We start from the raw sequence: 60948 nt of genomic DNA, 5'->3' as shown, positions 1-60948 counted from the left end.
TAGCGGTCAGTGACAGGCTTGTCAAATGTACTGTATGTCTGTACCAAACCCAGTTTTGACAACTAACGTTAGCGTTTTGGGCCACGTTCCTGTTCTCCGAATTGGGTTATTATCTAGCAAGTTATTTTAGAGTCCTGCCATTTGTTCTTTCTTACTTCACCATTTTCATCCCTTGCTGTTATATTTCACAGTAGTGGCCAAAAATGAACAAGAGAAAGACTGCAGCAGCTGACATCCGTAATTTCTTTGGAAAGAAAAAGAAAGTAAGTTTCTGGAGATTTTAGGCATTTTTAACAGAGATTTAATTAATTTAATGTTCTAAGGTACAGGACACCAGACTGACATTAATAGCTCTTAACTGACATTCATTGTGAGTGAATGTAACGTTATAGGGTAAGATGTGGTAACAAGCCGCCCCTGAGAATGTTTAATTGCTGAAACAAAAAAGCAAAGTTTAGAGGAAAAAGAATATGTGGATCATGGCCATTCTTATGAGAATTATGAAGGGAAAAAGATGTTTAGATTTTTAGATTTTTTTAAGTATTGGGATAATCTCTAGACCAGTGGATTATTTAAGGCTGTCGTAATTGTGCATTCAAAACAAAGATATAGCTCTACTTATTGAAATGTTTTAAAAATATGAAACAATTACATAAATTTATCACAAAATAATTTGGTGGGAATATCTACATAAATTGTCATTAGACAAAGGACAATTTTAATTGTGCATGATCAGTGCCAGCCAGGGAAAGTGTTGTGGGATAAAATTGGTGACATGTTGTGGGAAATAAATGTGAAATAAAGAGGGGGGACAGTTACCCCCGGGGCTCTTACCAAAAATATGTTTGTCTGACTGTATTATTTGACTCATCCAGCAGAGCGAGTTTCAGCAAGAGGCAGAGAATCAGACCGGATGTGAGTGAGAGTAGGGTGGAACGCTGAGGTGAGTGACAAATGGTATACTGTAGATACTTAAGCAAAAATGCACAAGGAGTTGTAGTAAATGGCCAAATATAACATGGCTAAGAGCTATTCTTAGCATGATGCATCATGGAGTGTCTGGATACAGCATTTAGCTCTGGTATATTGGCCATATATCACGACACCCTGAGACACCTCATTGCTGTAATAAACCAGTTTCCATAACAAATAGTGCATTAAAAATAGATAACATATCATACCTGTGGTATACAGTCTCTTATACCACGGGTTTAAATCAGCCAAATAGCACTCAGGATTCAAACCACCCAGTTTATGTTACAAAATAGCACTTTGGACCTGTTTAGTGCAACTTTTTATGGTTGTCAATGTTAGGTGATCTATTGTGTAGCCTACTGTCTAATAGTACAGTACAGATATCAGATATCAGAAAGTTTTGATGTTACTCATTTTGAATTACAGGTAGTGCAGAGTGACTTCAGTGTAGGTGAAAGCAGGCAGGAAGAAGGTAGCAACAGAAGAGCTTGGAAATACCCCAAATGAGCCAGATGTCCAGACAAGAGTAGATGAGAACAGGCTAGATGAACAGGCATCAGCAGAGGAGCTAGGACATACCCCGAACCAGCCAAATGTCAAGACCATCCCAACACAAGTTCTTGCCGACAAAACTCTGTCTTTCCAGGAGAGGTGGTTCCGTGAAAATCCCTGGCTACATTACTGCCCAATGCGCAAGGCAGTTCTGTGCTTTTACTGCTGTAGGGCATTCAGAGGCAAGAAGCCAAAAATTACTACAAAGGCTGACTCTGCATTTATTAATGTTGGATTCAAGAATTGGAGGAAGGCTGTTGAAAAATTTGAAAATCATGGGAAAAGCCAGAGCCATAAACATGCAGTGACCACGTACATACATGAAGCCCAACCAATCACTGCAACATTATCTTGTGCACAAAAGAAACAACAAGAACAAGCCAGGGAAAACCTTTTGAAGATAGTTGGTGGCATACAGTATTTGGCGAGGCAGGGCAATGCTTTCAGAGGTCATGAGCAGAATGAAGGAAACTTTAAACAGCTACTTCAGTACAAGGCAGAGGATGATCCCAAGCTGGCCTCCTGGCTTGCAGGGAAACAGAATTTTACAAGTCCAATGATCCAAAACGAAATACTTCAGATAATAAGTAACTCTATTATCAAAGAAATAGCACAGGAAGTACAACATTTGCCTGTAGTGCAATATTCTTTGATCATTGATGGAACTCAAGATATTGCTGGGATAGAGCAAGAGTGCATATGTATAAGGTATGTAGGTGAAGATCTAGATCCTAGAGAAGAGTTTGTAGGGCTGTATGAAACTAACTCCACAACTGGTGAGAGCATTGCTAAAGTTGCCACTGACGTCATGCTCCGACTGAACTTGCCCATCTCACAGTTGAGAGGGCAGACATACGTTGCACCAACCGGTAACAGACAATCTCTGGTATGATGCTGGCTGTGGAGCATGTCAAAAGACATTTGGAGAACAGAAGAGCATTTCGAAGGATTGTATGTGCAAGCCCAAGACATTGCCTCATCATTAGACCTGGTGCCCATCAAGATGCCCCATATCCGCTGCCCTCCAAAACGATTATCTGGACCAGCTGAGCCACATATTCACCCCTCTGCAGAGTCATTCTACAGAAGCCACTATTTCAACATGCTTGACACAGCTGCTCGGCAGCTTACACAGCGCTTTGATGACCCGGGTATTCATACACTCGGACGTTTGGAGAAGGTCCTTATCAGCGGAGAGATGGATGATATCATCAAGAGCTACCCAGAGTTGGACCAAGTAGCTCTAAAGGTAAGGTTGCAAATGCATAGGGTCCAAAGAATGTATTATTTGTATAGTACAGACAGTAAATATATGGTCACAGTTATGTTTAGTATAAAAAGTCATACAATTATTTTTATTGATTCATTTTTAATTTCGTCTTGCAGGTGCAGTTGTCGATGCTGAAGTCCACCTATCAGTACAGCAACTGTGGGGATGTGGTGGACCTGCTAAAGACCATGGTGCCTGAGGTCAGGAGTCTTTTTAAACAAGTAGAGACACTCCTGAGACTTTTGCTTGTAGTTCCTGCTTCTTCATCACAGGCTGAACGAAGCTTCAGTGCTTTGAGAAGGCTAAAAACCTGGCTGAGAACCAATATGACGCAAAAGAGGTTGAACCATGTAGCTGTGTGCCATGTGCACAGAGATAGGTTGGACAGAATTGATAGAAAACAAGTCTGCAAAAGCTTAATAGCCATGAGTGACATCCGCAAGAATGTGTTTGGATCATTTTAATAAAAGTGTTAAGGGTGGCATGTTACAAAGTATGCACTGGTTCATTTCATATGAATATTTAAATTCAGCTTTGACTTAATAGCCTGTATTTAGCGGCTTTACTGATATAGGTTTCATAAACCTTCTTGAAGTTTGTGTTTGATTTATAAAGATGTGTCAAGAATTTAATTGTGATGCAAAAATAATCTTTTTTAAATACAGCATTTTGAAAATAGGACCTACTGTATGAGCCTACATTGGCCTACAAACTGTATTTATTATAATATGTGGCTAGTGGCTTGAGCACTTCAGCAAGTTTATTTTTAAACTGATAAGTTACTTTTGTTTAAATTTGTACAAAATAAAGAGCATTTTCCCTCATTAGTACATAACTGTTTTACTATCATTGCTCAAGACTTTATATTAGAATATTGTTATCCTGTAACAGTAATTTAATCAAAATGTTTATAGCCACTATATGTTTATAGAAGAATATAAGAGAGAGATCACTGGCCGCTTTGTTGTCAATTCAGGCTTGTAATTGATGCCGATGCTGTAATCATTACAGGGTGAGTATACGTTGGTTTGACGATCAGATGTAATAAAATGCCTTGTTGTGTTATACAATTACAAACATTGGGACTCTGACTTTTATTTTATTTTGATTAAAAAAAATTGTGTGCATGCGCCAACACAAAAAGTCCCACAGCTGTCCCCCCCAATGTGTGATTGACAATTTCGCCCTTGAGTATTGCACTCCTAAACTTTGTGTTGATGGCATCAATGTATTAGACTGATTTGGCTAGGATTCCTCCAAAAACTTCACCCGGCTTTCACAGCTTTTCTCACGTAGAGACGGTTACTAGTGATAGCATAGACAGTATATAATGGACCAATAGACCCCTTTGCTCTGGACGGAGACCAGTGGAGGCTATTAGAAGCACTTTTCCGGTGATGGCCAGCTTTACTGCGCAGCCTCCAACTGAGAGAGACAGCGTAAATGTGACGTGAGCAACGTGTCTGAAAGTTGTAAGTGTTCTGGTAGCTGTGCCAAGAGAAATCTCAATCATTCCCAATCTTACAGAGACGGAGAGCGTAGGTATATGTAAGGAGATAACATAAGCACAGGCTAATTATTGCTAACTAACATGCTAGTTAACATTAAACCTAAACAGCTAACGTAAGTCCAAACTGCCTGCGAGCTTCTCCTGTACTATACGGTAATTCCTCTACTGTGCGACAGTAAGTCACTTAGTTATGACACAATCGTTAGCGTATTTTTACAAAAGCGTCTGCTACGGAGCCATAACGTGAGATACAAGGTAATTGAGCTTTTTATACGTTGTGTTTCTTTAGAACTAAACAATGGACAAATCGAGTCTTTTAACGCTTCGGATGTAACGTTATTCTCAGTCAAGTGACGTAAAAAAAAAATGGCGGTCAGCGGAATGCTAACAAGAGGTGATGGCCAGTTAGCAACAAAATGGCGCCATGATGGCTCGAGTTCTGAAGCGAAGCTTACCCTCTTGGGTGATAGCAACAAATACAGCATGGTCGGACCCAGCACATAGCTGCCCGTTCTATTCGCCTTGGAAAAATGAACTGGACAAAGTTACATTCGGGGCTAGTAAGTAAGTAAGTAAAGTTTATTTATAGAGCGCTTTTCACAGATAAAAATCACAAAGTGCTTCACAAGGTACAACCACATTGAAATACATTGGATGAGGATAAAACATTTAAAAAGTCAAAGATAAATTAAGCCCAATCAACTAAAAGCTTGTTTAAATAACAGTGTCTTGAGTCGTCTTTTAAAAGAATCAACAGAATCAGCCACACGGAGGAGCAAGGCAGTTCCCAGTCCAGAGTCTGGGGGCTACGCCCGCCTCGAAGGACAGGTCTCCCGTGTTTTATAGCGAGTCTTTGGGACCATTAAGAGACTTTGGCCTGCTGATCGAAGGGCACGGCCTGGGGAGTATGAGCGTAACAAGTCAGCAATGTATTCTGGGGCCTGACCATTTAAAGCTCTAAAAGTTAAAACCAATATTTTAAATTCAATACGAAATTTAATAGGTAACCAATGTAGGGAGGACAAAATGGGATTGATGTGTGTCCTTCTGCCAGATCCTGTTAAAAGCCTACACTCAAAACATTCGGGGCTGAAGCCCCGGCAAAATCGGCTGACGCCGCTCCTGGTGTAAACCGGGACATTTTAGCGTCCCGACAGGCTTTTGTCGGGACTCGGGGCAAATAATTCAAAATCAGGACTGTCCCGGTCAAACCGGGACGTCTGGTCTCCCTAAGCTGTGTGCCCGTGGTGGAAATAAATGTAGCGATACTGGCGTGCCACAAATGCAATGCGCATGACGTAGGTCCTCTTCAAGGCTAGGCTAATGTTAGAAGTCCCTCTAGTGGACAGAACGTGTATGCTTATTGTGGCATTGACTATATGTAGTCTGAGTAGTGTAGTACATATTATTAACAGGCTGCATTTGAGCATTAAATATTTGAATATTTAAAAAATAACAAATTCCATTTGAATGAAATTATAAACTAAGACTGTGACAGCTCTACTTCATCAGCGGTAACCTAAAATGACTCATATAAGCAAATGTGAAAGGTAAAATAAAGCAGATAAAATATAGAAACTAAACATTAAACCACAGAGAATCAGTTAGAAGCTACAAACATATTGAGAGCTCAACACACTGAGACTTTTAAAAACATCTGTCTCCTGCACAGGTCCCGCCACCGTCAGTAGACCTATTATACACTTATGTCGGCACACAGCACTTTTTCATTTTTCACTTGATTTATGTCAGTTACAACCAACATTTATAAACAAACACAACCAGCCTATATGCAAATGGAAATTATGTACATGTTTATTTGTATGTAGTGTTTCCCACAGGTTGAGAGTTAACTTGTGGTGGTGGGTGGTGCATGATGTGACGGCGCGGCACGTTATGCTGGGTTCAGTAATAAACTAGTCGAATGAAGAGGAAAACAATGACTAGCCTACATAACATTATCACATAATTTAGAAAGAAATAACTATTAACATAAACAAATTACACTAAAAGATGATACAGATGAAAATTTTGCAACACTATTCTGCAATTTCAAGGTAGTTATTAGGGCTGCACGATATGAGGAAAATATGCGATATGCCCTAAGGTTGTTGAATATCACCATAATGATATTACTTGTGATAAATAAACAGATTTTAAAGCGTACTCAGTTCTGCCTTTCTGCTGCTTTCAGTATTCTGCTAAAATACAACACATTGCTCGTTGAATTTAAAACAAATGAAAGGAAAGTAATGTGCTTGCACAATTAAATCAGTTGTTTTTTTCCAAATGTTAACGGTTCAGCAGATAAAATACCTGTAATACTATACTTTGATCAATACAGAAAGTTAGGTTATTATAAATCTCAACACTGTTTCCTCATAACTCCTGTTAAATCATATAAGACTAGGGCTATTTTAAGTTAATTCTTGTTCATTTTGTTGGTTAGATCATTGTGTGTTTTTAAAGTGTATTAATCTGTGTTTTGGGGATCCTAAACATACTTCTTTCTTTACCAAATAATCATTAACTTATTTTGATAATAATAAATAGGTAATAGATATAGATATACAAGGTTCCAAAACCATGCAGTCATTCCATAGTTGATTACACTCTTCAAAACAGTCTGATAAAAACAAATTCAATCATTTGTCATTTATCAAACAAGAATCTGGTCAGAAACAAAAGCTAGTGTTTAAAAATAGCAAGAAGAAGGCACATTCCCATTTAATAGAACTTCTTATACGATAATTAAAAACTTCTTGCAAAGATGTGCAGGAGGCTTCATATAGAACTATCAAACACTAATCCTGGTCACATGAATAAGTCCTTGTTAAACTTTAAACTACAAGTGATCCTGAGATACTTTGTAAATGGACATTTTTCAAAACCAACAAGCATAAAGTTTACATCATTAGCAACAAATTGCTTCATACAGTACAGGCACCATTCACCCCATTAACACACATTCCTACTCTAGCTACTATACATGGTGCCACCTGCTCATGAGATAAACATTCACACACATTTACACACCAATGGCACAGCCATCAGGAGCAATTTGGGGTTCAGTGACTTGCTCAAGGACACTTTGACATGTAGACTGCAGAGGCCAGGGATCAATATTAGTTTAGATTTTAACCTGTATGGGTTCTCATATGCCTTATTAACAGTGTCACAGTATCTTTGCCGGCAGGTCCTGCAAACGTACAGCTTCTCACCTGTATGGGTTCTCATGTGGACCAACAAGCCACTATTCTGTCCAAAATCTTTTCTATGTTTTGCAAGAAAACAGCTTCTCACCTGTGTGAATTCTCATGCCTCTTCAATGCTGAATCAACAAAGAATCTTTTCCCACAGGTCTTGCAAACGTACGGCTTTTCACTTGTGTGGACTCTCATATGCTTAAATAAGCCTGAAGGGTCACAGAATCTTTTCCTGCAGGTCTTGCAAATGTATGGCTTCTCACCTGTGTGGGTTCTCACGTGTACCAACAATGCACTATTTTGTCGAAAATGTTTTCCACATGTTTTGCAAGAATATGGCTTCTCACCTGTGTGGGTTCTCATGTGGACCACCAAGGCACTATATTGCCGGAAATCTTTTTGACATGTTTTGCAAAAATAGGGCTTCTCACCTGTGTGGGTTCTCATGTGGGCCAATAATGTACTATTATGTCTGAAACCTTTTTCACATGTTTTGCAAGCATACGGCTTCTCATCTGTGTGGATTCTCATGTGGTCTTTACATTCATCATATCGTCCAAAATCTTTTTCACATGTTTTGCAAGAATATTGCTTCTTACCGGTGTGGATTTTCATATGCCTTATTAATGCTGAGACATCACAGAATGTTTTAGTGCAGATCTTGCAAACGTACGGCCTCTCACCTGTGTGGGTTCTCATGTGAATTTCCAAGTGATTTCTACGTCCAAAATCTTTTCCACATGTTTTGCAAGAATATGGCTTCTCACCTGTGTGGACTCTCAAGTGTCTTTGAAATGCTGAATTATACTTAAAGTCTTTCCCACATGTGTCACATATGAAAGACTGTTTACCTGTTTGAGTATTACAGTGGATCTCTGACAAGTTAGTGTTGTTTACATTATTACTGTGACTACTGCTCTTGTGATGTCTCTTTTTTGGTTCTAGTTCTGCATTACGTGATGATCCTGAGTCTCCATGCTTGCCTCCTTTCTGATCTTGGCTCTCAGCATCATTAGAGAGGAGCTGGTGGTCACTGTTTGCTTCTGATACCACAGAGGTTATAACTGGCATGTTGGCTACAGACTCTTTCTCTGCTGCACTTAGAGTGTCATCAGGATTGAAGGTCAGAGTCTGACCTTCACTGTGGTCATGTTCAGTCTCCTGCTTCAGTACAAGCTGCTCTCCCTCCTGACTGGTGCACAGTTCCTCCTGTTCCTCTTTAATCTGTGGAAGCTCTGAGTCCTCTTGGTCAGCGAGAATCTCCTCCTCTTTACAGACATGTTGCTGTGGGAGCTCTGGAGGAACAGAGAACAAAAGAAATAGGTAAGACTGTTATTATAAAAACAACTAGAACACTTGTTCTCTCTTGGGACCACAGACTGTTAAAAAAATAATGGACAGAGCTTCCGGGTCTGGGGTCTCCTTTATAAAACTGTGCGTAGGATCCTTACTGAAAGTGTATGTATGCCCAAAAGCCAAAAATGGCATATGGCAAAATAAATCTGATTTATAAAACAGTGCGTATGCACATCTGTAAGCAATGTTCCCTGTATAAATCACAGATTACCCACAAGTGTGTGTACGTGAATCAGCCTTTTATCCTGCCCTGTACACGCCCATTTTTCACCATAAATAGTCAGTGCAAAGCACCTCATGAATGCTGATCAGTATGTTAAAGGAACACGCCTGTTGTGGTTTTGGACATTTCTGTTGCCTGTTATTATTTCTGTATGTTTCCTGTTGTGTTTATTGTATTCTGTGGTCTGTGTATATTTAGTTGTGAATAGTTCTGTTCCCTGTTTTGTATTATGTTCCGTTTCCTGTTTTATTTTGATAGTCTGTTTTCTGTCTTGTCATGTCTAGTTTTACTTCCTGTGTTTTCCCGCCTGTGTGATTGTCTGATGTGCTCCATCTGTTCTCCAGCCCTGGGGCCTCATTTATAAAACTGTGCGTAGATTCTATTCTGAAAGATTTCGTGCGCAAAAAAGTCAGAATTTTCGTACGCAAAAACAGTATTCTGATTTATAACACCTTCGCGCTGCACGTACGCACTTCTTTCGTTATAAAATACGGACGTCGCGTTACCTTTGATCGGTGCACGAGCGCCGCGCTCCTCCCAAAGTCGTCCCATATTTGTCCTAATAAGGTCCATGTTAATCAATCAATGAATATTCCAGCCCTTGATTACCAATCACGAAACGGAAAAATGGGGAAAAAACACGATTCAGCGATTGTGAGATCGATGTGCTCCTAACAGAGGTAGAACATCAAAACAAAATCCTGTTTGGAAGCCGTAACCCTTGTGTAGTGTTCATATTGTTGTTACACAGCCTTAATACTTAACAGATTTAGCTCAATTACCAATGATATTCATCATTTATTGTTCCTATTTGCCATTTACCCCTGTGAGATCACATTTATGATCATATGATAATTTTCGTTTTTTGTGAGAAAGAAAATTCAATTATTAAAAAGGTAAAAAATAGAAACAAGATTTTGGATCATTATTGGTGCAAAACAGGTGAAAGTGCTTGAAATGAATGTGTTCAAAGCTTCTTAATCATTTTATTTTGGTGCTGTCACTTGTCATCTTTGAGCTTGGGAGTGAGAACAAAAAAAACATGAATAATAATAGGCTACATTGTTTTACAGATATGCTTACAGTGTGTATTGAAGTCACTTATTTTTCTATTTTTTGCCCAGTCATGTTTGTTCTGTATGCCCATTAATTGTAGAAAGATATTTAGAATTAGACATAGCTCATTTCATCACAAGAGATTTGTGCATATGGTTGTAAAACATTCTCGCATTATGAATAAGGGTTTGAAATTAAGCCTAGTCCTTAGGGTAAATTTCCCGAGGAACATTAATTCCCTCTGCTCACTTTTATGGTAGGTTAAATAATAATACATTTAATTTATATAATGCTTTACATGGTAGGATAAAAGACACTTTACAGTAAAACCAGCAATTTAGCACATAAAAACAGATACAGCAAAACAACCAACACATAAAACAGGCAGCAATTAAAACAGAATGTACAACTTTATAAAAATGTGGAGTGACTAGTAAGTAGTTTTTTTAAAATCCATACGCATTCAGTCGGTCCGCTATTGTCTGTCGGGCTTTTTGTCTCCGTTTTGATAACAACAGCCGTATTTCCCTTTTCTGCATATTATATGCTTCACCTCCTCATAACTTTCCATAATGGAATGGGAGAAGACGAAGGAGATTGTTGTGGACTTCAGGAGAGTGCACACCCAGCATACTCCACTAACGGTGCTGCAGTGGAGAGGGTGAGCAGCACCAAGTTCCTGGGTGTGCACATCTCTGAAGACCTGTCCTGGAGCCACAACACAGCATCACTGGCCAAAAAATCCCAACAGCGCCTGTACTTTCTGCGAAAACTGAGAAGAGCAGGAGCACCGTCCCCCATCATGCACAACTTCTACAGAGGCACCATTAAGAACATCTTGACAAGCTGCATCACCGTGTGGTACGGTGCCTGCACCGTGTCTTGCCGCAAGACTCTGCAGCGCATAGTGAGAGCAGCTGAGAAGATCATTGGTGTCTCTGTCCCCCCCCTTCGGACATCTATAACACCCGCCTCACCAGCAAAGCAACCAGAATTGCAGGTGACCCCACCCACCCACCCACCCACCCATCTCACAGTCTCTTCAGCCTGCTGCCATCAGGGAGGAGACTGCGCAGTCTCCGGGCCAAATCCAGCAGGCTCAAAGACAGTTTTTTCCACCAGGCTGTCAGGAGACTCAACTCCCTCCCTGCTCTGCTCTACCGTCACTCCCTCCCTCCTCACTACCTCCTCTTCCCCTGCCACAGACTAGGACTGCACCCCCCCACCTCAACACCACTCATACACTCTGAACTCAGGGACTGCACATTTCACTTTCCCCTACTTGTTTATTATTGCACTACACCGCTCTACCTCACCTGTATAGCACATCTGACAATAAAGCTGACTTGATTTGACTTGATAATTAGTTGCTGCTCAGCGGGTGAAACATGTGCCGCACACGTATTCTTCATTTCTGCATCAGTAAATCTGTGATCGATACCGTGGTCTATTTAAGAAAGCCGTGAACGTGCACTTATCCCAGCTATCTACACCTGGCTTGACATAGCTTCACCATCTGATCCTGGCTCGGCCGCGATGAGCGGATCACACTAAGTCAAGCTGCGCTTTTTCATTAATCCTGGATATCTTCATTCTACTTTTGTGCAACAGGCCCCTGGTCCTGTCAGCGTGTTTTAGCCTGTTAACGTTTTTTATTTCTCCCGGCGTGATTTTGTAAGTTTTACCTCTGAGTTTTTTTCATGTGCTTTTTCCAGTCTCTGTGCTGCCGTTTTTTGTTATAATAAATCCTCAAGCTCAAACCATCTCCTGCCTGCCTGCCTGCCTCTCCCTGCGTTTGGGTCCACGATCTTCTGCTAATTGTAACGATCTGACCAGACATGGACCCAGTAGTGGTGAGATTCGAACCTCATTTTCATCCTTTGGACTTTGATAGGGAGAAGTTGCTGGGGATGTTTCGTGGGTTGCATGGGAAGAACCCCATTTTTGCCAAATACCTCATGGAGGTTCGCTGGAAGGCGACTGCCAGAGAGTTTGGCCTCCCATACTCTGAGCCTGTCAATCCCCTAGAGCCTGTGCTGCCCAGTGTCCCCGAGCTGCCCAGTGTCCCAAGGCTCCCCAGCGTCCCCAAACTCCCCAATGTCCCAGAGCTGACCAGTGTCCCCAGGCCCTCTAGTGTCCCCAGGCTCCAGTTTCCCCGAGCTGCCCAGTGTCCCCGAGCTGCCCAGTATCCCCAAGTTGACCAGTGTCCCAGCACTGCCCAGTGTCCCCGAGCTTTCTAGTGTCCCCGAGCCTCCTAGTGTGCCCCCCAGAGTTCCGGCTGTTCAGCAGCCCTCCCAGAGTTCCGGCTAGCTAGCAGCCCCCCAGAGAGCGCCCCAGAGGCTTTGCCGGCCTCCGGCGCCCCTGAGACCTCCCCTGAGACCACCCTTGAAACCGCCCCAGAGACTATGCCCTTGTCCTGCCCCCCAGAGACTTTGCCCATGTACTCCTGCCCCTTGTGTCCGGTCGGCGGTCATGCCGACTCCTGCCCCTCGTGCCCTGTCGGCGGTCAGGCGCGTCACAGCGTGAACAAATAACAAGGTGACATGAGACACTGCCATCTTCTAACCGTATATAAACTGGGAACTAGTCTCAGAAAGGCAAAGTTGGTGCCACTTCTGCTACTTAGGCGGAGTGATACGCTTGCAGCACCTGAGAAGCCCCGAGCAGAGAGTAGCAATGATTCGCCTTTCTGAGAATATACGTAGTTCCCAGTTATTTGTACACGCTGCGAGTATACAAATCACAACATGTAAAATGGAACATGTTTGCGTTATTTTGTCACTTATTCGGAGCAGTATGCTAGTTGGAACCGGTTACCTCCAGGATCTGTGCTAGGCTAAGCTACCGGTGGGGCCGTCGGACAGAGATACAACACGCACGGAGATGAGAAGGGTATGTATGGACGTATCTAAGTCTGGGGGTTACGGTGAATAAACTAAAGTCCCAATAAGTCAGCGTGTTCCTTTAATGACCCTGGCAGTTCTTTATTTACGCCGAAGCATGACGACTGGCGGGGAAAAAAGCAAAAAACTTCTCAGAAGTTCGGGAATTGCTGCAAATTGAATTATAATTTCTGCCTGTTCTAGCACAGTGTAGGTAAACCTGATCTATAGACTACCTATATTAATAATACCGTCTAAAACGGCAGGCATTACAGCACTCGGGGACAGCTTCGATATACCAAACCTATAAGATAAAATTTTACAGAACTAAATATTGTATCCAAATAAGCCTTAGTGTTAAAGTTAGATTATACTGTATATAATATTTATAAAAAAAAAAAAAAAAAAAACACTCAGCTGACTGCCATTTCCCTCTGGAAACAGCCAGTGGCCCCCAGAGTGGCGAGGATCTGTATTTGGATCGGGATGTCACGGTTCCGGCGGGTTGCCCTCTCTACTGGACCTATTTCAGTACATACTGTAGATCCAAGATCACAGCTTAAGGAAATCGGCATATAAGCCAGTTATCGTCGTGGTCCCTGAAGTCTCTTTCTTTCCTGATTCTTCCATTGCCGTGGTCCTCCTGCAGTGCCAGCAGTGCCATCATGCATCATTATGCACGGGGGTCACCGCATTATTTATAGGTTTACAACAATTTGTGATTGTTAACACCTTGCCAAAATAACAGCAGCAAACAGTGGTATCCACCACTTCGAAATATTATTTGAAGACGAAAGCCTAATAGGCCAGCACTAGGGCTGCAACAACGAATCGATAAAATTTGATTAAAAAAGTTGGCAACGAATTTCATTATTGATTCGTTGTGTCGCGCAACTATTACGCCACTCAGTCGCGGAGATAAAAAAAAAATTTAGTTGAGCGCAGTTTTTTTTTTTTTTTTTATCCGATTCATCGAAAGAATAATTGACAGATTAATCAATTATTAAAATAATCGTTAGTTGCAGCACTAGCAAACACACTTTTCTTCATGCAGGTTTTGTCACAAACAGTATCCCATGCATCAAGCCATCTCCTCCTCCTGCCTACCGTAGCAGATGATGTGACAGCGCCGATTAAATATTAAGAACAAATTTTTATTTAAGATTTGAGTTTGATTTTACAAGGTGTTTATGGAACAATTATCACTCGCAAATATATCACAAGCGCAAATAACACTGCTGGATTTATCATCATGATAACGTGGATGATATGTAGTGAAAAAAATATGCGTGAGGCATCAATACTTGAAAATATTATGAGTAATTGTTATTCCCACATTTACTTTATGCAGTCTGACTTCAGTTCACCACCTCACCATCTGCGTCACCAATTCCCATTGTCTCCAAAATTTCATCACAGTTTTAAATAAAGTCAAAAAAAAAAAAAAAAAATTTGGTGAAAAGGAAAAAGGGAAAAAAAAAAACACCTTTGGATTTATTTCGGGGAGGGATAAAAAAAAAAAAGGGGGGGTGGGTGGGGGTGAAAAAAAGAGAGGGGGGGGAAAAACAAAACCCCTTTTATTTTTTTTAGTCGATTTATTTCTTTTTGTATTCTTTAAAACTACATTGTGTAATTTTTTGAGTTAATTCTTAGCAAAAACCCCTTTGTTCTTTCACAAATATGTACTCATCCATGTGTAATTACTTCCACCAACTAATCAAAGTATTCTCCTAAGCGTAGCATCTGACATTCAGAATCATTCAGAATACATAGGAGTGACTCGCTCGAATGACGGCTTCCATCTTTAAAATACATTAGCCAAAGGGACATACCTCCGCATTTCGCCCTCTTACACCTATTGGTATGCAAGGGGGAGATTACTCGCCGGGAAGCAAAAAACAGAATTAAAATGACAATGCGACAGGCAAAGCAACAAGACCAAAGTTAATATTGGAGTGGCTAGAATAGCGGCGTGTAAACGATAGAGAGAGCTAATTTCGGGTTCGGCCACCGTAAGAGGAAGAGCTAGAAAGTAATATTCAGTTGGTTGTAGGGCTGGGCGATATGGATTTAAAGTCATATCCCGATATATTTTGGCTGAATATCGATATACGATATATATCCCGATATTTTTTCCGCGAAGTGAGAGCAAATGTTCAGTCAAAGCCCAAATCAAATATGACATGTCACAAGTAGTTTCATAGAAACAGTTGCAAAATCAAATAAATAATAAACCGGTTTCTTCACCTGGTTCATGATTAAATGCTCAGCTGTTCAAATAACAATAAAATGTAAACCTAAATACTGTATAACAGGAGTAACTTTTTTGAAATCAAAGCTCCTATTTGTGATTCGTTCCAAAGGTCAATTAAGCTTTTGATATTAATATAATCTACTTTGTTCAAAATGTAATGCCTCATGCCTGTAAGCCTAGGTTATAGTCCCATTCTTCCACTTGATACTGCTTCCACTTAAGTAAACTAAAAGATGAACTATCGATTACAAAACAAAGAAATTTATTATGATCGGTTCACAGTTCTGAGTCCAAACGGAAACTTCACCCTTCTGAACTAAGAGTTTCTGCTTCAAGGTGAAGTTTAAACAGACTGAAATGTCCAGGCTCATTCCTCCACTATTTATTTCTGTATGTATTTATGCGTTACATGTAATTTTAACGGGCACTGAGCTCCAGATCCTGCAGCCGCAGACGGTCGCTGCCCCGCTGTAGCTTCTTTCCGTCCGCCTGCCGCCGGCAAACTTAGTGGAACTTTCCGCCGATATCGACATACAGTTCGTCCTGGACTACGTTAAGATCCTACCGGTCACAACTCTGTCTTTGGCTGGTCCGATCTGGATCAGCGGGGACCGCGCAGCAGCGCAGGCGAAGCTGTGTTTTTGCCCGGGGAAGAGAGCGCGCGTGCCGGCCACGGGGCTCTCCTCGCCTCCCCGCCGCGAGCTCAGATTGCTGGTCAAGGCGGCATATATAATCATAAAACACATTGTCACCTGTTAAATGTTATCCATGCTGTTTGTTCTTTTCATTTCCTCTATCGAACATAATTAAGCAGTACAAAAGTCCGGCATCTTTAGCGTTGATCTGAATGCTTCGGACCCCTGTTCCAAGATGGCGGCGGGTTTTGACGTATGTTTAGAACCTCACGGCGACATATCTATGGGAGCAAGGATCACATTTGAACTATATCGATATATGCGATATGGTCTAATTCCATATCTCATTTAAAAATATATCGATATATTTGTTTATATCGATATATCGCCCAGCCCTAGTTGGTTGTCCATACAATTTCACCGCTAGATGGGAGAAATTCTTACACAATGTAGCTTAACCAAGGATCATGTATGTTCCTCTACCATATGCATTTAATTTTGCATTCTTTCACAAAGTGTGTTCTCTCCAGTGAACTGCAATTTGGAGGATTGTACAATTATAAAAAACTATCCTAATTGTACAATCCTCCCTAATTATAATCTTAGTTCACTTGACCAGTAACTATATAGTTGAGGCTACTGTACATACTGAAACAACAGGGAGAGGACCCCTTAATGGCTTTTGACCTTATATTTTGCGCGGGGGGAATATCTGATGAATACAATGTGTTACAGTCATTGTTTAGTGTGCAAAAAATGTATCACTTATTTATCTTTATAGTTTCTAGATTTCAGAGTCTAATGTCTTCATTGTCTTTTCTATGTCCATATATAGGCCTACAAGGAAGCAAAGCATATAATATGTAAAGAAGGAAACTCTGCCTCAGCGAGAAAAAGCGTGGCAGATAATAGTGGACCAACTGAATGATATATCTAAAAATATACATTTACGAACTACTACTCTTAAATGAACCCATAAAGGAGTTAGGCTAATTGTTTCCACAAACTGACTGCTGTACACTTTGCCTGAAAAGCGAGCAGTGGAAGTTAATGTTACTTAGGTAATCAGAGACAGAGACCAAGTGAGAGAGAGAGAGAGATATTTACGCATTATATTCTAGCATTGTAGATTAGTGGTTGTAATTGATCTTCATGGTAAATTTCCTGCGTAACATTGGGCTGTCTTCTGCTCACTTTTAAGGCAAAGAGTAAAACTGTTCATTTGTGCAAATAATTAACCTTACTCCTTGAATGGTATGATTAGGACGTTTCAATTCAGAGCAGTGGTCAGTAATGTATATATTTAGGCTACTTACACATTCAGTCGGCCTGCGATCGTCTGCCACGCTTTGTCTCGCCGTTTCATTACAGCGGCCGTGTTTCTTTTTTACAAATGTGTTTCACGCAGAGGCTTGCAGTCTGTGTAGGCAGATAGGCACTGCCTACCCTGCCAAATTCAAACATAAAAATGTTTATTAAATAATTGTATTTAATTTAACCGGCCGATTTTTTGGCATTTTTTACATAATCGGCATCGGCCAATATCAAGCCGATTAATAGGCAGGCGCATCTGCGGGCAGCCTGGTGTTGTTGTTGTTGTGGAACACGTGTTTGCTGCCCCAATAATCAATTACCAGCAGAGTGAGCAGACCCCATCCAGTGCCTAAGGAAGGAGCTGTTCCTCGGAGAAAACGGTAAGGATTAAATTCTTATAAGTCCTATATATTTAATGAAAAACGTATGACATGTTACTGCCAACTTCGAGAAAAAACATGAATAGGCGACATGACGTTCGGCTACTTTAGATATTGATAGCTGTGGATACATCTTGCAACCATTTCACCTTTAGAATAAAATTAATAGATGAAATAAAATGATAAATTAAAGCAGTTCAAAGAAACAAGCATTCGCTGATGCCATTATAACCACTTAAAACTAAGTGAACCTTCTTCTGTATGTACAGACACGCAAATGAGTACACATAGAAAATATTCCATGAGGCAAGTGAAATACAAGAAAACAGACATACATACAGACATGCATGCCATTATAACCATTTGAAACTAAGTGAACCTGTGATCGACATGGTAAGTGCTTCAATTGAATTGCTTTTTATTCCCCACTAGGGGTGCATACCACTCAAAACCAACATGAAAAACTTAGCTAGTAATGTTCACTCAGCGTTTTGTTTTTTTGTTCAACTGTATGTAAAATGAGCGGTGACGTTAATCACCGGTTTCAGGTAACGGCACCGTCTATTTGCTGGATGGTTTTAAGCTAACGGTCGGTAGCTAACGTTAGCAGATAAGCCCTTTGACAGAGACGTTATTGTTCATATTTTAGCACAATCAATGAAAGTGTGTTGTAAGATGCTAAAAAACAATCTACACGCTGTTTTCAGGTAACGTTACTTTTTGATGTTCAACACCCCCTCCCCCACTGCTGAAAACAATTCTATAGGAATCACTGTCATCCATCACAGCATCTACATCGAGAGCTAGGAGTACATAGTATATTTTTTCAGAACTTGTTCAAATAAATTATTTAAAAGCAATAACACTTCCACACTGTTAAGAGAATGCACAAAACCACCTTGCACACTGAGACCGCTAACATGTCATTAATCAATCTGAATAACCTATCCACCTCTACTGTTCCTATACAATATTTCCTTACCATGCTGAGATGCCACCTGCCTGCCCTGGGGGAATGTTTGCACTATATTCTTCATCTGTGTGATGCACCACTCAGGATCTCTGTTCATCTTTGTGGGATACAAACAACTTGAAAACAAAGAAGAGCTGCTGCTGCTGGCTAATAGCGGTCTTTGGTATCGGCTTTGGCCATGACTCTGGAACACTTGGAGTTAAGCTTTTCTTTGTGAAAAGAACAAAGAACGGCACTGAAGTAATTCTTAAAAAAGGAAGATGTGTATGGAGTTTTGCCGACCCGATACATAAAAGTTTAATCTATTAACTAGCTCTGCTATCTTCTTCGTTGCTCTGCTTGGTTGTAGCGTGCAGAGGGAATTTGAAAGACAACCGTAATTAATACCTCGTAAAATGGCGATTAATACCTTTTAATGGTCTTCATTTTTACTAATTTGATTTACTACCTTTTAAAACCCCACGGACACCCTGATGGACCAATTAAAATCAAGATATTACTGGACATTTGCGCAGCTAACATCATTACAACAGCTATATTGTAAGCGGAATCCCCGCGAAATTCAAAGTAAAAATGACACCTGGATGTCCTCCGATATCACAGAGTTGAGGAATTTCTCCAAGCTCGATTTTAATTCAAAAAAGGACTTAATAGCAAGAGGGAGGTCTACGCCAGCCTTAGATGGACTACTGCAGCAAAAGGGACAAAAATTTGTCCGATCGTTTCAAACAGACTGGTATGGAAGAAAAGATTGGCTATGTGGCTGTGCTAACAAGTAAGACTGTTTGGACTTCAACGGGATACTGTGAATTAATTACTCCGAATTAACCAGTTATCTATCGAATTATTCTATCCAAAGCGATGTTCTAATCCTGTTAATATTTACAGTCTATGGTTCTACTCAAACTCCAATACAGCATACATTATTTAAATTATTTAAGGAGCATTGAGCTCAGGCGAAAGAGACATAATGTTTTGTATGTGAGGCAAAGATGAACCTACTTTACTGTTTCAAGGCTTGCATTTGCCCATGTTAAATTGTGATATCACCAGTTAACATGGGCGTATATTTAGGGACATAACAACGGCGCCTAGGATAGTCAAACAGGTGGTTAACGTTATGTGCCTTCTGGTTTTTCCACCTACTGGTTTCCGTTGTGCCAGTTTAGCTGGTGATCATGTTAACTGGTGATATTTGAATAAAATCTGTGAATACTCAACAAGGCCCTGCCTACTTTTTAAGAGCGTTCTGCTCTGCCTCCGCCCCTCAAGTGCCAGAGGTTCACATTTTCACAAAGTGTTTGCAAGTGAGACAAAATAATGGATATCGCTGAAAACATCACCAGTTTGTTTATGTGTAATACATGTCCGTTTAAGCATTATCCACACAACTACGACACATAGCTACTGTATGAACGGAAACAAATAAAACGGAACAACGCACTACAGATCTAGCTTGGATTCGAACCTTGGATGTCATGGACAAAAAAGTTGACAGAGTAGCTTCTACATCATCTATACCACTACACTACTCACTGCTGAAATGATTTTGTGATTTCTATCTATATATTCGACTTTTAGTCCAGGTTAACATATGGGAGAAATATACGCCCATGTTAACTGGTGATATCACAATTTAACATGGGCAAATGCAAGCCTTGAAATAGTAAAGTAGGTTCATATTTGCCTCACATACCAAAACCTAACTGATGTACAACAAACGTGTATGACCCCACGTAACACTTTATTCCGTTTTCGGGGTAAAAATGAAACAAGTCAGTCATCCGCAAACGTGATCATTCATCATTGTTATTGTGGGCCATCTCATACGAAGAATGTGTAGGCCTATCTCAGAACAAACAGTCTCTTTCAACCTGTGCCACAACATATCGCCTGAGCTCAATGCTCATTAAATAATTTAAATAATGTTGTATGCTGTGTTGGAGTTTGATCAGAACCATAGACTGTAAATATTAACAGGATTAGAACATCGCTTTGGATAGAATAATTCGATAGATAACTGGTTAATTCGGAGTAATTAATTCACAGTATCCCGTTGAAGTCCAAACAGTCTTACTTGTTAGCACAGCCACATAGCCAATCTTTTCTTCCATACCAGTCTGTTTGAAACGATCGGACAAATTTTTGTCCCTTTTGCTGCAGTAGTCCATGTAAGGCTGGCGTAAACCTCCCTCTTGCTATTAAGTCCTTTTTTGAATTAAAATCGATCTTGGAGTCATTTTGACTTTGAATTTCGCGGGGATTACGCTTACAATGTAGTTGTTGTAATGATGTTAGCTGCGCAAATGTCCAGTAATATCTTGATTTTAATTGGTCCATCAGGGTGTCCGTGGGGTTTTAGAAAGTATTAAAAAGGTAGTAAATCAAATTAGTAAAAATGAAGGCCATTAAAAAGGTATTAATCGCCATTTTACGATGTATTACTTTTTTTAATGTATTTTTGCAAACTATGAGTTGTCCATTTGTTTTATTATGTCTATTTAAGTTGATCTTGTAAAGTTTGTGTGATATTATATCCTATCCCGCATCAAGGATAACGTTGTAGGCTATTGGAAATGTAGATGTAGGCATTTGAGCCATGTCAATAGAAATATTGCTTCTTTTTATAAATCCAAGGAACTTGTTATTGTAGCCTAGCTGTTTGAGAGCCTCGAGATCACACGTTTCCAGCCCAGGGTAGCCAATTGTTTCAGAATCTGTGTGCTGCCTGCTATGATTTATGACAAATCCTTGTACACAGATAGCGCAGAGGTGTAGCAGAAGGTTGGAGTGCATGATATAGTTATGTTTTTAAGCCTAAATCAAGGTAACCTGTTGTTTCAGAGTACTCAGATAACCAGTGATTCATTCAAAACAAATTCATGTCCTGGAGACTAACGTGGTTAACGTGACCGTGGTAAAGTTGGTTTTATATTGGACGTTGGATATTCGACACATTTGAAAAATCTATTATGCAGCTTGCCCTTTCAACCTATTCATGTCAAACCACTTGTGATGAACTCAGCTAACCACCCTACACATTGCACAAAGCTTCGTTTTTCAAAAAACCCCAAATTTAATTTTTTAAATATTTTTTTATGTAAATAAATGCTTTGAATCTATTATGCGGCCTGACCTTTTGACCTATTCAGGTCAAACCACTTGTGATGAACTCAGCTAACCACCCTACACATTGCACAAAGCTTCTTTTTTCAAAAAAAACAACCTTTAATTTTTTAAATATTTTTTAATGTAAATAAATGCCAGAAATCTATTATGCGGCCTGACCTTTTGACCTATTCAGGTCAAACCACTTGTGATGAACTCAGCTAAGTCCCCTACACATTGCACAAAGCTTATTTAAAAAAATAAACCATCCTTTAATTTTTTTTATATTTTTTTATGTAATAAAATGCTTTAAATCTATTATGCGGCCTGTCCTTTTGACCTATTCACGTCAAACCGCTTGTGATGAACTCAGCTAGGTCCCCTGCACATTGCACAAAGCTTCTTTTTTTTAAAAACCCATCCTTTAATTTTTTAAATATTTTTTAATGTAAATAAATGCCATAAATCTATTATGTGGCCTGACCTTTTGACCTATTCACGTCAAACCACTTGTGATGAACTCAACTAATCCCCCTACGTACACAAAGCTTATTTTTAAAAAGAAACATCCTTTAATTTTTTTTATATTTGTTTATGTAAAAAATGCTTTAAATCTATTAGGCGTCCGTCCTTTTGACCTATTCAGGTCAAACCACTTGTGATGAACTCAGCTAACCCCCCACATTGCACAAAGCTTCCTTTTTCAAAAAAACATCCTTTAATTTTTTAAATATTTTTTAATGTAAATAACTGCCAGAAATCTATTATGCCGACCTTTTACTTTTTATTCAGGTCAAACCACTTTTGATGAACTCAGCTAAGTCCCCTACATTATTGCACAAAGCTTATTTTTAAAAAAAGAAACATCCTTTAATTTTTTTTATATTTTTTATATAAAAATGCTTTAAATCTATTATGCGTCCCTGTCCTTTTGACCTATTCAGGTCAAACCACTTGTGATGAACTCAGCTAACCACCTTACACATTGCACAAAGCTTCTTTTAAAAAGAAACATCCTTTAATTTTTTTATATTTTTTATGTAAAAAATGCTTTAAATCTATTATGCGGCCTCGTCCTTTTGACCTATTCAGCGTCACCACTTGTGATGAACCCAGCTACCCCCTACACATTGCTTGTTTTTCAAAAAAACATCCTTTAATTTTATAAATATTTTTTAATGTAAATAAATGCCAGAAATCTATTATGCGGCCTGACCTTTTGACCTATTCAGGTCAAACCACTTGTGATGAACTCAGCTAAGTCCCCTACACATTGCACAAAGCTTATTTTTAAAAAAGAAACATCCTTTAATTTTTTTTATATTTTTTTATGTAAAAAAATGCTTTAAATCTATTATGCGGCCTGTCCTTTTGACCTATTCAGGTCAAACCACTTGTGATGAACTCAGCTAACCACCCTACACATTGCACAAAGCTTCTTTTTAAAAAAGAAACATCCTTTAATTTTTTTTATATTTTTTTATGTAAAAAAATGCTTTAAATCTATTATGCGGCCTGTCCTTTTGACCTATTCAGGTCAAACCACTTGTGATGAACTCAGCTAACCACCCTACACATTGCACAAAGCTTCTTTTTTCAAAAAACCCATCCTTTAATTTTCTTAATATTTTTTAATATTAAAAAATGTCATAAATCTATTATGTGGCCTGACCTTTTGACCTATTCACGTCAAACCACTTGTGATGAACTCAACTAACCCCCCTACACATTGCACAAAGCTTATTTTTTCAAAAAAAACATCCTTTAATTTTTTAAATATTTTTTAATGTAAATAAATGCCAGAAATCTATTATGCGGCCTGACCTTTTGACCTATTCAGGTCAAACCACTTGTGATGAACTCAGCTAAGTCCCCCCATTGCACAAAGCTTATTTTTAAAAAAGAAACATCCTTTAATTTTTTTATATTTTTATGTAAAAATGCTTTAACTCTATTATGCGCCTGTCCTTTTGACCTATTCTGGTCAAACCACTTGTGATGAACTCAAGCTAACCCCTCACACATTGCACAAAGCTTCTTTTTTCAAAAAAACATCCTTTATTTTTTTAATATTTTTAATGTAGATATAAATGCCAGAAATCTATTATGCGCCCTGACCTTTTGACCTATTCAGGTCAAACCACTTGCATTTAACTCCGCTAAGTCCTAACATTGCACAAAGCTTATTTTTAAAAAAAGAAACATCCTTTAATTTTTTTATATTTTTTATGTAAAAAATGCTTTAACATCTATTTGCGGCCTGTCCTTTTGACCTATTCAGGTCAAACCACTTGTGATGAACTCGCTAACCACCCTACACATTGCACAAAGTTTTTCTTTCAAAAACCCATCCTTTAATTTTCTTAATATTTTTAATATTGTAATGTCATAAATCTATTATAGTTCTGACCTTTTCACACTATTCATTGTGATGAACTCATTCAACTCCTTACTCATTGCACAAAGCTTTTTTTTTAAAACCCATCCTTTAATTTTTTAATATTTTTTAATATTGTAAAAATTTCATAAATCTATATATTCTGACCTTTTGACCTATTCACGTCAAAACACTTGTGATGAACTCAGCTAACCATCCTACACATTACACCAAAAGACAAAACAAAACAAAATTAAAGGGATGGGTTTTTGAAAAAATAAGCTTTGTGCAATTATGTTGAACTTAGTTGAGTTCATCACAAGTGGTTTGACCTGAATAGGTCAAAAGGTCAGGCCGCATAATAGATTTCTGGCATTTATTTACATTAAAAAAATATTAAAAAAATTAAAGGATGTTTTTTTTGAAAAAAGAAGCTTTGTGCAATGTGTAGGGGGGTTAGTTGAGTTCATCACAAGTGGTTTGACGTGAATAGGTCAAAAGGTCAGGCCACATAATAGATTTAAAGAATTTTTTTACATAAAAAAAATTAAAGGATGGTTTTTTTTTAAAAAGAAGCTTTGTGCAATGTGTAGGGGGGTTAGTTGAGTTCATCACAAGTGGATTGACGTGAATAGGTCAAAAGGTCAGGCCACATAATAGATTTAAAGCATTTTTTTACATAAAAAAAATTAAAGGATGGTTTTTTTTTTTAAAAGAAGCTTTGTGCAATGTGTAGGGGGGTTAGTTGAGTTCATCACAAGTGGTTTGACCTTAATAGGTCAAAAGGTCAGGCCACATAATAGATTTATGGCATTTATTTACATTAAAAAATATTAAAAAAAATTTAAAGGATGGGTTTTTTAAAAAAAGAAGCTTTGTGCAATGTGTAGGTGGTTAGCGGAGTTCATCACAAGTGGTTTGACCTGAATAGGTTGAAAGGTCAGGCCACATAATAGATTTAAAGCATTTTTTTACATAAAACAAATTAAAGGATGGGTTTCTTTTTAAAAATAAGCTTTGTGCAATGTGTAGGGGGGTTAGTTGAGTTCATCACAAGTGGTTTGACGTGAATAGGTCAAAAGGTCAGGCCACATAATAGATTTAAAGCATTTTTTTACATAAAAAAAATTAAAGGATGGTTTTTTTTTTAAAAAGAAGCTTTGTGCAATGTGTAGGGGGGTTAGTTGAGTTCATCACAAGTGGATTGACGTGAATAGGTCAAAAGGTCAGGCCACATAATAGATTTAAAGCATTTTTTTACATAAAAAAAATTAAAGGATGTTTTTTTTTTTAAAAAGAAGCTTTGTGCAATGTGTAGGGGGTTAGTTGAGTTCATCACAAGTGGTTTGACCTGAATAGGTCAAAAGGTCAGGCCACATAATAGATTTATGGCATTTATTTACATTAAAAAATATTTAAAAAATTAAAGGATGGGTTTTTTTAAAAAAGAAGCTTTGTGCAATGTGTAGGGTGGTTAGCTGAGTTCATCACAAGTGGTTTGACCTGAATAGGTTGAAAGGTCAGGCCACATAATAGATTTAAAGCATTTTTTTACATAAAACAAATTAAAGGATGGTTTTTTTTAAAAAATAAGCTTTGTGCAATGTGTAGGGGGGTTAGTTGAGTTCATCACAAGTGGTTTGACGTGAATAGGTCAAAAGGTCAGGCCACATAATAGATTTAAAGCATTTTTTTACATAAAAAAAATTAAAGGATGGTTTTTTTTTAAAAAGAAGCTTTGTGCAATGTGTAGGGGGGTTAGTTGAGTTCATCACAAGTGGTTTGACCTGAATAGGTCAAAAGGTCAGGCCACATAATAGATTTATGGCATTTATTTACATTAAAAAATATTAAAAAAATTAAAGGATGGGTTTTTTAAAAAAAGAAGCTTTGTGCAATGTGTAGGGTGGTTAGCTGAGTTCATCACAAGTGGTTTGACCTGAATAGGTTGAAAGGTCAGGCCACATAATAGATTTAAAGCATTTTTTTACATAAAACAAATTAAAGGATGGGTTTTTTTTTAAAATAAGCTTTGTGCAATGTGTAGGGGGGTTTTGAGTTCATCACAAGTGGTTTGTCGTGAATAGGTCAAAAGGTCAGGCCACATAATAGATTTATGGCATTTATTTACATTAAAAAATATTTAAAAAATTAAAGGATGGGTTTTAAAAAAAAGAAGCTTTGTGCAATGTGTAGGGGACTTAGCTGAGTTCATCACAAGTGGTTTGACCTGAATAGGTCAAAAGGACAGGCCGCATAATAGACTTAAAGCATTTTTTTACATAAAAAAATATAAAGAAAATTAAAGGATGTTTTTATTTTTTAAAATAAGCTTTGTGCAATGTATAGGGTGGTTAGCTGAGTTCATCACAAGTGGTTTGACCTGAATAGGTCAAAAGGACAGGCCGCATAATAGATTTAAAGCATTCTTTTACATAAACAAATATTTAAAAAATTAAAGGATGGGTTTTTTGAAAACATAAGCTTTGTGCAATGTGTAGGGTGGTTAGCTGAGTTCATCACAAGTGGTTTGACCTGAATAGGTCAAAAGGACAGGCTGCATAATAGATTTAAAGCATTCTTTTACATAAAAAAATATTTAAAAAATTAAAGGATGAGTTTTTTGAAAAAAGAAGCTTTGTGCAATGTGTAGGGTGGTTAGCTGAGTTCATCACAAGTGGTTTGACATGAATAGGTTGAAAGCGTAAGCTGCATAATAGATTTTTCGAATGTGTCGAATATCCAACGTCCAATATAAAACCAACTTTACCACGGTGTTAACGTGATAGTGTCGTGGACTTGTATATTTTTATTTTTGCTGAGGAAGGTTCGAATCCAGCGCGACAAGGTTCATCCTAATTACTTTTAAAAACACATTTTTCCCGCTGTACAATGTTATAGTAATGTAGGCCTCAGATATTCAGTTCACTTCAGTGTAGTTTTTATTTGAGTTGCGACAGGCAAAAGCCAGTAAAATGTTTATGAATATGTAGCGTAATCTGTTGACGTGGGTAGGTTGATAGGTTTACACGGCATCTGGACAGGCTCGGAAACCAGTAGGTGGAAAAACCAGAAGGCACATAACACCGTCACCGCTGGTTTTACATCCACTTTATCAACAAAACTAAATGCTGAAACCTTTTGTAATCATAGTTAAACTAATGATGTGCATACTTACCTATCCTGTGTAACTTGATTTCGGGTTTCCAAACGAGCTCCAGCAGTCTGCGCTGCCGAGCGATCTCCTTCTCGTACTCGGCGATAGTTTCTTCAACAACTCGGAAGATTTCTTCAGCAGCAGCAGTTAGTCGCTCGGTGACAAACTCTCTCAGAGACTCAACTGGAGACATCGTTGCTTAGTTCCAGCTGAAAGAATGACCTGCACTAGTCAGCAGCAGCATGCAGCTACCGCCCATAGCTACCGCCACGGGTACTTGTGTTGTTTACTTCCGCTGGGTGTCACACGGATTCGGTTCCGACGGTGGAAGTGCGGGAGCTTTTTGTTCTGCTTTCAACTGATGGCATTTTATTCAAACTTGTGAGTTGAACATCAGCACTAAGGATGTGTATCTAGGTGTATTTGAAGGCGTTCTGCTCATTTATTTATTCACATATTGAATGCTTCTTGCTTCTGTCCCGTCCCTCGCTTTACTTAAAGGGATACTTCACCGATTTAGCATTCAGCTTTGTATCAGTAGAAACCCGATAGTATTTCCAAAGCCGGTCTACGGAAAGCCATTCCACTCCCTATTCAGCCCCATTGTACCGGATTTTGGTTGCAGTTCCACCAGAGTTCCACTGGGGGTGATTGCGGTCCAGTGCAAAATGAATGGGACTCTATGGAGCTAGACGGCGAAATTTGTCTCTTTCGCCTGATTGTCGTTGAGAAACCTCAGATTTGATTGTAGTTTTTGCAAGTTCAACATGGGTTATAGGTCGAAAGTTGAATGAACGAGTACTTATGTCCTTTTGATTTCTTACAGGGTGAGTCGTTGTAGCCCATAACACGCTAGCATTCTGCTAATAAATGCTGATTGGTCAGTGAAGGAGTGATTACGATTGGAAATCCCACTTGACGGCATCCGAAGCAGAGCCTGAATATCAGAGTGAATATTTCGGTGTGGTCTTTAAAACATCAGCAAAACTCTTTCTAGCACGTGTATTAACAGGGAGAGCCGAACCTGTTAGCTGTGTTGTCGATGCCTCGAGAGAACAAAGGAAGCGACTCAGAGCTTGCCGTAAAGCAGTATCTCTGGCCGTATATGTGTATGACGTCATTGACATTTTTAAATGCTTTTTAGAACAAAAAAGTTACTTTAAAAAAATCTAACACACAGCAGTGTGTATTTTTTTAGCCTCCCCTTTCGAATGCAACATTCAAATTACTAGACAAAAAATTATATCCTGAGAAAAGTGGGTTTTGAGGGGTATAGCTCCATAGAGCCCCATTCATTATGCACTGGCCTGTTAGCGCCCCCTATATGGAACTCTGGTGGAACTGCAACCAGTTCAGAACCCGGAAGTAACGAGGGAGTGGCACTTCTTGATATATTCTTTATCTATTACTTTTAAAACACATTTTTCCCGCTGTACAATGTTATAGTAATGTAGGGCTCATATTTTCAGTTCAGTATAGTTTTGATTTGAGTTGCGACATGCAAAGGCCAGTAAAATGTTTATGAATATGTAGCGAATCTGTTGACGTGGGTAGGTTGATAGGTTTACACGGCATCTGGACAGGCTCGGAAACCAGTAGGTGGAAAAACCAAGGGGGTAAGCTTCGCTTCAGAACGCGAACCTCCGATGGCGCCATTTTGTTGCTACAAAGGTATCACCTCTTGTTAGCATTCCACTGACCGCCATTTTTTTTTTACGTCACTTGACTGCGAATAACTTTACATCTGAAGCGTTTAAAGACTCTATTTGTCCATTGTTTAATTCTAAAGAAACACGACAATGTATAAAAGGCTCCATTACCTTGTACCTCACGTTATGGCTCCGGTGTCAGTACCCGATCCGTTCCACCTGCACAATCCGTTCTGCGCATGTGCAAGATGACACGTATGCCATGACGTAGGCGCAGATGATAATGCTGCGTTCATGCAACTGTCAGTACCAGATCCGTTCCACCTGCACAATCCGTTCTGCGCATGTGCAAGATGACACGTATGCCATGACGTAGGCGCAGATGATAATGCTGCGTTCATGCAACCACCACCAGGAATAACGGCACCGCTTCCATCTGCACGATCCGTTCTGCGCATGCGCAAGATGTTAACGTTAGTTAGCTAATAGCTAATTCGGCGGACCGCTAGGTGATTATAGCGGTCTGCCGTTAGCCTCCACCGGGAAGTCTTAATTTAGCTGTAGCCTGCTTTTCCCATTATGTTTGACTTAACGTTATTTTAGACTGAATGGCATGAACGCAGCATTATCATCTGCGCCTACGTCATGGCATACGTGTCATCTTGCACATGCGCAGAACGGATTGTGCAGGTGGAACGGATCGGGTACTGACAGCAACCACCACCGGGAATAACGGCACCGCTTCCACCTGCACGATCCGTTCTGCGCATGCGCAAGATGTTCACACGCTAGCCTCCAGCTAACGTTAGTTAGCTAATAGCTAATTCGGCGGACCGCTAGGTGATTATAGCGGTCTGCCGTTAGCCTCCACCGGGAAGCTAACGTTAGTTTAGCTAACGGTTAATTCAGCGGACCGCTAGGTGATTATAGCGGTCTGCCGTTAGCCTCCACCGGGAAGCTAACGTTAGTTTAGCTAACGGTTAATTTGGCTAACCACTAGCTGATTGCAGCGGTCTGCCGTTAGCCTCCACAGTTAAGCTAACGTTAGTTTAGCTAACAGCTAATTCGGCTAACCGCTAGCTGAGACAGCATGTAAACTTTAAAAGACCCTCAAATAAAACTTGAAAATAAACGTTAACATATATAACAGCTGTTACGTCAGTTCTACTTGTGCTCATTTAAAATACAATCAGTCAATACTTGTCTTTATTGTTATTACTGTAAAGTCTTAATTTAGCTGTAGCCTGCTTTTCCCATTATGTTTGACTTAACGTTATTTTAGACTGAATGGCATGAACGCAGCATTATCATCTGCGTCTACGTCATGGCATACGTGTCATCTTGCACATGCGCAGAACGGATTGTGCAGGTGGAACGGATCGGGTACTGACAGCAACCACCACCGGGAATAACGGCACCGCTTCCACCTGCACGATCCGTTCTGCGCATGCGCAAGATGTTCACACGCTAGCCTCCAGCTAACGTTAGTTAGCTAATAGCTAATTCGGCGGACCGCTAGGTGATTATAGCGGTCTGCCGTTAGCCTCCACCGGGAAGCTAACGTTAGTTTAGCTAACGGTTAATTCGGCGGACCGCTAGGTGATTATAGCGGTCTGCCGTTAGCCTCCACCGGGAAGCTAATGTTAGTTTAGCTAACGGTTAATTTGGCTAACCGCTAGCTGATTGCAGCGGTCTGCCGTTAGCCTCCACAGTTAAGCTAACGTTAGTTTAGCTAACAGCTAATTCGGCTAACCGCTAGCTGAGACAGCATGTAAACTTTAAAAGACCCTCAAATAAAACTTGAAAATAAACGTTAACATATATAACAGTTGTTACGTCAGTTCTACTTTACTTGTGCTCATTTAAAATACAATCAGTCAATACTTGTCTTTATTGTTATTACTGTAAAGTCTTAATTTAGCTGTAGCCTGCTTTTCCCATTATGTTTGACTTAACGTTATTTTAGACTGAATGGCATGAACGCAGCATTATCATCTGCGCCTACGTCATGGCATACGTGTCATCTTGCACATGCGCAGAACAGATTGTGCAGGTGGAACGGATTGGGTACTGACATCCGTAGCAGACGTTTTTGTAAAAATACGCTAACGATTGTGTCATAACTAAGTGACTTACTGTCGCACAGTAGAGGAATTACCGTATAGTACAGGAGAAGCTCGCAGGCAGTTTCGACTTACATTAGCTGTTTAGGTTTAATTACGAATGTTAACTAGCATGTTAGTTAGCAATAATTAGCCTGTGCTTATGTTATCTCCTTACATATACCTACGCTCTCCGTCTCTGTAAGATTGGAAATGATTGAGATTTCTCTTGGCACAGCTACAAGAAGACTTACAACTTTCAGACACGTTGCTCACGTCACATTTACGTTGTCTCTGTCAGTTGGAGGCTGCGCAGTAAAGGAAGAGATCACCGGAAAAGTGCTTCTACTAGCCTTCACTGGTCTCCGTCCAGAGCAACGGGGTCTATTGGTCCATTAATATATATATGTCAATGGGAAAAACCAGAAGGCACATAACACCGGCTACGGGACATCCTCATCGGCTAGGTGGAAAGCTAACGCTAGCTGTCCACCTGTCCCATCCATCCTGCTTGCAAGTGTCTGCTCATTAAACAACAAGCTGGACTACATCCTCCTTCAACGAAACTCCCAAGGTGAGTTAAGTGACTGCTGTGTTTTTGTGGAAACATGCCTGAACAACAGTGTACCGGAACCGGGACTATCCAGCTACCAGGCTGCTCTCGCCGGCCCGTGGAGGTGGGCTGTGTTAAACGGACTGGTGTAGAAATAAAATCCAACTAGCTACTGCTAACTGCTAGTGGAGCTTGTGACTGTTAAATGCCGACCATTCGACATTCCACGCTAATTCACGGCTGTGTTTATACTCTGTGTTTAGCTACACCAATGCTAGTATGCGTTAGCTGAACTTTACGGATCCTGCTTGCAAGTGTCCGCTCATTTAGACCACAAACTGGACTACATCCAACTTCAACGAAACTCCCAATGTGAGTTCAGAGACTGCTGTGTTTTTGTTGTTGTGGAAACATGCCTGAATAGTGTACCGGACTGTCCAGCTACCAGGCCTGCTAGCCCTCCGAGCTAGAGATGCTCTGTCGCCGGGTAAAAGAGGTGGGCTGTGTTAACACGAAGTGGTGCAGAAACGTGGTGATTTGTATCCATTCAACTGCTAACTGCTGGTGGAGTTTGTGACTGTTAAATGCCGACCATTCTACATTGCACGCAAATTCACGGCTGTGTTTATGCTCGGTGTTTACAGCCAACCAAGCGCTAATGCTAGTATGTGTTAGCTGAACTTCACGGAGCCTATAAAGTGTGTGTACTAAATGTAGCCCGTTTCGTATGTCGTTTTTATATTAAATGTGTAACACCACTTGAATCATGATGTTGTTGTTTCGTGTATATGGTTGAAATGACAATAAAACACGCTTGAGTTGAATGCCTCTGTCGGTCTGTCAAGCGGTAGGCGTGGTTTGGGAGTGGACTCAAAGCAACGAAGCAGGTGCATTCTGGGATTTGGTGTTTTTCATCCATATAAGACCAAAACACATTTTCTGGCTTTTCTCGTCCTAGAAGGCACAATATTTTTTTTTCACATTTCTACTACATAAGTGACCCAATTTAAAGATATATTCAGCTTTCCAGCGGTGAAATATTCCTTTAAGTAGCAGATTGTGGGAATAACACTAAGAACTTCCACAGAGAGAGAAAGAACTGGTTGTAAAAGTCTACATAAAGCTGAAATGCTGAATCTTAGTGTATGCAGATTTTTAACAGACTATAATGGTCGAACTGGATTGATATTCTGAGTCATATTTGTCGAGTTGTGAACATTTTTCACTAAGATGTTCAAACTGATTACAGAATTTGGTGAATCAGTTTTTTCTGAATCTTTCTGCTTAAATTAACGTGAGCAGTCGGGCCTTTTATTACAGAAAACACTTATGAAGCACATATGTGTATAAATAGTTAAAGTAGGGCTGTCAAAATTAACGCGTTAATTTTTGCGTAAATTTTTTAATATTTAACTCGTTAAAAATATTAACGAAATTAACGCAGCTGTGTTTGTTTACTTCATGTGGCGGCTGAGAAACGTAATACGTCTCCATAAGAGCAGGCGGCGCTACTCTAGGAGGGACTTACCTGATTGAAGTAGGCCTACGGGCCAGTCAAGAGTTGAAATATGGACCAGTAAGATCCCAAAAGAGAAAAAAGATTATGTGTTCCAGAAATGAATGAGCACGGGCTATAAACGGGACCGAGTAACTGCGGTCAAGCCAGCCTCCACTTCAAAATGAGCGGTCAAACTAGCCACCCCTATATTTCGCGGTGCGCGTATACACTTGCTATTACGGTGAGACCGTCAAAACTAAAAGCAGGGAATTTTCCGACGAAGGCAATTTCCCATTCATTTATTCTGTCTGCCTGCCTGTCTGTCTGTCTGTCTGTCTGTCTGTCTGTCAGAAAGAGAGAAAGAAAGATTTTAGCACACCTCACAACCTGTCATTGCATGATATGCTGAATTCCAAAATAAGAGCCCCCCCAAAACTCATATATACGCTGTTTTGTCTACACATTCAGAAAATTATAAAAATAAAAGTCCTAGCTTCCACAGACCAATTTCACCTCAGATGGAGAGGACACCTTCTCAAGGTGTCAACTACAATGTTTCAGGACATTCTGATGTTGTTTTCCAAAATAAGAGCCCCCCAAAACTCATATATTAGCTGTTTTGTCCATACATTCAGAAAATCATAAAAATAAAAGTCCTAGCTTCCACAGACCAATTTCACATCAGATGGAGAGGACACCTTCTCAAGGTGTGATCTACAATGTTTCAGGACATTCTGATGTTGTTTTCCAAAATAAGAGCCCCCCAAAACTCATATATTAGCTGTTTTGTCCATACATTCAGAAAATCATAAAAATAAAAGTCCTAGCTTCCACAGACCAATTTCACATCAGATGGAGAGGACACCTTCTCAAGGTGTCAACTACAATGTTTCAGGACATTCTGATGTTGTTTTCCAAAATAAGAGCCCCCCAAAACTCATATATTAGCTGTTTTGTCCATACATTCAGAAAATCATAAAAATAAAAGTCCTAGCTTCCACAGACCAATTTCACATCAGATGGAGAGGACACCTTCTCAAGGTGTGATCTACAATGTTTCAGGACATTCTGATGTTGTTTTCCAAAATAAGAGCCCCCCAAAACTCATATATTAGCTGTTTTGTCCATACATTCAGAAAATCATAAAAATAAAAGTCCTAGCTTCCACAGACCAATTTCACATCAGATGGAGAGGACACCTTCTCAAGGTGTCAACTACAATGTTTCAGGACATTCTGATGTTGTTTTCCAAAATAAGAGCCCCCCAAAACTCATATATATGCTGTTTTGTCTACACATTCAGAAAATTATAAAAATAAAAGTCCTAGCTTCCACAGACCAATTTCACCTCAGATGGAGAGGACACCTTCTCAAGGTGTGATCTACAATGTTTCAGGACATTCTGGTGTTGTTTTCCAAAATAAGAGCCCCCCAAAGCTCATATATTAGCTGTTTTGTCCATACATTCAGAAAATTATAAAAATAAAAGTCCTAGCTTCCACAGACCAATTTCACCTCAGATGGAGAGGACACCTTCTCAAGGTGTCAACTACAATGTTTCAGGACATTCTGATGTTGTTTTCCAAAATAAGAGCCCCCCAAAACTCATATATATGCTGTTTTGTCCATACATTCAGAAAATTATAAAAATAAAAGTCCTAGCTTCCACAGACCAATTTCACATCAGATGGAGAGGACACCTTCTTAAGGTGTGATCTACAATGTTTCAGAACATTCTGATTTACAGTTAGACAAATTAGATATGATTTTGGATTCACTTCAAAAGGAAACGCCCTGTTACCACAGACTAATTCCACTTGAGGGTTGTAGTACACGACCCCTTGGTGTGACCCATTAAGTATCAAGACATTCTGATGTATAGTTTCAAAATAAAAACCTGTCAAAGTCTCAAATAGAACATATGACTTTGGATTCAATTTAAAAGGAAGCCCGTTCCCACACAGACTATTTCCACTTGAGGGTTATAGTACCCCTTGGTGTGACCCATTAAGTATCAAGACATTCTGATGTGTAGTTTCAAAATAAAAGCCTGTCAAAATGTCAAATATGAGACTAATTGCATGATGTTGGATTCACTTTAAAAGGAAACGCCCTGTTATCAAAGAATAATTCCACTTGAGGGTTATAGTACACGACCCCATAGTGTGACCCAGTAAGTATCAAGACATTCTGGAAAGCTGGAAAGCATGAAGACATGCTGGAAAGCATCTTCTGTTGGGGGTAGATTTGCTGCTGACGAATCTCTGGTAGATGCTAATCTGTACCTCAGCACATCCAGGTTGGATGTCCATCCAACTTTTTCTTTTGGCCATACAGAAGGAGGGCATACCTTCTTGCCACAGGCAAAGCCTCTTCCAGGCTACCAGAGAGTCCACATTTAGTAATTGCCTGTAACTTACAAAGATGGGTCTTCAGTCTTGTGAGGGCAGTGGCCTTCCCAATTCTGTACAAACTGCTGGTGGTGTTACAACCTGTGAGGACGTGTCATGCAGGTAAATAATCACAAAGCACTGCTCCAAGCTTCTGAGCGATCAACTAGGGACAAATCTTTCCTTAAGGCCATGTCCCGAGTGCATAAACACTGCTGAGGATCCAAACATCCCTTTGCTTGAATAGTATAGCAGCAAAACTATTACATCTGTATCATCACATTCAACAATTAGACAAGAATGTGACTGTGCAAGGTGTATTGCATGTACAGTGCCTTGCAAAAGTATTCACCCCCCTTGGCTTTTTACCTATTTTGTTACATTAGAGGCTTTAGTTAAATGTTGTTTTTTTTATCTGAATGTTATGTGATGAATCAAAACACAATAGTCTAAGTTGGTGAAGTGAAATGAGAAAAATATACATAAAATTATTTTTAGAAATAAAAAACAGAAAAAGTCAATGTGCATAACTATTCACCCCCTAAAGTCAATACTTTGTAGAGCCACCTTTTGGGGAATCACAGCTCTAAGTCGCTTTGGATAAGTCTCTATGAGCTTGCCACATCTACATCATCCCATTCCTCCTTGCAAAACTGCTCCAGCTCCTTCAAGTTGGATGGTTTGCGCTTGTGAACAGCAATCTTTAAGTCTGACCACAGATTTTCTATTGGATTGAGGTGTGTTTGGGGTCATTGTCCTGCTGGAAGGTGAACCTCCGTCCTAGCCTCAAATCACGCACAGTGTTACAGGTTTTGCTCAAGAATATCCCTGTATGTAGCTTTGTCAGCACCTACATCGCCAGTACTGGGGCAACAAGTGCTGAGAGCCTTGTACCAAACAGCAGTGTGGCGTACAGCCACCTGGTCAAACCTCTTCTCTGGAACCCAGTTGGAGGATGAAGGCTCAAAGAAGATGGGTGCATTGAACCTGTGATGTTACAGAAGACACCAGCACCTAAAGAAGTTAGAGACATCACCCACTACTATACTGTAAAGACGGAAACTGCAACGATGCTACCAAATGCCAGTGTCTTTCAGTGGGCTTGACCTGCACAGAGTCTTGCTCTTGCCCTTTCCCAGGCTATCCAAATATGACCCACTTTGTCACTGATGACAATGTGGATGAGTGACAGTGGTGTGTTGCAGTGGTAACATCATGGGGAGCTGACCTCCCCAAAGTGGCCACTGGAGATGGCCTAACCCCCAGAATGACTACCAAAAGCAGTTCATGTTCCAAATGGTTGCTGCTAGAAAGAGCTTGAGATTCAGTGATGAGGGGGGTCATTCCCCCTCACAGTGTTTATTTTGTTAGATTGCCATTTGTTTGTTTAAGACAGTCATTTAATTTGTATTGTGTTAAATTATAGTTTTATTAAAAGGCTCATTAAGGTCAAACTGCAATCCTGAATCCTGGTCTCCTGTTTGTGCAATGGTAAGGTGTTATCTTTCGATTTCAATCTTTGTTTCCATATGGACTATATAGTACAAGGTGCCATATGATACCACTGATAATGGGCTTTGGACTTGAGACTAAATTATGTCAGTGTTCCATCTTCTTTCATTTTAGACACATCATACATTGAGTGAAAGAACACCCTGATTTGTCATGCTATATTTACACATTTGGTATTGCTGGATTAAGCACAACCCCACTTTTCCAACAAGAAATCATATGTGTTTCTATTATAATCCCTGGCAAAGTAACCACAAAGTAAATGAAAACATTCTGCATAGATATTAATTTTTTGCATGTTCGCCTATTTTAGGTATGTCTTTATTTATTCCATACATCATGATATTCATATCCAGTCTTTTCTAGTAGGTAAAGCAACTTCCTGACTACAAACATGCTAAGTTTCAAAGCTCTCAGAGCTTGTGTGATTGATCTGCATTAGTTTAGATGCCTTAACTCCCATGGACAGGCTATATTTTAGTCCTTCTTTGGTTTTGGGTTGTGTAACAATATCTGTTAATTTAACAATCTTAGCAGTAAAATATCTTTAGCCAAGAATCCATTTCATATATGGGAGACCCTAGGGATGAGGAAAAACATTGTTGGGTTTAGTTCTACCTCCAGTAGGGGTATCTCAAAAACTAAAGCCCTTTTTGACCATTTGTCACCAGCCTAAATATGCCTCATATTTGAGACTTTGACAGGCTTTTATTTTGAAACTGTACATCAGAATGTCTTGATACTTAATGAGTCACACCACGGGGTCGTGTAATATAACCCTGAAGTGGATTTATTGTTTGATAACAGGGTGTTTACTTTTAAATTGAATCCAAAATCATATCTAATTTGTCTCATATTCAAGACTTTGACAGGCTTTTATTTTGAAACTGTACATCAGAATGTCCTGAAACATTGTAGATCACACCTTGAGAAGGTGTCCTCTCCATCTGAGGTGAAATTGGTCAGTGGAAGCTAGGACCTTTATTTTTATGATTTTCTGAATGTATGGACAAAACAGCTAATATATGAGTTTTTGGGGGCTCTTATTTTGGAAAACAACATCAGAATGTCCTGAAACATTGTAGATCACACATTGAGAAGGAGTCCTCTCCATCTGAGGTGAAATTGGTCTGTGGAAGCTAGGACTTTTATTTTCATGATTTTCTTAATGTGTAGACAAAACAGCTAATATTTGAGCTTTGAGGGGCTCTTATTTTGGAAAACAACATCAGAATGTCTTGAAACATTGTAGATCACACCTTGAGAAGGTGTCCTCTCCATCTGATGTGAAAGTGGTCTGTGGAAGCTAGGACTTTTATTTTTATGATTTTCTGAATGTATGGACAAAACAGCTAATATATGAGTTTTGGGGGGCTCTTATTTTGGAAAACAACATCAGAATGTCCTGAAACATTGTAGATCACACATTGAGAAGGAGTCCTCTCCATCTGAGGTGAAATTGGTCTGTGGAAGCTAGGACTTTTATTTTTATAACTATCTGAATGTGTAGACAAAACAGCGTATATATGAGCTTTGGGGGGCTCTTATTTTGGAAAACAACATCAGAATGTCCTGAAACATTGTAGATCACACATTGAGAAGGAGTCCTCTCCATCTGAGGTGAAATTGGTCTGTGGAAGCTAGGACTTTTATTTTTATAACTTTCTGAATGTGTAGACAAAACAGCGTATATATGAGTTTTGGGGGGCTCTTATTTTGGAAAACAACATCAGAATGTCCTGAAACATTGTAGATCACACATTGAGAAGGAGTCCTCTCCAGCTGAGGTGAAATTGGTCTGTGGAAGCTAGGACTTTTTTGAGTTTTGGGGGGGCTCTTATTTTGGAATTCAGCATATCATGCAGTTGTCACAGAGGTTGTGAGGTGTGCTAAAATCTTTCTTTCCTTCTTTCTTTCTGACAGACAGACAGACAGGCAGGCAGATAGACAGACAGGCAGACAGAATAAATGAATGGGAAATTGCCTTCGTCAGAAAATTTCCTCTTTTTAGTTTCACCGTAATAGCAAGTGTATACGCGCACCGCGAAATATAGGGGTGGCTAGTTTGACCGCTCATTTTGAAGTGGAGGCTGGCTTGACTGCAGTACCGAGTACTAGTTCCGACATGTTGTCTCGTCAGGAGAGATGCGCCACCGGTAAGCTGCTGTTTCGCTACATTGAGCTGCGGTTTAAGTTTGATTTGTCTGTTGTGCTACTGCTGTGCTGCCGATATGTACGTGCGCGATTTGTTTGCTTGATAACTGTTACGTTGGTCACGCTGATAAAACCTTATTTGCAGTCTGATGTTTAACGCTGTCGACTCGATAGTATCCGTGACTATATTCCAGTAAATGTTTGAAATTGGTGCGTCTCACTGTCACACAAGCTACTTCCTGGTTGCGGTGCTGGAAGGGAAATGTAGTCAATCGCTTTACATTGGTAATGGATTGCTGTGCACAGCGTCGCTATCTAAAACTACACTCACTGTTTTCACTTTAGGCCAACATACACCTTTGTGGTTTTGGGTTACTGGTTTAATGTGTAACATTGATATTGATGTGCATTTCTGTGTTTAGATATATGTGCTTTGCTTAGTCATTCAGATTAAACACTATGTATATTATAATATTTATGATATTAAGTACTGCCTAGATTGTAATTTATATTCTATCTATCTATCTATCTATCTATCTATCTATCTATCTATCTATCTATCTATCTATATATATATAATTTGTATATTATTCAGAATATGGTATATTAGGTATGTGGCTAATATTGGGGGTGGTGACAAAAATCTGCTCTCAAGTCGGACAGTTTCTAGCCGTTTCAGCAGCCTTCAGCAGGACTAAATAAGCCAAATTATTGCTGCTGTTGTTCTGAAAGATATTAAACATTCTGAACTTAGCAGAACATTTCCTTGTTTGTTTTTTCTTCATATTTGCAAAGTTAAGTGATTTAGCATTTAAATATCCATTACTACAAGCTTCAGTCTCAATTTAACTACAGCAAAATGTGCGATAAATTAGTTAATTTTTTTTAATCGATTGACAGCCCTAAGTTAAAGTTATCATGTTGTAGTCGTTTTTGCAAGGGGGTAAGCTAGGGTGACCAAACGTCCTCTTTTCCCGGACATGTCCACTTTTTACGTACTGTCCGGGGCGTCCAGGGGGGTTTTATGAATTCATGAAAATGTCCGGTTTTCACTGTTTTTCATGGGACCATTAAGCATGTACTTAAATTGACTGGCGCTTTGCACACAATACTACGGTACTTTGTTGTGTGACGTAATTCCCAAGAGGCTGCCTTGTGGGCGGCTCTGCGATGCGCACATACACAGGGACCAGAGCAGACAGCGGAGCAGCATGGCACACAAAATGCCGAAGTGTTTCCTGCTAAAGATTTCCCACCTTGGTCAGAAAACACAGGGGAGACACTTTGTTTCTCTCACTATGACTCTAGATTCGTACTCGCTCGCCGTCACTCTCACTTCTCCCTCGCCCTATCACCCACTCCCCACACACACACACACACACACACACATGCCAGCTCGACGCACACACCAGCGCAAACATCAGGCCACTTACGGAGGCTACGGCAAAAGCTCTGCGTGGAGCCTGCGCACAACCATAAAACAAGGCTAGTGCAGCTTCACAGTTGAACAGCAAAAAAAAATAAAAACGTCCCGGTCGGGACCGGACAAGTGGGAGGCGGAGTGCACCGTGTGCAAAGCTGGCACATATGTTTCAGTGTCTTTTATTATTTATCTCATTACATTGAAAAGATATTAAGAGATATATTACATTACATGTCATTTAGCTGACACTTTTATCCAAAGCGACTTATAATTAAGTGCTTTCAACTGTGAAGGTTCAAACTCCAGACAACAAGTAGTAAGTGCAAGTATATTAGCTACAATAAGCAAAGCTACAAAGACACATATGAAGGTGCATGTTTTTTTGGGGGGGGTTTTTGTTGTGTTTTTTATCCGAGGTGTAGTCGGAAGAGATGTGTTTTTAGCCTTTGGCGGAAGATATAGGCTTTCGGCCATCCTGATGTCGATGGGGAGCTCGTTCCACCATTTTGGAGCCAGGACAGTGAACAGTCGGGATTTCGTTGAGAGATTAGTTCTCCCTCGCTGTGAGGGGGCAGCAAGCAGTTTGGCTGATGCAGAGCGAAGTGGGCGGGTTGGGGTATATGGTTTGACCAAGGCCTGGATGTAAGCTGGGGCTGATCCGTTCGTGGCCCTGTATGTAAGTACTAGTGTCTTGAAGCGGATGCGGGCCGCAATTGGTAACCAGTGAAGAGAGCGGTGTAGTGTGAGAGAACTTGGGGAGGTTCTGAATGAGCTGCAGGGGTCGGATGGCACATGCAGGCAGGCCAATCAGCAGGGAGTTGCAGTAGTCTAGACGTGAGATGACTAGAGCCTGAACCTGAGCCACCTTCTGCGTTAGAAGGGGACGTATCCTTCTGATGTTATGCAGCGTATATCTACACGATCGGGTGGTTGCAGCAATGTTAGCACTGAAGGAGAGTTGGTCGTCAAGTGTCACACCCAGGTTTCTAGCAGTTTGGGTGGGGATTACCACAGAGTTGTCAATTGTTATAGTCAGGTCTTGGGTAGGAGAGCCCTTCCCTGGAAGGAAAAGGAGCTCAGTCTTGTCGAGGTTGAGTTTCAGATGGTGTGTAGACATCCAAGAAGAGATGTCAGTCAGACAGGCCGAGATACGTGCAGCTATTTGAGTTTCAGACTCAGGAAAGGAAAGAATTAGTTGGTTGTCATCGGTGTAGCTGTGATAAGAAAAGCCGTGCGACTGAATGACAGACCCGAGAGAGTTGGTGTACAGAGAAAAGAGGAGGGGACCTGAGGAACCCCAGTTTTGAGTGGGCAAGGTTCTTGGAGATCCTCTCCAAGTTACCCGGTAGGTTCGGTCTGCCAGGTAAGATGTGAGCAATGAGAGCGCAGAGCCGGAGACACCCAGATTCCGGAGTGTCGAAATGAGGATCTGGTGGTTCACTGTGTCAAAGGCAGCAGAAGGGTCCAGAAGGATGATGATGGAAGAGAGAGAGGTTGTTCTAGCAATGTGAAGCTGCTCAGTGACAGCAAGGAGGGCAGTTTCTGTTGTCAGCCTTGAAGGTCCGTGTACTTGGCGGCCAACGGATTTTCGTTTTGAAAGGAAAAAAACAAAAACGAAAAACGGCCAGTTTCCCAATTACCATTAGTAAATAGGAAAACAAAAAACGGAAAACAACCCATTATTCGTTTTTTGTTTTGATATTAAAAAACGGAAAACGAAAAACTATCTCGTTATCCGATTTTCTTTGATGTGTTTGTAGATGGAACTCGGAAATTAAATTGTGTGTATAAATCTTATTACTCATTCATTTTTTTTCGTGACCCGGAAGCAATCGTAAGTAGTAAGCGGGTCGGTCCGTGTACTTTTTCGTTCATTCGATTTTCATTTCATAAACAGGTATTGAAAAACAAAAAACGATGGTTATTTGATTTTCGTTTTAAAATACAACATTTGAAATTGAAATACAAGGCTTTTTTTCTTTTTCATGGTCGAAATAAGATAGGAGAAAGTTTAAATATGCTTTGATTTTCATTTTCTATTTTATATAACAAAAATAAAATCACTCAAAAACAGAAACGAAAAAAGTCTTGTTTTTTCATATTCAGAGACCGGATGTTGTCATTTCCAAGGCAACAGCGCCAGCCTAGCCTACCAGTGTTGCTTTCAGCCCAGGCTAAAATTACTTTGGAAACCTATACTCTTGATAATGCTTGGGGGGAATTTTATTTCATAATGTCACATTTATTTATTACCCTCTCTCCCTGCCTCCCTCTGACTCTCTGTCTCTACCCGCCGCAGACAACTTCGCCCAAAGAGAGTCGAACCAGCTGAGGAAACAGACTTTCGGTTCACGGCTGTAACGTTACCGTTACGCCACCGTTAACAATCCCAGCAAACTTTCTGTTGCTGCCGTTAAGCTTGCTGATCTGGCAGAGAGTCACCGGGGGTTCGGGATCAGATCATGGGGATCAGACCTCCGGTGCTGGGTCTAATATTGTAATATTAGCTGCTGCTGCTGCAGCTAGCTAGCAGCTAGCCACCAGCTGTGACCTCGGTCCTCGCGGTTCGCTCCCCGCGACTGACTCTGCAGAGCTGGCGTTACCCACTCTATGATCAATGAGCAATGATCAAGGATTACCAAATTTCTCTCTCATAACCACTGAAAACTGTCAAAAATCTAACCCAATGGACGTAGCTGACATTAAGGGTTTCTGCTTCATTAAGGGATATTGTAAGGAAAAAGCTTAATGTACCTAAACGGTGATCAAAAAATCTAACCCAAGTCATGGACGTTATCTGACTGATAACTGACTGATATCTGATTGATCATTGTTTAGGTACATTAAAGTTAAGCTTTTTCACGTTAAGCGTTTTAGAATGTCCCTGCTGCAGCTGAGGGAATCTGTAGCTTTTTGCCCCCTTTTACATAAATATACATATGGCTATGAAATAGATCATGAAATACATAAATGAGGAAATACACATGAACATAGGCATTGGTCATAATAGTTAAATAGCCTAAATACATGTATGTTTTACTTATATTTATTTCGAGGGACTTTTATTTATTCCATCTATTTATATGCACGTTATATATTTAAAGGAAGTTTGGTTATCTCACAGACTCAGACTAAAAGCAGCTAGTGCATAAGTGCATGATAGCATATCACTATCTGCAAATAAAATAAAATATGAATAAATCACGAGCGCGGCAGATTCCCAGCTCAGCTAGAGCGGGTAGCGCTCCTCTGCAGACGGCCACATCGAGTCAGTCGTCCCGGGAAGCAAACCGCGGGGAGCGAGGTCACAGGGCTGGTGGCTAGCTGCTAGCTAGCTACAGGAGCAGCTAATATTAGAATAGACCCAGCACCGGAGGTCTGATTCCCATGATCTGATCCCGAACCGCCGGTGACTCTGCAAGATCAGCAACAGAAAGTTTGCTGGGATTGTTAACGGTGGCGTAACGGTAACGTTACAGCCGTGAACCGAAAGTCTGTTTCCTCAGCTGGTTTGACTCTCTTTGGGCGAAGTTGTCTGCGGCGGGTAGAGACAGAGAGTCAGAGGGAGGCAGGGAGAGAGGGTAATAAATACATGTGACATTATGAAATAAAATTCCCCCCAAGCATTATCAAGAGTATAGGTTTCCAAAGTAATTTTAGCCTGGGCTGAAAGCAACACTGGTAGGCTAGGCTGGCGCTGTTGCCTTGGAAATGACAACATCCGGTCTCTGAATATGAAAAAACAAGACTTTTCTTTGTTTCTGTTTTCGAGTGATTTTATTTTTGTTATATAAAATAGAAAATGAAAATCAAAGCATATTTTAAATTTCTCCCATCCCCTGTTGACCATGAAAAGGAAAACATGCCTTGTATTTCAATTTCAAATGTTGTATTTTAAAACGAAAATCAAATAACCATCGTTTTTTGTTTTTCAATACCTGTTTATGAAATGAAAATCGAATGAACGAAAAAGTACACGGACCTAAGCGGTTGTATGCTGGTCCGTGTACTTTTTCGTTCATTCGATTTTCATTTCATAAACAGGTATTAAAAAACAAAAAACAAATGGTTATTTGATTTTCGTTTTAAAATACGACATTTGAAATTGAAATACAATGCGTTTTTTCTTTTTCATTGTCGAAATGTGATGGGAGAAATTTAAAATATGCTGTGATTGTCATTTTCTATTTTATATAACAAAAATAAAATCACTCAAACGGAAACGAAAAAAGGCTTGTTTTTTATATTCAGAGACCGGATGTTGTCATTTCCAAGGCAACAGCGCCAGCCTAGCCTACCAGTGTTCAGCCCAGGCCAAAATTACTTTGGAAACCTAGCTAGCTATACTCTTGATAATCCTTGGGGGGGATTTTATTTCATAATGTCACATTTATTTATTACCCTCTCTCCCTCTGACTCTCTGTCTCTACCCGCCGCAGACAACTTCGCCCGAAGAGAGTCGAACCAGCGGAGCAAATAGACTTTCGGTTCACGGCTGTAACGTTACCGTTACGCCACCGTTAACAATCCCAGCAAACTTTCTGTTGCTGCCGTTAGCTTGCTGATCTGGCAGAGAGTCACCTGGGGTTCGGGATCAGATCATGGGGATCAGACCTCCGGTGCTGGGTTTAATATTCTAATATTAGCTGCTGCAGCTAGCCAGCAGATAGCCACCAGCCCTGTGACTCGGTCCCCGCGGTTCGCTCCAGCGACTGACTCTGCAGAGCTGGCGTTACCGGCTCTATGATCAATGAGCAATGATCAGAGGATTACCAAATTTCTCTCATATTGCTCCTTATAACCACTGAAAACTGTCAAAAATCTAACCCAAAGTACAATTATTATGGACGTTAGCTGACATTAAGGGTTTCTGCTTCATTAAAAACGTGGTTAAGCTTTTTTCGTTAAGCGATTTTTTTATAAACAGTGATCAAAAATCGACCCTAAAGTCGTTATGGACGTTATCTGACTGATAACTGACTGATATTTGATTGATCATTGTTTAGGTACATTAAAGTTGCTTTTTCGTTAAGCGTTTTAGAATGTCCCGTGCGCAGCTGAGGGAATCTGTAGCCTATAACTTCCGTTTTTTGCCCCCCTTTACATAAATATACATATGGCTATGAAATCGATCATGAAATACAGGCTTTAGTCATAATAGTTCAATAGCCTAAATACATGTATGTTTTACTATGTATTTCGAGGGACTTGTATTTATTCCATCTATTTATATGCACGTTATATTTAAGGGAAGTTTGGTTATCTCACAGACTCAGACTAAAAGCAGCAGCAAGCCTGCCTGACATCAGTGCATCATAGCATATCACTATCTGCAAATAAAATAAAATATGAATAAATCACGAGCGGCAGATTCCCAGCTCAGCTAGAGCGGGTAACGCAGCTCTGCAGACGGACCAGAGTCAGTCCCGGGGAGCGAACCGCGGGGACCGAGGTCACAGGGCTGGTGGCTATCTGCTAGCTAGCTGCAACAGCAGCTAATATTAGAATAGACCCAGCACCGGAGGTCTGATCCCCATGATCTGATCCCGAACCGCCGGTGACCACACAGAAAAATAATGGTTCTTTAACGGTTCTTCAAAGGACTCAATGGTTCTTCAAAGAGTCATCACCAGTTGAAGAACCTCTATATTCAGGGAATGGTTCTTCAAGCCTTTTATATGGTTCTTTTAAGTACTAAAGGTTCTTGGTAGCCAAAAACAATGAAGTTAGGGCACCAACAATTATTTTCATTATTGATTAATCTGCAGATTGTTTGGTTTGCATATAAACATCAGAAAGCAGTGAACAATGCAGCGCAGTTTACCAAAAAGTGTTTGGCGTGATTGGTTTACTGCATGGTAAAAGTACTAACAAGACTAGAAATACTTGGTAAATTAGCTGCATTTTAAAATGTTAAGTAAAAGTATCAAAAATATTGATGGATTGATGGATGTAAATGTCACTTAAATTTTGCAGTTGAAAATATTGGGTGTAATTGTAAATTTTTTGTAACTAAAAAAAAAATGTAGTGGAGTATTAAAAAAGGATTACACAAGAAGTATGCCTATACTGTACTTGATTGAGTAAATGTTTTGAGGTAATAGGTGAAATTAGTTTATGCTCTTTTCCCCTCATCAATACTTCACAGACGCACGCACGCACAGACACACGCATACACACGCACACACACTCACACAGACATGCACGAACGCATGCGCACACACACACACACACACACACACACACACACACACACACACACACACACACACACACACACACACACACACACACACTCATGAGTCATGACATGTTATGGGAAGAGTAAAAAAACGTTTGTTTCGTATCATTACATCAGATCATAGCCTATCATATGTGTACAGGTTTAGCTTAGTTTAAACATTTTTTTTTAATATTATTTAGATTTTTAAATTTTTTTTTTAGGTTCGTTTTTACGTTTAAAAATCCAACAAGCTATGCGTTGCAAATATATACCGTCAAAGGACTATGGCGGGCGGAGACAGAAACACATTGAGGAGTGGCGCTCTGTCTGGTACCCCGCCCGCTGGATCTTCACACAGTAGAAAACGAAGCGCACCTCTTCAACAGGCGCGTACCCCAGTCACCCTACATCGTCTCTGGGACTTGGCATCAGACCAGCGGTAATTTTTGTCCTAAACTACACTCTGGCTCCTGGGGCGAGGGGAAGGTAAGCGTTTTCATTTTACTGGTAGTTTTTTGCTGAAAATGTGCTTGTTTAAACAGTGCTTCTAGAATAAACTCTCTGATGTTAGCTACATTAGCTAACGTAACTTAGCTAGCTAGCTAGCTTATGAAGGGTAACTGACATTTAACTTCATTAACGTTATTTCAAAAGTAGTTAATGGAGACGTAAAGTCTGTATCGTTGTTGTCTTCTATGTCTGTTTGCCGATTCAATGTTACGTTATCTAATAAGTAATGTTTTTTTATTAAGAAATACCTGAGTCATTGTGTGCTACATTGGCTGGCTTAGCTAGCTAGCTAGGTCAATGCTACGATAAACGTTAACGCGGCTAAACGTAGCTAGCTAACGTTGATTTAGCTTCGGTTTAAGGAAAGGTTTATGAATAAAACGTTACTAACGATAGCTAATCCACCCCAACCGTTAGTAACGTCACGGACATTGCCAATGGTAAATTATTTTTTATATGTTAATTTAGAAGTGTAAAAATGGCGCAAAAGGCGCTTTTCACCGGCAACTGTCACCGTCCTCAGCGTACGTTGCGTCACTAACGTCTATATTAAAAAGACCAACTTGCCGCCATCTTGCTTGTTGAAAAGTGAACATGCAGAAAAATGTTGTTTTCAACCTGCCTTCCAGTGATCCATGCATCCATCTTGAACGTCCAACTCCTCCACATCAGGACAGTCTTTAATCCTTCAGAATCCCACTCAGTGACACACACACACACACAGAGAGAGAGACACATGAGACAGGCACAGACAAGACACAAGAGGCACAAGACACATACAGACACAGACAGACAAAGGCAGACATGGAGACAGAGACAGACAGACAGACAGACACAAGACAGACACAAGAGACAAGAGACACAAGACACAGACACAGACACAGACAGAGAGACAGAGAGACACAGAGACAGACACAGACACAAGGCACACAGAGATAGACACAGACAGAGACACAAGACAGACAGAGACAGACAGAACAAAGACACAGCACACAGACACAGAGACAAGAGAGACAGAGACAGAGAGACACAGACAGACAGAGACGGAGAGACAGAGAGAGACAGAGACAGAGAGAGACACAGAGACAGACACAGAGAGAGACACAGAGACACAGAGACACAGAGACACAGCAGAGACACAGACACACAGCAGAGACACAGACACAGAGAGACAGACAGACACAGCAGACAGACACAGACACAGCAGACACAGACACAGACAGACACAGACAGACACAGAGACAGACACAGAGACACAGACACAGACACAGACAGAGAGACAGAGAGACAGACAGAGACAGAGACAGAGACAGAGACAGAGAGACAGAGAGAGAGACAGAGACAGAGAGACAGAGACAGAGACAGAGACAGAGAGAGACAGAGACAGAGAGACACAGACAGACAGACAGAGGAGACAGACATAGAGAGACATAAAGACAGACAGAGAGACACAGAGAGAGAGAGAGAGACAGGCAGACAGACAGTGAGACATGTGAGAGACATGGAGGAAAGACAGGAGAGAGGAAAGGAGAGAGAGAGAGAGAGACATATGGTATATGGAGAGAGATATAGAGAGAAAGGAGAGAGAGAGAGAAAGAGAGGAAAGAGAGAGAGAGAGAGAGAGGAAAGAGAGAGAGAGAGAGGAGAGAGAGAGAGAGAGAGAGAGAGAGAGGAAAGGAGAGGAAAAGAGAGGTGGTATAAGGAGCCTGGACGGAGGAAGAAAAGAATTGAATGGATAACAGTGGAATGAAGGAGGAACGGAATGAAGGAATGAAGCCCTTTGAAAAGGACGGAAAGGTGGATATAGTTGGGAAATGAAGAAAGGAAGATTGAGGAAATGAGCCTTGTTAAATGGAAAAGGAAGGATGGATGGATTTGATGGAATGGATAGGAAGGATGAAGGATAATGAAGGAATAGACGGACAGGAATGGAATGGAAGGAATGACCACGGACATGGAATCTTTGTTCCTTAAGGATAGCAGAATGGGGGAATGGAAGGAAGAGTGGACAAGGAATATAATGGAAGGAAGAAAGGTGGATAAACATTTGAAATAGGGGAATGGAAATGGAATGGATATTTTGAAAGAAAAGAGCCCGGAAATGAAGTGAAATGACAGGTTTTATGGATCTTCTCATTGTATGAGCTGAAAGTTTAGAGGGACGGCCGGGTCTTCGGAGATTTGTAGTGGTCTGATACTCCTTCCATTTCAATATTATCGCTTGCACAGTGCTCCTTGGGATGTTTAAAGCTTGGGAAATCTTTTTGTATCCAAATCCGGCTTTAAACTTCTCCACAACAGTATCTCGGACCTGCCTGGTGTGTTCCTTGTTCTTCATGATGCTCTCTGCTCTTTACACGGACCTCTGAGACTATCACAGAGCAGGTGCATTTATACGGAGACTTGATTACACACAGCTGGATTCTATTTATCATCATTAGTCATTTAGGTCAACATTGGATCATTCAGAGATCCTCACTGAACTTCTGGAGAGAGTTTGCTGCACTGAAAGTAAAGGGGCTGAATAATTTTGCACGCCCACTTTTTCAGTTTTTTATTTGTTAAAAAAGTTTGAAATAGCCAATGGAATTTTGTTCCACTTCATAATTGGGACCCACTTGTTGTTGATTCTTCACAAAAAATTACAGTTTTATATCTTTATGTTTGAGGCCTGAAATGTGGCAAAAGGTCGAAACGTTCAAGGGGGCCGAATACTTTCGCAAGGCACTGTATATATGTATGTGTATATGTATATATATATATGTATGTGTATATGTATATATATGTATGTATGTATATATATATATATATATATATGTATATGTATGTATGTATGTATGTATGTATGTATGTATATACATATATATATATATAGTGTTGGACCCACGTTTGTAATGGACCCACGTTTGTATCTGGTAAATGACCCCACTAATAATGCCCGAAATGATACCAAACTTCTACACTAGTACAAATAGGTTATGCTCTTATAAAACGATGGATTGGAAAGTTTGTAAGTACACCAGAAGTTTATGAACACTTGCCTGCTCTCTTCTGCTCTCTGTTGCTGCTGCTGCTACCTGCAGTTAGACGAGTGCTTAGGGCCGTCTACAAATTACTACACCGAAAAGAGTTACAAAATTTTTTTTTGTTAATTTAATGATTAAATAAGGTAATGTCTCCAAACTTACCTCAGTTATTACTTGTCTCCTGCTAGTTATACTACAGCACTTAGTTAAAAAAAAAAAGTTAAATTAATAAATATTTTTGTTGCATCTCTTTTCGGTGTTGTAATTTGTAGATGTCCCTAAGCACTCGTCTCACAGCAGCAACAACAACAGCAGAGAGCAGAAGCCAGCAGGCAAGTGTTATTTACATAAACCTCTGGTGTACTTACAAACTTTCCAATTAGCGATGCACCGAAATGAAAATTCTTGGCCGAAACCGAAAACCGAAAAAGAGGAAACCAAGACCGAAAACCGAAACACCGAAAGAAATTATGCCAATTATTAGTACCATTGCATTTATGGCAATGACTGTGTACTAACTTTACTAAAATCAAGGCATTGCAATTGTATAAATTAATATTAAAGTTTAATTAAAAAAATCTAGCAGAAATATGGCTATAATCTGATAGTCACATACAGTATATAGTAGCCTAAGAACAGAATAGCTTACCTATTGTTATTATTATTATTATTATTATTATTTGAGGCACTTTCTTGCAGGATTTCACTGAACATATCAGACAACGAGGGTGCATGCCCCTCATCTGGTGCAGAGAGACGAGTCTTTTTTTCTGCGCTCTGATTTCCTCCTGCGCTGGGCGCTGCTCCGTCTCCGTCTCCACGCGGGTTCTCCGCATCCATCGCGGCCTGGATCATTTCTCGTGCGCCCTGCTTTATTTCCGCATCCAAGTAATGGTCTTTATAACGCGGATCAAGTACAGTCGCGATGAAGTGCAGAGGATCCGAATAGATCTCACTGAAACGTGTGCTGACAGACTCTAAGAGCGTACTTTTCATTGTTTTCACTCCGTGGTCCGTCTCAACCTCTTTGCTTAGGAGACGCTTTGCAGGTGGAACGGATCGAGTAGTGACACACGTGCAGGTCGCGGTTTCTGTTTGCGTCATCACAACATTTCGGCCGTATTGTTTCGGTGATAAAAGTATTTCGGCCGAAAACCGAAAATGCCCTTTTGGGCCATTTTCGGCCTAAAATTTTCGGTGGCCGAATATTCGGTGCATCCCTATTTCCAATCCATCGTTTTATGAGTGCATAACCTATTTGTACTACTTGTAGACCTTTGGTATCATTTCCGGCATTATTAGTGGGGTCATTTACGAGATACAAACGTGGGTCCATTAGCCCCTGCGCTAAGCTATTCAGCGGCTAACGCTACTCTACGCTAACTCTCCCAATGCTAGACCCAGCTGAAAAAAGCTTCTGGGGGGGTGTTTGGCTCAAGGTCATGGTGCAAAGGACCCTAGGGTGAATTACTCCGAACCATCACTTTAACAACTGTCATAGAGTGAATGGGAACTAACCCCAGTTTCCTCACTGTCATTTCTTTTAGGGACAGACTACTACTATCTGGAACAAGCTTGGTTAAGTAGACCACTCTCCACTGTACAACACATCCAAATTTCATAGTCATAACTCATGAAAAGTGTTTTTATTGTGACCAGAAATCCTCCTTACATGTCAATAACCTAATTTTAAAAACTGACATTTGTCACACTCATGACAGGGAACTCAGGGTTCCCCAGTGTCCTTGCTGCCATGGCAGTTACTTTACCAAATGGCGGTGGACACCAGGGGAACTTTGTGACACGGCAGTCAGGACACTGGGGAATCCAGAACTCAGTGTTGTGAATCACTATATAAATATGTAACTTTCACTAAATGTTTCAAAAGTTTTTGATTCAACTCTGTAATGTTGCTGTCTTGCTGATGTGAGCATGTTCTGAATGTTTGGTCAATCAGATTGCCTGGTTGGATCTACTTGTATTGTCATTGTGTAACATTTGTTACATTTTTCTCATTTTTTTGTAATGTAATTTAATTAAATATGGTCAACAATAAACAATAAAGTTGTCAAATAGTGAAATATATGCATGTATTGTTCTTGTTTTTAACTAATAATACCCATGATAACATTTAAAATGAACAAAGAACCATTTATTCTGAAGAACCTTTTGAAAGAGGTTCTTTATTGAACCAGTTTCTTTGAAGAACCATTTGAAAGAGGTTCTTTATTGAACCAGTTTCTTTAAAGAACCTTTTGAAAGAGGTTCTTTATTGAACCAGTTGGCTCCACAAAGAACCTTCTTGAAAATGGATCCTTAAAGAACCAATTTTTAATATGGTTCTTTGAAGAACCATTAATAGTGCATCAAAGAACCATTTTGTGATGGTTCTTTGAAGAACCTCTTGTTAAAAGGTTCTTTGTGGAAGTGAAAATGGTTCTTCTATGGCATCACTCTTAAGAACCATTTTTGGTTCCAGTTAGCACCTTTTTTTTCTGTGTATATGTCAGATCAGCAACAGAAAGTTTGCTGGGATTGTTAACGGTGGCCTAACGGTAACGTTGCAGCCGTGAACCGAAAGTCTGTTTCCTCAGCTGGTTCGATTGGGGCAAAGTTGTCTGCGGCGGGTAGAGACAGATAGTCAGAGGGAGGCACGGAGAGAGGGTAATAAATACATGTGACATTATGAAATAAAATCCCCCCCCCCCCCAAGCATTATCAAGAGCACAGGTTTCCAAAGTAATTTTAGCCTGGGCTGAATGCAACACTGGTAGGCTAGGCTGGCGCTGTTGCCTTGGAAATGACAACATCCGGTCCCTGAATATAAAAAAAACAAGCCTTTTTTCATTTCTATTTCCGAGTGATTTTATTTTTGTTATATGAAATAGAAAATGAAAATCGCAGCATATTTTTTAATTTCTCCCATCCCCTTTTGACCATGAAAAGGAAAAAACGCATTGTATTCCAATTTCAATTGTTGTATTTTAAAACGAAAAGCAAATAACCATTCGTTTTTTGTTTTTTAAGTCTGTTTATGAAATGAAAATCGAATGAACGAAAAAGTACACGGACCTATGCTGCATACCCGGACATCATTTGGACATCAATGAGACCATAGACAGAATGATACGGACGTTAAAATGTTTTTAGATGAATATGCTAGTATTATAATAGAAAACAGAAAGAATGGGATGTCTTGTGGGGATATATCAGCTGCGTTGGGTTCACAGTTTGGAACGATTCAGGGGTTTTCTGAGAGGAGTGTGCGGAGGTGGTGTGCTCAGGTATTGCTGAGGTAATTTTTTTTTTTTTTTTTTTATCAATCGCCGTTTACCGCTTTTGTTAAACATACAAATGAATGCTACTCTTAAAGTAAATAAAAAGCTGACCACAGCTAGGCCGATATGCAGACTAGAGCTAGGCCTATGCAATTTTTAGATTTAAATAAATCAGCAGAGGTGAAAAGAGTAAAAAAATGATCTACTTAAGTAAAAGTAGCCTACTTTTACTTTGTTGTTAACTCAAGTACAAGTAAAATTACTATTAAAAGTAGCTAATTTAAAATATACTGAGTAAAAGTTACTTAGTTACTTTTTTAACCTCCAAAAATCACATATTGATTTTATATCTTATTTATACTTATTATAGGCCTGTTTGTTTGACAGATATTGTTGTATTAAATCGGAGTCTTTTGCGATTTGATAAGGGATTAAGCCATATCATGGTTTTCGATTATAGTTTGTTTGACAGATCTTTGCCAAAGCAATTGCGCAAAACAACGTTAGAGACCTTTTATGTGAAAATGAGAAGTTTTGAAAATGTTTTTGCATTATTATTATTATTATTATTATTATTATTATTAGACTATGGTAGTTGTCTTGTTATGTAGACTCATTTTTGATGAATGAGAGCGGTCAGCGCTAATCTCCTGTGACCACTTCATAATAAAAGTCAACTTGTGTTTCGCCAGTGAAATGCTTTTAATGTGAAGCTGCAGCAGCAGGAAATGTTCAGTTTGCATTAGCAGTAACTTAATACATTTTTTCATAGCTTACACTGCATGATAAAGCTGATGTTCTCTTGCACTTGAAGCCAAAGTGTTTGCAATTTTTTTTTTTTTTTAAATGTCTTAATCACTTTATTACTAAGTAGAATGTTTAGGATAACAATTAACATTTAAACTAAGTTGCACTCCTTCTCCCAGACTGGATCGTATTTCGGCCGAAAAATGATGACAGGCTATCTATCTGCAAAAGGGGTTAAAGCTTCTGAGGGCAGAGTGGGCAAAGTGTTGAGACGTATTCATCAACCCTACCAAATTGCAAGACAGCAGGTAAGGTCATAGCATTGTTGTTTTTTTTTCTGCGTTTCAATAGAACACATCAGGGCCCTGTTTGAGGAAGCAGGCTTAACAAACTCTGAGCTTTACCCTGAGCTCTGAGTTGACTGAGCCTGAGAGGTGAAACTCAGTTTCAGAACAGCTGATATAATTAGTTCAATATTCAGTATGTTGAACCTGATGGAAGTCACATTTTCCACTTCAAAAAATAATTAGCCTCCTGGGTCGGAATGTGACTTTACAACCATAAGCCATGAGTAGCCCAAACTGTGTCTTATCTGTTTGATCCATATTTTTATCTTCAGCCACTGGCATTTTGTCCCTCGAGGTTATAGCTGTATAAATATATTTAAAAATCTAATGTAATATGGGAGAATTCCAGCACTTTATCATTCATTAAGGAACTTAAAGTCTGGTGAATGAGCTGGAGTGGAATATGCTGAATAACATTTTATATTTTTGACTTATTGATCCTTCCTCCACTCCACATTGGCACACATTCATATTTCTAGTGCCACTGGATTAGACTGGAGGCTCTACTCTTTATTCACCCGTTGCCATGGTAAATCGTAGTATCGGAGCTTCATTGATGATAGCTTTTTTTCATCCCCACTCACTTGCTTCCATCCGGTTCAACGAGTTGATTGAACTAATTCTATCAGCTATTCTGGAACCAAAAACTCTGACTTTCCCATCTCAGGTTTAGTCAACTCAGAGCTCAGGGATAAGCTCAGTGTCTGTTAAGCCTGCTTGCTGAAACAGGGCTTCAGATGTTTGGACCCCACTGTAACTTAGATGTAGGTGAATCTTATCATACAAATCAAGGATTATTGAGATTTTATAATAATGTCATTCTTATATTTTAGGGTGCCCGAAATCTGAACCCCATACCCTACAATGCACAATACATGGGGCACAAGCTACATGTCGATCAGAATGAAAAGCTTTTATGCTCGGAGTGACCCATGTAATGGCTATCGATGGCTTTAGCAAGAAGATAGTCAGTCACTCCACTATGCCAGTAAAGAACATCATAATTTATGAGGAAGTGTACAGGTAAGATAACTTTGTTAGTGCTAGTAGTGCTAATCTGCATGTCAAAGTGTCATTGGGCAAGACACTGTACCCAAATTGCTCGGTGGTTGTGTGGTAGCTTGCCGCTGTAACACCAATTTCTGCGAGCCATCAGATTCTGTGTGAAAGAAAACCCAAACCACAATCTTTTCTTAAACCTAACCAAGTAATTTTCGTGCCTAAACCTAACTAAACTGCGACAAATTCACAACGTCAACCACCCGGAGCGCTTCACTTCCTATTTGGGTCCCAAAATCTGATGGGTCACAGATGTGTGTGTGTGTGTGTGTGTGTGTGTGTGTGTGTGTGTGTGTGTGTGTGTGTGTGTGTGTGTGTTGCAGCTGGACATTTTTTTTTAAGTGCTTTGGACTTTTAATTGGCACTTTAGGGATTTATGGCTTAGACTAATGCTGTTTATGTGTAAAGGTTATATTTTATGTTTGTCTGTGATTTGTCCTCAGACCTGCTGTACTTTCCTATGGGATCAGGTCAGAGTTGACTGTGGGAAAGAGTTTTATCTGGCATTATTCATATAGGAAAAGCTGGCAGAACACAGACACAATACTCAAAGGCAGCCTTACCTTCAGACTCCTTCTACAAGGGTGAAATAAATGTTTTGTTAAAAATGAATCCAGGTTTCTTGCAATTGTATTTCTAATTAGCAGACTAACACTATCCTTAAAAACCTGCACAGAACCATGTGATCGAGAGAATGTGGTCGGAGGTGAATGCCAGAGTCAACTACCCTTTGAAGACAGCTTTGGTAGAGCGGGTGGACCAAGATGAACTGAACAGGAGGACAACACATCAAAGTATTGTGTGTCAAACCTGACATGCCAGATGGCTAGGATTGGCATCACAAAAGTCACAGAGGCATGGAATGCACACAGGATCCCAGGTATAATAAATTTCATTTTACTGGCTACATTAATGTCATGACTTATTAATTAAGCAGTTTAAATCATTTTTGCTGTTCTATTATAGTTTTCAATTTGTATTGGATTAATTCATTTGTAGCTCAAATTAAACTGCAAATGTATATTGAAACTACATTATATGGGCAGATTCAACATGTTATGTCTTGCAGGAAAGGGAATACCAAATGAACTGGCTAAAGAAGGGTGTCCTGCAAAACTTCCCGAGGATCTTCTGCCTGGTGGTTCTGTTGCAGCTGACCTGTATCAGCAGGAAATGGGATCCGCGTTGAAAAGGGAATCCATTTTTGGATGCGATCCTTTCCCCTCAGAAGAGGCCCAACAATGGACTGAAACTGAGTTTGGTTCTCACTTTGACATGTTATCACTGTACGAAAATGTGGTTCACCATAACTACGGCCCTTTTAAAGATGCAGTTAGGTCTCTTATTGATTTCACCAGAAGGTGTGTGTGACCTGCAGTGGTCAATAAAGAAGCAGTATACTTCCAAAAATAACATTTATTACAGAGGAAAATGTAAAAGTGGTTTCAGTCCATAACAAAATAAATTGCACTAACAATGCAAAGTAACTGATTGTTTACAATGAATACACAGCACTTACAATCTTTGTTTCTTTGTAAAGTCTTTGTTTTAAATGTAATTGTCATGTAATGAAGTTGAGCTTTTGTCTAAAAATGTAGCTCATCAGATAACAATAAAGAACATAACATCAGTTAATCTGTTTGAACTACTTCCTTTATAAACTGTTCTTTTAAAAGGTCAATTGCCGTTAGGAACAACTGCTCCATTCCAAAATGTTTTATAAAACATCAAACGGGAATAAACATTATAACCACGTATCGAACCAATGTGATAATGAAAAATGCAAACCAGAGATGGTTAGACATGTTCCTGGAAAGCTGCAGGTTGTCATTCCAACATAACACCACAACAGATGATTTTATTAACAAGTTCATCTTCCTCTGAGAAAACAGATAAATAAAATCAACAGCTGTGGTGTTTGCTAAAATGCAAACTTTGTAGCCTCTTTAGCTTTCCAGTAACATAGATGCCATCCTTGCTGAAACAATGTTATAGGAGTTATTCTGTTTGTATCTCCTTGAAAGAAGACAAGAAAGCAGAAAGACCCTTAACCTGGTGCACCTTGGAGTCAAACTCTTGAGCTCTGCATTTCAGACAGTGATCTGCGGTTAACAGCCACTGCTCCACACATGTTCGGCATCCAACCAGAGAATCACAGCATGTGGAAAACATGGGCTCTTCCATTAGAGCTGCAAGGTTGTAATCAAACAAAAATATGCAGAATGACATTTAATAGTTTATTTCAATATAAAAAAGGAAATTAACATGTACTGTATATGTACCTACTTGTTACATAACTTACACATACCTTTACAGATTAGACAGGTGAAGGCTTCCTTTAAAGTGTGCAGACAAGCATCTGGCATTACTGTTGTGGTTTTGGACTTTGCAAGCTCAGACAGCTGGTTTATGGTTGTAGTGATGTCTTGGAGGCTCTCTGCAGCTTGCTTTAGTTGGTTGATTTTACCAATGACTTCTTGTGCACTCAAACTGTCTTCAGCCCTTCGACTTAAATGTAGGATCAGAAAAGAAATTATTCAAGATGTATTAAAATGGTGTATACTGTATGAACAAATGATTAAACATCTTTTTCTGAATATTTTACTCTGTAATAGTGTCAACCTAAGATACATTCTCTTAGTTGTTGTAAATTTACATTTCTGTTGGGCAAATAGTCTTATAATTAAATCATAATGAATAAATTAATGACCAAGACTCAAAACTGATTCCTGTTCTTTGTGTGCCAGTGTAAGGCACTGGTACACAATGTAACTCACATATCTCAAATCTATATTTAATTTTTTACATTCATATATGATTTTGCCTTCACATGAAATATTGTATTACCTTGCTTTGGCTCTTCTTCCATTCTGGAACTCTACAAAGTCATATTCAGAGATGGCGTAGATTTTTCTGGAGTTCTGTTTCCAGTATTGGGAACCTTAGGAATCAGAAAGTATTTACTTCACTTTTGTATTTAAAATCAACACTAATTACAAGCAACATTCTGATCATAAAACTTACTTCTTGTGCCATCTGAGTCCACTCTTTCATTTCCTTGGCTGTCTGTCAGGGTAATTGGCTCATCACAGCCTAATGCATCCTTCACCTTTGCTGTTATTCGTTCAACAGTTGCATCAGCTTCCAAAAAGCGAATGACAACTGTCCTGGAAGTACTGAGCTTGTCATTCACTATGTCAGCAACATGGATTGACCTGTGGATAAACCAGACTGTCACACATGTGGGCCTAAAATTATATTAATATTTTAGCTACAGGATGACATTTTAGCAGCAGCGTTCAGTTGCATATTTAACATGTAACCTTTGGAAGGATCTTGCAGGGAACAGGCCAGTAGCTCGTGGAGTTCCAGGGGAAGGTCGTGGTGTTTCGGTGGAAGCAGAAGCGGCAGGTGCGGGGCGGCGCATGAAGGCAAAAGGAACAGCAGCAGTGGGTAGGGCTCTGCTTGCAGGAAGCTGACTTTGATCTGGATCCCCGTGGACCTCGTAATGACCGTGATGTATAAGATTGAGGGTGCAGAAAAGTGAACTCTCTGTGAACTGTGTTGGCAAGTCCACAACATGACGTTATCCTTACAAGAATGTAAATTATAGCTACTTATATATTGTGTAATATATTGAACAATAACAGCACCTGAAATATCCTGCATATCTTGTCCACAGACATGTCATCATCTTTTAGTGTAACCCGTTTGCCTCCTCGAAAGAGAACATAACTTTCCATTGTCGTTTGCGCGGACATCCAAACGACAGCGGACCCTCTGCTGACCGCAAGCAAAATTACGAATCCCACTATGGCCACGCCAAGACCCGCCCTACGAAGCAGCTCGATTGGTTGGGGTTAGGCATTTCACCTTGAGTGGTTGAGGTTAGGATAGCCGATTGGTCAGGATAGGACCTGTACAAATGGGGTTATGTTACCTTGCGTTCTCATGAACGCCTGGCCAATAAATGCTATTGAAGGGCGGGTCTTGGCGTGGCGGGAGTAACTTCCGGGTCACGAAAAAATACCAATGCAAAATTAAGGAATACGACTTATACACACAATTTAATTTCCGAGTTCCATCTACAAACACATCAAAGAAAATCGGATAACGAGATAGTTTTTCGTTTTCCGTTTTTTAATATCAAAACAAAAAACGAATAATGGGTTGTTTTCCGTTTTTTGTTTTCCTATTTACTAATGGTAATTGGGAAACTGGCCGTTTTTCGTTTTTGTTTTTTTCCTTTCAAAACGAAAATCCGTTGGCCGCCAAGTACACGGACCCTTGAAGCCAGACTGGTGGGGATCAAGAAGGTTGTTCTGGTGGAGATAGGTAGAGAGTTTATTATAAATGGCCCGCTCAAGAGTTTTAGATAGAAATGGAAGAAGGGAGACAGGTCTATAGTTATTTACATCAGAGGAGTCGAGTGTTGTTTTTTTGAGTAGTGGGGTCACTCTTGCCTCTTTGAGGGCATCAGGGAAACAGTCGTGAAATAAGAGGGCAGAGAGAGTCGAGAGAGGAGGATAGAGTAGAGAGTAGAGTGTCTGTGGCAGCGTTGGGAGGCATGAGTAAGAAAGCGTCAGATGGAGGGAGGATTGATAAAGTACATGCCGCCAGAGAAGAAGGAGAGAGTGAACGAATATTACGGCGGACAGGTATGGTGTCTCTTGAGATATGGTTGTGAGCTTGGGAGAGTGGGAGAGAATAAGAGATGAAAAAATGGTCTGAGGTATGGAGTGGAGTAACAGTGAGGTTGGATGTAAGTAAGTAAGTAAGTAAGTAAAATTTATTTATAGAGCGCATTTCACAGATATAAATCACAAAGCGCTTTACAAGGTACATACACATATAATTGGGAAGAAAATACAGCATGACATGAGGAGAGACGAGGAGAAAAAGGCAACTCCCAGACTATGCCCCTGAATAGGGGTACAGTGTGGGAACAGGAAAAAAACACCTCAGCACATAAGCACACAAGCAATACATTTGCACTGCTGCACACCACATAACAGTACATTTGCACTGCTGCACATAACACAACATAACAATATAACATGACACGCAGTGGGGGTGGGATGATGGGTGCATCGGGATGGGGGTCATGGAGTAGAGGTAGTCCAGGACAGGCAAACAGACATCTGGTCCTGCAGCCAAACAAAGGCGCTGGCCCCAGACCTGCCCGCCTGACTGGGGGAAGAAGCGGTGAAGGCGCTGGATAGGGGGCTGGGGTGTGGTTGCAAATCTGT

At 40.0% G+C, this 60948-nt stretch overlaps 2 protein-coding genes and 1 long non-coding RNA gene across 3 annotated transcripts; 2 read left to right on the top strand and 1 right to left on the bottom strand.

Moving 5' to 3' along the window:
- The first annotated feature begins 2409 nt into the window (after positions 1-2409).
- Positions 2410-3968, top strand: LOC120568745. Its single transcript, XM_039816425.1, has 2 exons — positions 2410-2776; positions 2914-3968. Exons 1-2 carry the CDS (start codon positions 2435-2437, stop codon positions 3259-3261), a joined length of 690 nt encoding a protein of 229 aa, XP_039672359.1. The 5' UTR covers positions 2410-2434; the 3' UTR covers positions 3262-3968.
- A 2138-nt stretch (positions 3969-6106) lies between these two features.
- LOC120568980 (zinc finger protein OZF-like) lies at positions 6107-27761 on the bottom strand. Its single transcript, XM_039816757.1, has 2 exons — positions 27250-27761; positions 6107-8808 (listed from the first exon to the last, which is right to left on the bottom strand). The coding sequence occupies exons 1-2, from the start codon at positions 27419-27421 to the stop codon at positions 7607-7609; spliced, it is 1374 nt and encodes a 457-aa protein (XP_039672691.1). The 5' UTR covers positions 27422-27761; the 3' UTR covers positions 6107-7606.
- A 26457-nt stretch (positions 27762-54218) lies between these two features.
- On the top strand, positions 54219-57264 carry LOC120567738. Its single transcript, XR_005640608.1, has 5 exons — positions 54219-54601; positions 55474-55663; positions 56143-56283; positions 56376-56579; positions 56769-57264. It is a non-coding gene; the product is annotated as an uncharacterized LOC120567738 (long non-coding RNA).
- Positions 57265-60948: the final 3684 nt, after the last annotated feature.

The sequence above is a fragment of the Perca fluviatilis genome, chromosome 11 (assembly GCF_010015445.1).
Source record: "Perca fluviatilis chromosome 11, GENO_Pfluv_1.0, whole genome shotgun sequence".
In the NCBI taxonomy this organism is placed as follows: domain Eukaryota; kingdom Metazoa; phylum Chordata; class Actinopteri; order Perciformes; family Percidae; genus Perca; species Perca fluviatilis.
Note: the sequence above shows the minus strand (reverse complement) of the source record. Positions and strands in the feature narration are given on the sequence as shown.

Bases quoted from the DNA above. Each gene is read 5' to 3' on its own strand.
- LOC120568745 (XM_039816425.1), top strand. From the start codon at position 2,435: ATGTCAAAAGACATTTGGAGAACAGAAGAGCATTTCGAAGGATTGTAT. The intron at 2,777-2,913 runs GTAAGGTTGCAA...TTCGTCTTGCAG, and splicing joins TGGACCAAGTAGCTCTAAAG to GTGCAGTTGTCGATGCTGAA.
- LOC120568980 (XM_039816757.1), bottom strand. From the start codon at position 27,421: ATGTCTCCAGTTGAGTCTCTGAGAGAGTTTGTCACCGAGCGACTAACT. The intron at 8,809-27,249 runs GTAAGTATGCAC...CTGTTCCTCCAG, and splicing joins AATCAAGTTACACAGGATAG to AGCTCCCACAGCAACATGTC.